The sequence below is a fragment of the Pan troglodytes genome, chromosome 21, assembly GCF_028858775.2.
Source record: "Pan troglodytes isolate AG18354 chromosome 21, NHGRI_mPanTro3-v2.0_pri, whole genome shotgun sequence".
Lineage (NCBI taxonomy): Eukaryota > Metazoa > Chordata > Mammalia > Primates > Hominidae > Pan > Pan troglodytes.
The window spans coordinates 68,837,374-68,906,368 of NC_072419.2; the positions used below are offsets into that span (position 1 = coordinate 68,837,374).

The window sequence follows — 68,995 nt, forward strand, 5'->3', positions numbered from 1 at the left end:
CCCCACAAACTCCTGGAAACCTCGGATCTTCTCCATAGCTTTGCCTTTTCTAGAATGTGGTATGTTTGGAATCACACAGCATGGAGCATTTTTGGATTGACTCCTTCCAACTGGCAATAGCGTTTGAGGTTTCTCTGTGACTTCTTGCGGCTTGACGGCTCATTTCTTTTCAGCACCGAATATTACTCGGGTTTATCCACTTACCACCCGAAGCACTTCTGCTGTATACATCCACTTGTGGGAATTTGTGTGGACGTAAGTTTTAAATTCCTTTGGGTAAATACCAAGGAGCACAATTGCTGGACCGTGTGGGAAGAGCACGTTTAGTTTTGTGAGAAACCGCCAGACTGTCTTCCAGCGGCTGTGCCATGTTGCCTTTCCAGCAGCCGCGGCTGAGGGTCCTGTTTCTTCACATCCTCACCAGCGTTCGGTGCTGTCCGTGTTCTGGGTTTTGGCCGCTCTAGTAGGTGTGTGGTGGCATCTCTTGGTTGTTGTTAATTTGCGTTTCCCTGGTGATGTAGGACGTGGAGCAGCTTCTTATATGCTGGTTTGTCATCTGTAGATCTTAGGAGAGGTGTCTCTTCAGGTCTTTTGCCACCCCCACTTTTTTTTTTTTTTTTTTTTTTTTACAGAGTCTCGCTCTGTTGCCCAGGCTGAAGGGCAGTGGCACCATCTCGGCTCACGGCAATCTCCGCCTCCCGGGTTCTTCAGGCTCCTGAGTAGCTGGGATTACAGGTGCGTGCCACCACGCCCAGCTAATTTTTTTGTATTTTTAATAGAGATGGGGTTTTACCATGTTGGTCAAGATGGTCTTGCTCTCTTGACCTCGTGATCCGTCTGCCTCGGCTTCCCAAAGTGCTGGGATTACAGGCGTGAGCCCCCATGCCCGGCCTTTTGCCCATTTTTAATAGGGTTGTTAGTTTTCTTTTTCTTTTTTGGAGACAAGAGTCTCCCTCTATCTCCCAGGCTGGAGTGCAGTGACGTGATCTCAGCTCACGGCAACCTCCGCCTCCCGGGTTCAAGGGATTCTCCCACCACAGCCTCCTGAGTAGCTGGGACTACAGGCATGTGCCACAACGCCCAGCCAATTGTTGTATTTTTGGTAGAAACAGGGTTTCACCATGTTGGCCAGGCTGGTCTCAAACTCCTGATCTCAAGTGATCCACTGGCCTTGGCCTTCCAAATTGCTGAGATTACAGGTGTAAGCCACCGCGCCTAGCTGGTTGTTTATTTTCTTATTGTTGAGTTTTAAGAGCTCTTTGCATATTCTGTGGCTGGCTTTTATTCTTTTCATAGTGTCTTTTGCAGAGTAGAATTTGTTAATTTTAATGAAGTTCAAGCTATCAATTCTTTCATAGATTTTTCTTTGCTGGTTTATCTGAAAAGTGACCCCCAGAACTCAAGTTCTCTAGTTGGAATTTTTAATTAAAAAAACAACAACGTTGAGCTTTACATAAAGTTTTAATTGGTTAACACAAAAAATATTAACATACTCTTAGATCTAAAATAATTCTAACAGGTAGACATTTTGCCACCCAGTGGGTAGAGGATGGTCCCCCAGGCTGACTGACTCTGATTTGGTTCAGGTCAGCCCTGCCATGAATCTCCATCTGCTCAGCATCTACCTTGAAAGTCCAAGTGAGCAAGGGAGACGGTGACTTCTGTGGTTTCCCTGGAGATTCCCAGGGCTATCTGCGTGGCTGGGGGAGCCCCTGACTCCAGCTCGGGTGTGTGGCCTCGGTCTTAATCGGGGCTCTGGACAACAACACACGGGGAGATAAGAGCCTGGTCCAGCCAGGCTGGCACCATGGACTATTGTGACCTCCTGTCTGGACAGCCGTCCAGTGACTGGGACAGGTGGTCTGGATTTTCTAGCAATGCCCCCGCACCGTCTGTGCCCCCTGCCTCCCGCAGCCCTGGGTCTCCCACAGCCCCGGATCTCACGCAGCCCCGCCTGGGGCCACCACCATGACTCGCTGAAATGTCACCAGGGTAAAAAAGGTCAGAGCTGCCTGGGCCACGTGAATGAGAGTCCTGTGAGCAGCTCAGCGGCCTCCCCACCAGGTGTGGAAGAGTGCCCTCTGCCCCTTCTCTGTCTCTCTGTGTCTCTGTCTCTCTCTCACTGCTGAGTCCCAGAAGGCCTCCCCGAGGTCCACCCAGACCCTCCTGGAACCCCATTTCACCCCCTCCCCATGCTCTCTAATGGCCGGCTGCCTTCACTTTTCTAGCCAGTCCTTGTGGGAGGGGTTGGGGGCAGACCTGGGCAGATGTGGACCCAGGCCCTCTAGATTCCATCTGCTCCCGGCCCTCCCCAGAGCCCTCCTGGGAGTGTGAGTGCAGGCGCCCAGCGGAGACGCTGACACCCTCCGGAGTCCCAGCTCTGCCATGCTGGGCACTGCCACTTCTCTGAAACCGGCTTCCTCATCTGAGAAGTGGGCTGGTAAGAGTCCGCACGATGGAGAGGGTTGCACCGGACAGAGCTCTCCGTGTCAGCCCGGCTGCAGGAAGCCCCCCATGACTGTGCCCGGAGCCCCTGGGTGCCTGGAACTTGGGGAATGAACTCAAACGGAGACCCCGCCTGCTCACTGCTGTTTGCCCAGCTGCTTCTCTGGCAGGCATGGCGGGGAATGGGGTCATTTCTGAATATTCTTTAGAATTCCAGCCTCTATTTTCACGAGCCGATCGGCTGTTTGGCCTCACACCATTGGCGAGCGAGGATCCAGCCGGTTCTGATCTCCACCCTTGTGGGTGAGTGACAAGGTGATGTCCCTGGGGGTGAGTCTGAGGAACTAGGGGCCTCAGAGGGGCGGGGACCAGGCAGGGCCACCTCCCCACCGCAGCTCCACCCTCCCTTTGACGCTCCCTACCCGCCACTCGTCTGGAACATATGAGCGGCATGCTTAACAGAATTGTACAGTCTCTCTTTAAAATTTTTTTACAGTAAATGGAGAAAAACATTTGCATTATTTCAAGAAACTAAGTGACTGAAGTTTGTTGTTGGCTCCTGTGGACTTTCATTGATTTTCAACAATGGGACCAAGATTCTCAATAAAAAAATATAAGCCCAACAAGGAGGCCTCTCATTTTCAGTAGATTATTTTGTTATCTTTTAGATGGGGTGCGCTATTGAAGAATATTTTGGAGATTTAAAAAAAGCAGTTTAAAAAATTAATATCTGCCCACTGTAAACAGTAGGAGAATTGGGGCGCTCCTACTCCCACCCCCCGCCTGCCTCAGCCCCCCTCAGGTGGACCTTACCTGCCCCATCTGGGTGGGAACAAGCCCCCCCGGGCTTCAGCATCTGCTCAGGCTCACCCTTGTCAGCTGCAGATTCTCTGTGTTGGGGGAGGGTCCCAGGAGCTCCCCCCTCCCCCAGGCTGCTGCAAGTCTCCGGAGGCTTCTGTTGGGGACAGGGAGGGGCATCCGCTTCGTGGCCTCACAGCAAAGAGAAGAGATGTTTTTTCTTTAAGAAGCAGAAGGGTGAGTGGCTGCAGACGGCTCTCCCCCAGCTTTGTTTAGATTTATCTTCTTTATAAGCTGCGCTGGGCTGGACTCCCTGCTAAACCGCCAAGGGGATGTGTGAGCCAATTACACACTGAACTGGGCAGGAAATGTTGAGGAAAAATGAAGTTTCCATCTGGCAACTTCCAACCCAAACTTCGCCTGGACGCGAGGGAAATCCCCGTGAGCCGCAAGATGCTCTTTGCTCAACGTCTTCACGGCACCTTCCCACGGGAGACGTGACGCAGGAATGGAGCGGGGACGAGTGGGCCTCGGCCGGTAGCTGGCTCCCTGCGGCCTCCTACCCCGGCTGGGGTGGCCCTTTGCCTTCTTTGTGGAGAAGGGATGCCAGGGCCTCGAGACTGTTAAATAAAGCACAATCTCCGGGAAGCAGAGAGGTCGAGCATCCCCCTAACCCCAGCTAGCACCCGGCAGTGACCAGCCAGCCCCGAGCCAGCCCTTTAGAGCCCCTAAACCCACAGCAAGGCTGCCTGTGGCGGAGGAGCTGGGCCCTGGACCCTGGTGCTTGCAGGCCGTGGCGGGGGGAGTGGGGGGGCTCTCTCGCACATTTCCTTACTTGTCCCAGGGGCCAGATCCTCCCGGCTCAGGGGATGTCATGCAAGGCAGTGAGGACCCAGCGGGTCCCTGCTCAGGTGGAGATAAAGAGGAAGGCGATGGAGAAGGGGGCATCCATGGGCCCTGCACCCTGTCACCTGGGTGCCATCCGAGAGCCACTGCTAGGTCCCTGTGGCAGCGTCCTGTGCCACCCCTGACGCAGATGAGGGACAGGGACGGCCCACCAGCAGTGAGAAGGAGACACACCCATTGTGGAAGCTCGGATGGCCGTTCTGATGGGAAGTCACCTGGGGTTCCCCCAGTGTTTCTACTACTGTTTGGGAGTGGACGGTGGTCGTTGTGGGTGGCTGATTAGCACACCCAGCATTTCTGCTATTGTCTGGGAGTGGACAGTGGCCCTTATGGGTGGCTGATTAGTGCTTGTGTCTCTTCAGCTCCAACGCGAGTGGTTGACTTCCCGGGCTTGTCAGTCTCTGGTGGCTGCTGTGGCAAACGGACCCAAACTTAGTGGCTCGAAGCCACCTGGCTTTATTGTCTTACAGTTTTGGAGAGGTCTGCATGCGTCTCCCTGGGTCAAAATCAAGGTGTGGGCCAGGCTGCTTCCCTCTGGAGACTTCAGGGGAGGCTCGCTCCCTCCTCCCCTGCCTCTGGAAGTGCCTGCGTCCCTTGGCTCGTGGCCCCGCCTCCATCTTGAAGGCCAGCTGTGCAGCATGGCGCATGCTCCCTGCTCCATTGCACACCTCCTACCTTCCCTGACCACTTGAGCCCCTTGCGATGATCTGCACTGGGCCCACCCAGGGTCACCTCCCATCCCATGTCCTTCATCCCATCTGCAATGTAAGGTGACATGGCCACCTGTTCGTTCTGCAGATTAGAATGAAGACATCTTTGGAGCCATTATTCTTCCTTCCACTCAGGGAAGAACTTTCAGTGGGTAGCAGTGCCTTGGCTACCATGATGGGACGGCCGGGTGGCTGTCATTTCTTGGGACCCCCGCCCTAACACACCCCTGGCGACATGCTGAGCCTCACTGCATCTTTGCAAACCTTGGCAAGTCTCCTGTTGAGCCTCTGGGGAAGCCTCTCAGTGGAAGGGCCATGTCCCTTTTGGATGTCATCTCACCACATCACTGCTTCTGCTACAGGTCTCTCCTCTGCTGGTTCCTGACAGGAAGGAGGTGCTGCCAGCGCTGACCCCACAGGGAGGGTCTGCGGAGAGGTAGCCGGGATGATGGGGTGGCTCTGGGGACCTGGGGAGCCAGGCCTGGCTGCGTGATGCTGCATTTCTGCTCGCTCAGCCTCCCCTGCCCAGCCACTGTGGAGCAGGTGTTGGTGGGGTGGGCAGTGGCTGCAGTCTGGCTCCCTTTAATGTCTACCCCAAGCGGGCCATTCGGCCTGTCCCTCCTCCGTGCTCCTTTCCCAAGCTTCAGGGTGGGGGGCATCGGACCCAAGTTCCTCTCCTTGGGGCAACCCTTGTCACTGTAGAGGTGGCTCCCTAGGGCCACTTTGAGTGGAGGGACGGCCCCCAACAACCCTGCTTTAGCTGCTGGTACTGATGAAGGCGGGCCAGGCCCCAAGGCTCCTTTCCACTTCTGCTAAGGTGAAGCCAAGCGGGGGAGGCTCTGAGCGCCGGGCCACCAGGGGTTTCTCTTCAGCCCCCTCCTCTGCTGCAGGGAAGTCCCTACAGCGACTCTTCCTGGAATCTGGCCCCAGTGGCTGGACGATGGGGAGAAGGAGGAGTGGGGGTGGGCTGCGCCAGCAGGCACAGGCTGCAGGCTTAGGAAGGTGGTACAGGAGGAGACCTCTTCTGCAACCATTTTAGATTTACAGAAAATTTGCGATAATACAGAGAGTTACTGTGTACGTCTGGTGAGCTTTAAAAAAATTAAGAGACTATTTTTTATAATAGCAGTTTTAGTTTTACAGAAAAATGTTGTAGAAGTACAGAGTTCCCTTATGCCCCCTGCCCAGCATGTGCACGGCCCCCCCGCCCCCGCCCCCCACGGTCCACATCCCACCACAGGTGCAGTGGCTGCAGCAGGTGACCCGGCATCAACATGTCAACACGTCCTTATCACCCAGAGTCCACCCTTTACCACACGGCTCGCTCTTGGCGCTGGATGTTCTGTGGGTTTGACTTGTTTATAACGGCACAGATTTCCCCCTCCCGCTGCGTCACATGGAGCAGCTCCACTGCCCTCACACCCTCTGGGCTCCTCCTGTTCACCCCTCCTCGCCCTAACCCTGGCAACCACTGGTCTTTCTGCTGTCTCCGTGGTTTCGTCTTTTCAAGAGTGTCATACACAGTAAGGCTTCATTTCATATCATTGATAGGTTTTTGGAAACTGGGACTTTAAGCAAAATGACGTATAACAAAATGAATTTGACCACAGGCTAATTGACATGAACAAGAGTTAAGTTCTTATGGCATATTTCTGGTCACAAAAACATCACCAAACTTCTAAATAAAGTCCAAAACCCTTCTAATGTTAAACATGGAAACAAATGTGAACTGTGCGTTTTTAATCAAGAATTTAAGAAAGATTATTAAAAACAAGTAAGATAATTATTTCCCCACTTATTCCAGTTCAGGGTGACTAGAGCTCATGACCCCATCTCGGGGCACCAGGCGGGAACCCACCTGGACATAGCGCACGCCGCTATGGGAGCTGCCGTCCTGGAGTGGGCACTCACACTCCGTCCTGGGGCAGGCACTCCGACGGGAACAGCTTCAACACGCCAGCTCCCCTACGTGCACATCTTTGGGGCACGGAAGGAAACTGGAGCATCCACAGAAAACCCATGCGGACCTGGGGCGATGCACAGGCTCCACGGACAGTGGCCCCGGGTGGGAGCAGATTTTCTTTTCTCAACATTATGATGAAACAACGTTAAAGAAAATAACATTGGCCGGGCGCGGTGGCTCACGCCTGTAATCCCAGCACTTTGGGAGGCCGAGGCAGGCAGATCACGAGGTCAGGAAATCAAGACCATCCTGGCTAACACGGTGAAACACCATCTCTACTAAAAATACAAAAAATTAGCCGAATGTGATGGCTGGTGCCTGTAGTCCCAGCTACTCGGGAGGCTGAGACAGGAGAATGGCGTGAACCCGGGAGGCGGAGCTTGCAGTGAGCCGAGATCGCGCCACTGAACTACAGCCTGGGCGACACAGCGAGACTCCGTTTCAAAAAAAAAAAAAAAAAGGAAATAACATTATTCAAGGACCTGCTATCATTCATTGAAACCATGCGTCATGCAGCCTCTTCAGACAAGCTTCTTTCACTTAACAATATGCCTTCAAGGTTCCTTCAGATCTTTTCAGACCTTGATACACGTTTCCCTTTATTCTTGATCAGATTCATCATATTCAAATATCATAGTTGGTTACGATTATTTTACTTTTAAAGACTGGGTTTCGCTATGTTGCCCAAGCTGGACGCGAACTCCTGGGCTCAAGTGATCCTCTCGTCTCAGCCTCCTGAGTGGTTGGGATGACAGGCGTGAGCCACGTCGTGGGGCTTCATTTCTCTCTATTGTCGAATAATATCCCATTGTCTGGATGGGCCGTAGTTTGTTTATGTGTTTAACCCTGTTCACCTGCTGAAGCACATCTTGGATGCTTGCAGGTTTTGGCGACTCTGAATGAAGCTGCCGCAAGCACCTGAGTGCAGGTTGTTTTGCGGCAGGGAAGGCCTTTGCTGTAACGATGCAGTGTGCTCAGTCCTAGTGTTACAGATTGAATTATGTCCACAAAAAATTCCTGTGTTAAGTTTCTAACCCGCAGTACCCCGGAATGTGGCTTTCTTTGGAAATAGGGTCATTGCAGATGTAATTGGTTAAGATGATGTCATACCGGAGTAGGCCTTGATCCAATGTGAGTGCGTCCTGATACAAAGGGGAAATCTGGACACACAGACACCCACCCAGGAAGGCCGTCTTCATCTTCGTGTGACGGTGATGGAAAGTTGGAGGCAGAGAGCCAGGGGGTGTTTCTATGAGCCAAGGAACGCCAGGGTGCTGGCAGCTGCCAGGAGCTGGGAGGGAGGCCTGGAACAGAGTCTTCCTCGCGGCCTCTGGAAGGAGCCAACCCCACTGACACCTGGATCTGGGACTTTGGCCTCCAGAACAACAGAAAATGCATTTCTGGTGTTCAGCTGCCCAGTCTGCTGTCCTTTGTCCTGGTGGCCCCTGGACACTCACACACCCAGTGGGCCTGTGTGTTTAGGGCTGGCCATGGCCAGGCAGCACGGGAGGACTTTGCACACAGAATCTCCTTGCAGCTTCTAACTGCCTGGGAGGGAGGTGCTGCTGTCCCTGTGTTTGGTGCTCGGGCTGCCTCCCAGGTGGTGGTCCCAGCCCAGGGCTCCGTGGCTCATCCGCTTACTGCCAGCACCCGTGATGTTCACCTCCGCCCCGGCTGAAGACCATGAAAATTTGTGCTCAAACAGCAGCAGCCTGGGGTTCACCCTGGCAGGTGACCCCCCTGCCCACACACGCACAGCCTCCCTAACTCTCCACGGCCCCACCGCTGCTCCCGAGGGCTTCCAGAAATTTGGAGCTGAGGTGGGGCTTTGCGAACCTCTCCCGCCCTGTAGCCTGTCCACCCTCCTCCAGCCACCCTGCCGCTGACGAGGCGCCGATAGTTATTTCTGCAAGAAAAGCAGCTTTCGCTCTCTCTTTATTCCTTCAATTATGCAGCCACGTCTCGACAACGCCAGTCGTCAGAGCGGCCGGGCTGAGGGGGACAGCGCACAGGACAGCTGCAGCCAGCCCTGTCGTGACCTTGGCCACCAGGGAACGCCCTGTGTGTTATCAAAATTAATTATTTCTGGGAGAAATGTTAGCCAGGCCCTCGTGAGTTTGAGACGTGGAGACAGAGCTCCTCCCCGCATTCTTAGCATGCTCGGGGGACCTGGGGGTCTGGGCTTGTCCAAGTCCGGGGATGGGGGTGCTGCGTCTCTGTTTTCAGTTCCGGCACCTCTGCAGGCTGCCCTAGGGTGTCTGAGGCTCTTGCCCCAGACCTTGGTGGGTTTGATAATTAGGGGTGGTGGTGGGGTGGGGTGGGAGGTCACTGCTCTCGTGGATTGGGGGTGCTAAGGCCCACAGGCCCAGAGCGTGGCGGGAGGTTGTAAGCTCTGCGGCCAGCAGCCAGCTCTGCCCAGCTCCAGGCCCAGCTCCTTGCTGCCCCTGCCCAGGCCCCAGGGCCTCCCTCTGGCTCTGCTCCTAGAAACTATCATCTCCTTCTAGAAACTATCATCTCCCCTCAAACCTCCAGGGGGGTTCTCGCCCCCTTAGAATTAAACCGAAGCTCTCGTGCCGGCTGCAGGCTGACAGCACCATGTGACACCTGGCCACTGGCCACCCCATCATTGTCATGGTTTGCGTGGGTCTCCATGGCCTGGCTGGGTCTGGGGGTGGTGCCCAGAGGCTGGGTTCCTCACACCCAGCAGCACGCCCCGCCAACATGACCTCCCATCTCTATGCCCTCTGCAGGGACGCACTGCTGGCCTGAAGGGGTTCGAGGGAAGGCCGCCTCGCGACTGCCTCTGTAGCAGAACCCCCGGGGGCTGCTGTGTCCTCTCAGCATATCTAGAGAAACACTCAGGAGGATTCTTAATGACTTCAGTGGGATGTGTTTGCGGTTTACCTTCAAAGTCGTGGCCGCCCTTTATTGAACAAACGCCTGAGTCAGAAGCTCCGCTGAGTGACCCAATGCATTCGCTCTACTGGGCCGGCTGATCATCTGCGATCATCACGCTGTTTCCAGAGGAGGAAACTGAGGCACAGGAGGCGTAAGCAACATGCTCAAGGAGTCACAGAGAGAAAGTGGCAGAGGGGGGATCAAACGCTGGGATTCAGAGGCGGCGCCGCTCCCACAGCTGCCTCGGGGACGGCATCCTGGGCCTGAGCCGGGCCCTGGGGCCGGGCATCCTGGCTGAGGGGCCTGGAAAGACCCTACAGTGTCTGCCACGGCCTCCTGCTGGGCCCACACAGAGCCCGGGTGATGCCCGGCACCGCTGGTCCTGACCTTCCCCCACAGCTACCCACCACGGCCCCGCCCTTCCCTGAGCCTGCCCCTCCCTGAGCCTGCCCATCCCTGAGCCTGCCCTTGTGGTTGTGGATCTATCAAAGCCCCCATGGCTCCCCGCCACCCCCCTTCCTGGGAGGTGACCGATACCAGAGATTAGCTGCCTAAACAATTAAAAATCCTGTTTACCGGCAACTGGGACTATTTCAGGTTTCACCTTTCAGCCAGTCAATGCCCAGTCCGTGCGGTCAATAGCAGGCTGTCTGTCTGGTGCCCAGGAAGCGAGGCTGGGAGGATCCACCATGGGGGCTTCTGGGAGGGGACAGTGGGGCTGTGTCCGAGAGGGTCGGGGGCAGTGCTGGGCCCTGGGAGCCCTGGCAGGGAACCCCTTCAGGGCAGGGTCTGGGGGCTGCCTGGGGGCTCTGTCCTCATGGGGAGTCACCAGGTGGCACTGCCTGCTGGCCCTGAGCCCTCCATGCCACTCTTTCCTCCTCTCCAAATGGCAAAAAAGCAAAACAAAACAAAAAAACAGAAACAGCTCACGGGTTTGTTGGAAGATGCTGTGTGGTACGAGATGCGCAGGCCCAGTGGACAGCAAACACCCCATAGCCATGGCCGCACCAATGGTGACACAGCTGTCACCACGTGCCTCAACATTGCCCCAGCTGTGGCCTCTGGGTGGGTTCAGTGGACCTCAGCGGTTCTGGTACCCCCAGATCTTTCCAAAGGGGCTAGGGCCGGGGGAGGGTCTGATTCAAGGAGACCAAGCACACCTGGGGTTGGAGCAGATCCAGCCCCCTCTTGTGAGAGGGCCTGTGGGACAGCCAGGGCCTCGCTCTCTGCAGTGCTCAGCTGGCCCTCCCATGCCTGGCCAGCCTCCGTCAGCTCCACTCCCGGGAGCTTGACCCTCTCTCGCCTCTTCCCCATGAACGCCCCTCCTCCCATGGCTAGAGACGCACACAGGAGCTGGGACAGTGGGACGGGGGAGATGGCTCCTCCAGCCCGAACTCAGCCCCCACCTCGAGTAAGCCACAACCTCCATACTTCCTTCCCCAGGAACCGAGTTGGCCGCAGACACGCGGCCTTGCCACTTAGCGTCAGTGCTCATGGGGGGCTGGGCCCCCTTGAAAGAGAGTGAGGTGGTCAAGGAGGAGCAAGCAGGGAGAGGCCCACGGAAGCCCAGCACCTCAGCGCCACCAGGACGGGCCCCCTGCCTTCAGCCTGCAGGGCTCATTCAGTCATTCACTTAGAAAGTCTACTGGGCCCCCACAGCGTAGAGACTTGGCAAGTGAATGAAACAGCCCCCCATACCATACTCGCAGAGCACGGAGCTCGGGCCTCGGCTGGCAGGGCCCCTATGCCCAGGACCCAGCTGGCAGGCTACAGCCGGGGTGACCCATCCGGAATCCGGGGAGATGGGCTGAGGGATGTGGAGGGGGCCGTAGGAGGGCCTGGGGGTGGGGCTGATGGAGTGGGATACAGGGCAGCCAGGCTGGGGGGCTGAGGGTGCAAGGTCACAGGGCCCGGGGCCCCCAGTCTGGGTGCCGCATGAGTCGTACCCATGTCTGGGGGACTAGGACCTGAATTGGCACAAGGCAGCACCCAGGGGCCCATCCAGCTGGAGACCTCCAGTAACAGCAGAGGATCTATCCAGCAACCACTGAGCCCTGGCCTGGTTCTGGGGACCCCTCCCCTCCCAGAAGAGCCCCCATCCCCAGGCCTGAAGGTGGGGGCTGATGTGTCTCCTGCAGTCTGGGATCACAAGCAAGACACAGGAGGTGGGGGCTCCCTTGGCCGCAGATAGGCTCCGGGGCTGGGCTCCAGGGCTGGTGCACTTGGACTCATGGGTGGAGCGAAGCCAAATTTTTTGACAGCCCCAAAAGATGGCCAGTGCCCAGGACTTCTGACGAGAGACACATGGATGGTTCCGCGGAGGCTGGACCCTTCTGTGTGCGTCCAGGATGGCAGCGGTGAGCTAGAACAGTCACCAGGGCAGCTGACAGAGGGCAGGGGACCCCTCCACGCCCAGCCTGTCCAGAACCCCCTGGTCCCTGGCACGGCCTGGGTCTTCCCTGGTTTCTCCAGGATGCCAGACAGACGCAGGGGACTTGCTTGTGAGAGAGGCCAGTTGCAAGGAGGCCTGTGGGAAACAAGCCCTCACTCCCCACCCCAAGGAGGGTCTTTCTCCCTTGGTTTCTGCCTCCCTGAGGTATCCTCTTAGGTCAGAGGAGGGAGTTCCCACGGGTAAAGCACTGAGGGCAGTCGAAAGCCCCAAAGGCCACCCTGCTCCTTCCTTGCTGGTCTGGGTGACGACCCTACAGCGGGGTGGGCCTCTCACCGAGGGGCAGGGGTGCTGAGAGCAGGCACCGGGGCCTGGATGAGCTGCTGCCCCTGCCCCTGCCCTGTTCAGCCTGGCCAAGCGATCCCGGGGCTCTCATGGGGTCCCACGTTTGAAGATGCAGGGGTGGTTGAGGGAAGGGTCCCATCTAGGAAAGGGAGAGGGCTGTGGCAGGGCCAGGGGAACAGTCCAGTCACGGGGGAAGAAGGAGGCGGGTGGGAGCTGCCAGGCTGTGAGTGACGAGGCATCCCTGCTAGGGATCTGATAAAGCTTCCAGGGGCAGGGGAGGAGGGTGCAGTGTCTGTGGGTGGGGGCAGGGGGGCCGGCAGGGGCAGCCACAAGAGACGGAGCCCGGATGGGAAGGGACAAGAAGGGTGACACCCACAGGGGCGGGAGCCCCAGGCTGGGTCATGGAGCTCACACTAGGCCTGAACGTGTGCTGCACATCTTGGCCAGAACAGGTAGCTCTCTGGCTGTGGGGGATCAGGTGGGGGGTCTGGTTGCTCCCAGGAGGTAGAGAGCATTCTTGAAATTGCCTCCTGGGGACTCTTAAGTCAAAACAGCCACTCTGGTGACCCCTGCCCCCATCCCGCAGACAACAGGGGCTAGAACATCGGGATTGGCGTGAAATTCTGCATCTATCTTCTCGCTTGACCGTTGCAGTGGCCCGTGGGACTGGATGGAACCCACTGACAGCTGGAGGCTGGAGGCAGCTCTTGGGACACTTCCCTGGCTTGGGCAGGCGCGGGAAGCCAGCACCCTGGGGTATCAGCCTGGCCTCTGGCCATAAGCAGCAGATGGCTCTGAGAGGTGGGTGCCCTTCCCACAGCCCCCGGGGCTGCTCGCTGGAGCAGAGGGGGTCCTCCCTGGGATGTCACTCTCCTAAGATGACGAGATGGAGGCTGAGGGACTGAGAGGCAGTGAGCATCTATCTACTGCCTGGCCCTTGCCCCTCAACCCCCAGTCTCCTAGGACTAAGATGGGGCTAGGCCTGTGCTGCTGCAGAAACGGACGCTTCAACCGGCCTGCCATGGCTCCCATTTCCCGACTGTCCCGGTGGAGACGGGCACCTGGCGGCCACACACTCAGTGTCACAGCAGCCTTCGCCTCTACGGGGACACCGGCTCATTGGCCTCCTGAGGCTGTGCGTGGACACTGGGCCCCTCGAGCCAGGCGGGGACACTTCTACCTGGCTAGTTAATGCCACTCGGTGTTAGAAGCTTGAGGCAACGTTGCCATCATTTTAAGTGCCTGCCGATTTCTGTCGTCCAGTTGGTCATCAGGACACACATATATTTTGAAGGGGCCCTTCTGATGTATCTATTGGTGGAGCTAGTTAAAGAGCCTGACCTGATGGTGGAGTGTGGGGGCAGTGAGGCCATCAGGTTTATCCAGCTGGTGAGGTAACGCTCCAGGTGGAGGCTCAGGACGGCCCGGCGCCCCACGTCGGGGACTGGGCTGGAGGGTGGCAGCGCCCTTCAACACCCTGCAGAGGGTGGGGTGAGATCACAGTGGTGGGGGCACTGCTGGGGACAGGGGGGAGGGTGGTGACAGGCAGGCCGGACACCCTGGACCCCCTCGAGGGCCTGCAGGGGTCTGAGAAGACGGGAGGGAAGCAGAGCATGGGGAAGAAATGCAGGAGGGAAGGAGGGAGGGAAGGAAGGCTCATTCTTTTCCCTTCTAGAAATCACGAATTGGTTATTAGAAATCACTTCAGGGCCTTGCTGCTGGTGGGGAGGAGGCGGCACCTGCAGGAGAGGCTGGCCCTGGGTGAGTCTCACGCCCCACACCCTGCTCTGCACCAGGGCGCAGACCCTCCCTGAGTAGCAGCCCCCAGGCCCCAGCCTGGCACTCATCCATCTCCAGCCCAGAGAGAGGCCCGGGGCAGCTGTGGGGCCAGGCTCCCCAAGAGGGTGGCTGAGGGGTGGGGACCGGGAGACAGATGGCGTCCGAGGCTGTCCTGCGTCTGCCTGTGGGCCTGAAGATGGATTTGAGCGCCTACTATGTGCTAGGGAGTGTGCAAGTCCTGGGGAGTCAGCCACACAGGACTAAGGGCTCTGGGGCAGGGACGGTTGCTGCAGCCTCTGACCTCCAAGAATTGCAGTTGAGGGGGTGGGGGTCAGGGGGCTCCTGACTCACTAGTCGCATGCCCTTCACATGTGACTTCTGCATGCCTTGTCACCTGGACTGTCACTGCTGGGCCAGCCCCACCGCCCCAGGCCGCAGAAGGGTGCGCGCAAACACCCTCCTTTTCCAGGTGGGGAGGCCCAGGCCCAGGGCGGAGGCCCCTGTCCCGTCACTCAGAGTGGCAGCAGGGCTGGACACAAATGGGGGCTTCAGCTCCAGGTCAGGGAGCCCCCATCCCCAGGCCTAGAAGGGAGGGTGACTCTGCAGCTCTGTGGCCCCCATGGCCCCTCCTGCGCCCTCCCAACTCTGCTTCTGGAGAAAGGCTATTCTCGGGTTTTCCCAACAGGTGCCGAGCACGGAGCATGAGTCTGCGCTGATGTCAGCCTCCCAAAGTGTCTTGGCTGGGCCTTGAGGCCACCTCCACCCCCAGCAGTGCTGAGAAGCCCAAGGCCCGAGACTGACAAGCGTTTCCGGGGCTGGTACATCCTGGGCTGGCTCCGAGGAGGGGTGGCTTCGGGCTGGGGCTGTCACCCTTATCCAGGGACTAGAGCGAGGGCTGGAAAGTGCCCTTCCCTCCCCTCCAGGGGAAAAGACAACCCTGACATGGGGGTCGATGCCCCTTCCTCCAGGAAGCCCTCCTGGCCCTGGGTGGCCCCCTCTGTACCTGTGCCCCATTACTATGTAGTTGTTGGTTCTGAGCTGGGCTTTTGGGGAGGGGAGGACAGGGCTGTGTCCAAGCTGGCACTTGGATGCCACTCTGCACGAGGCCTGTGCTAAGTCCTTTCCCAAGGGCTGGGTGCTGTGACCCTCCTGGGGAGGCGGGGAGCCCCTGGGAGGTTGGATGCCTTGTCCGGGCAGCCTGGCTCCAGCACTGTATCCTGCTCATGCTTTGTCCTAGCATTCAGCAGTGTGCCTGGCACTTTGTGTGGCCTCAGCAGGTAGCTCCTGAATAAAGGAATGCGTGCCCACCTCAGCCACAATTCCTACAGAGGGGGGTACCGAGGACTCATTTCAAAAGGGCTGGCGCCACTTCTGGAACCCCTGGTTCTTGGGGAGGGGCCCACACTCCAACAGGCAGACCCGGCCCAGGGCCATCTCCTGGGCCTCCACCTTGGGCTCAGAGGGGTTGGAGTTAGAGGTGCCGCCGGCAGGCAGTGTCCCCACCCCAGAGCCACCCTTGGCCCCTGCCCCCGCTCGGCCACACAGGCCCTGCCCACAGCCTCTTGTTTCTTGGCCATGAGGAATGAGCCTGGGGCCTGGAGGTGCCCCTGCATGGTCTCCAGGTCTCGATCACTGACAGGCACTCGGAGGTACCAGGAGGAGGCCTGCGTGGAGGCGGAGGGGCAGTGCTGCACAGAGGGAAATGTATGTGTTTTGGCTTCCAACTGCCTCTGCAATGACATAATCAGAAGGCTTTTACTGACTGGGCAATAAAACAGCTCATCACTGTGAACACGAGTGCCTCCGCAGAGAGGCCGCCGGCTTGGCAGCCCTGGGAAGGTCACTCAGGAGCCCAGAGGAGGCCGCCTGGCAGGCAGCAGTGTCCCCGGAGGCCAAGCCCAAACACGGGCAGGCCCTGGGGGCTGTCGTTGGTCCTGGGCTGAGTGTAGCACAGAACCCCCAGGGTTAACCCCCCCACACCACCCACTGTAGCTGCAGTGCTCCTGGGGCTGACCACTGCCGCAGAGCCCCTGCCAGGCCCCGGGAACATTGCCCCACCCCTGCCAGGCCCTGGGAATGCTGCCCCACCCCTGCCAGGCCCCGGGAATGCTGCCCCGTGGAAGCCATTGCCCGAACATGATTGCCCACTTTGCGTCCTGAGGTCAAGGTGGGATTGGCTCAGTGAAGAGCTGGCTCACGGTGGTGGGACAGGGAGGGGAGGCAGGAAGGGTGGCCCAGGAGAAGGTCTTGGAGTGGAGGGGCCAGGGGGCCCACAGGTCTTGAAGAAGGCTTCATGAGGCTTTAGCAGGGAAGGGAGGAAGGAGAGGGTCCTAGAGTGGGGGCTTCTCCTGGCAGCTCTTGGGTGGAGCCACCTGGGCTGTGGCTTCCAGTGTGGTATCTGCCCCCAGCAGGGGGCAGGACGGGCGTGGCCCATGGTCTCAATGGGAACGTGGGGCCACGTGAGGCATGGGGTTTCCTCCGGCAGAAGGCAGGGCCGGCGTGGCCCATGGTCTCGATGGGGATGCGGGGCCATGCGAGGCATGGTGTTTCCCAGCTTCAAGGAGCCCTGGAGACCACGGATCCAGGAATTCCCACCTTGGAGTGGGAGGTAAAGAGGCAGCGCCTGGGGCGGAAAGCTCCGCAGTACTCCACCGTGGCTCCTCTGACGTTGGCCACCAGGCGAACCCCAGCCCCAAAAGCCCAGCCCATGTGCCACGCTCCCTAGTCACCACCGGGGCTGTCCCCAGCCCGTGACGGCGCCCCTCCCTGGCCTGAGGAGCGGTGCAGGGCAGAGGGGTGTCCGTGAACACCAGCAGCCACCTCTACGGGGGTGAGGCTGGGCTGTGTGTTCCGACGCTCCACAGGCAGGGGCAGATTTGTACTAGTGTTCTGCGCTGGGTAACCAATCGCCACACAGTTGGCTGCTTGGAAACACCACCTTACGCCCTCGCGGTTTCCGTGCGTTGGAATCCCGGCCTGGCACGGCCGGGCTCTCTGCTCAGCATCTCCCTGGGCTGAAATTCAGGTGTTGACCCAGCTTCAGCCTCCCTGGAGGTCAGGCCCTCTTCTAGGTTTGCCAGGTTTTTGGCCGACCCCAGCTCCTCGCGGTTGGAGAGCTGAGGTCCCTGTTCTCTGTGGCCGGGGCCGGGCGCTCGCAGCTCCTAGAGGCTGCCCGGAGACCCTGCCACATGTGCCGGTGAGCGTTTCACAGCAGGCTGTGGCATCCTCCTTGGAGACCAGCAGGATTGGTCCCTGTGATGACCTGATGGGGTCAGGCCCAGCCAGCACCACCTTCCCTTTGAGTAACTTGAGGTCAAAGTTCCCTCCCTGGGAGTGATGCCGTCTTGCCTGCTGGCCCTGCCCTCACTTGGGGAGAGATGGTGGCGGGATGCACCCCACGGCCAGAATTGGCCGATTCTGCCTCCGCAGGCTTTGGCTTCCAAAGGAAGTCGGGAGACTCTGAGCCCCTTGCTCTACAGGGAGAGCCGGGAGGCCCCTGAGATGGACGCCCCCTCAGCAAATGCCTGAGATGCTGGGCTGAGGGGACAGAAGCTTTGCCACCTCAGGGCCCGAGGGCAGCCCCATGAGCCCTGCCCAGACCCAGCCCCCACCCCTGCCCTGCTCCAGGCAGCCATGCCCAGCCCCCACCCCTGCCCCGCTCCAGGCAGCCATGCCCAGCCCCCACCCCTGTCCTGCTCCGGGCAGCCATGCCCAGCCCCCACCCCTGCCCCGCTCCAGGCAGCCATGCCCAGCCCACGTGCCTGGCGGGAGCATTTCTGGTGGCAGCCTTGCCCCCAGTCGTTGAGGCCCCGGATCCACGGGATGAGTGCGGTGAGAGGCCGGCTGTCTCAGTTAAGCTGCCTGAGGACTCCAATTCAATCATTTATCAGGTCCCATCATAAATTCAAGGCAGCCCTCCAAGGTTTGAAGAGCTCAGATTTGACTCCTCAGGAGTTTTACGAGGAGCGGGAGCCATTTGTCAGGGCGGACGGCTCCATCTGTTCAGCGGGCGCCCTTCGGGGAGGGAGGTTCCCGGCGAAAGCAAAGCTGGGACGGAGGTTGGTGCTGTCAGGAGGCCACGTGTCCTCCAGGGACCAGAGTGTGGCCCCTGAGAGTTTGTTTCTTGGGATGATTAGCAATTCAGCCAGGGCAGGGGCACATGGGGGTGCCGGGGGGTAGGGGAAGGTGGGGAGCTGCAGCCAAGTAACTGTGAGCAAAGAAACCCTGGCCGGCTTGAGCTGCAGCCAAATGCAGCTGCCGGAGGCCTCCCTGCTCAGGGCAGCACCCCCATATCCCAGCCACCAGGCCTCTTCTGGAGGGAAACTCGGCCCACAGGGCCCTGACCCTGGAGGGGAGAAAGGGTCACCCAAGCCTCCCTACTATCTGCAGCCTGTGGTGGGTACCCGTCAGCTGCAGAATGTGGGGGTTAGATCATAAAGCAGGAACAGCAGCTTCCTTGCCTTCTGAACATCCCGTCCCGGAGCTGGCTGGAGCCTGGCTCAGCAGAGCCAGGAGGCGCCTGCAGCGCTGGGACACGAGGCTAGCTGTGCAGAGAGGCAGCCGCACCTCGCTGGGCCCCTGGGTGGGGGGTGCTGCACTGTGCCAAGGGCTTCTGGGGCTCCCAGGTGGGGTGGGGGCTGCATCTGCCATGGAGCCCAAAGCCTCCTTGGGCCCAGGAATGGGGTTCACAACAGGAAACTGCCTGAGGGGTCTCGTTCCTGCTGTGCCCGAGGAGCGAGGGCTGGAGGAGGAGGAGGGTGGGAGACGGTTCTTCCAGAATTGACCATTTGAGCCAGGACTGGGGGCCAGAACGGCAACCTCCCCCATGTGTGGCACATGTTTTAATCTGTCAAGTGGCTTTGTGGCCACCATCTCAGAATCTCCGAAAGCAGCAGCAATGGGAACCACCCCCCACCGAAGCTTGTGAAAATGCAGATTCCTGGGTACACCGCCTGGGTACGCCTGGGTACACCGAATCCTCCTATAGCTGCTCTGGGGTAGTGAGCTCCCCACCTGCACAAGCATTTAACCGAAGCATCCAGCTTCAGTGACAGGAGGGCTACTGGACCAGATGACATCCAGCTCAGTCCCAGATCCACTGACCGCCCAGGGGTCTCGATCACCTGATTCTCAGCAGGGCTGGTGGAGGCTGGCACCAGGATGACTCCGGACCAAGCTGCTGGGAGCCCAGGGCCCTCGGGGTAAGGGGTGCTTCACAGTGAGCAGCCCGAGGCACGTTCCCATGGGCCATTGTCACACCCTGCCTGGGGCTGCCAGCTCCAGGGGGCCATCGTGGCCTGCACCACCGAGGAGGAGGACACCACCCCCTACGGGCACCCTGAGCCTGCTGCCATATTTGTAAATGCTACACGCAGGGAACCAAAAAGTCCCTGGCCCAAATGAAACAAAACCCCAGAGAGCACCTGCTTGGGCCCATGAGAAAAAGCCATCTTGGCGTCCCATCCGCAATAGGACTCAGCTTGGCAGCCTGCACTGCGCAGCATTCAGCTCCTTTCCAAATGAGTTTGGCGTTTTTTATAAAAAGCACCTTTATAACAATCCCAGAATGAATATTTATAGGGCAGGGATGAGGGAACCGGCTAATTGTGGCTGAGATCCTGCCGGATCAACACTCCTCGGCTCCCAGAGGATGTGCACAGGAGATTAAAGCTGTTCCCTTCATCCCTGGGCTCAGGGCTGGGCTCCGGGTGCAGGGTGGAGACCCAGAAGGAACCCTCTAACCCTAGCAGATCATAGGCTAATGCCATGACCAAGGGCATCAGGGGCTGGGGATGTTCTTAGAAACAGGGCCCTGGGGAGGGGGTGGGAGGTCAAGGCTAAGGGAAAAATGAGAGTCTGAGAATTTGGCCAGTGCCATCGGGCCCCCTCTGCTGGGAGCTGAGAATTCAGCCTCTGCCATCGGGCCTCCTCTGCCGGGAGCTGAGAATTCAGCCTCTGCCATCGGGCCTCCTCTGCCGGGAGCTGAGAATTCGGCCTCTGCCATCGGGCCTCCTCTGCCGGGAGCTGAGAATTCAGCCTCTGCCATTGGGCCTCCTCTGCCGGGAGCTGAGAATTCGGCCGCTGCCATTGGGCCTCCTCTGCTGGGAGCTGTTACAAGCTTCGGGTGGGGTGGATGATGAGGAGGCAAGACCCAGTGTGGGCGTCCATCTGGGTGGCTTGGACAGGACAGCCCAGGACCCCTGCTGTCCACCCTGGAGAGCAGAAGCTCTGAGCTCTCCCCCAGCCACCTCCTTCTGTGGAGTCCCTGGGAGAGGGGCAGGGAATAGGTGCCCAGAGTGGGACCAGGCGTCGTTTGGCTCTGGAGCTATAGGCAGCTGCAAGAGATGCTGGTGAAATCCGCAGGGATGAGGTCCCCTCTGAGCCTTGGGGCTTTGCTGGCAGCATCGCGGTGGCCTAGGACACAGGGAACAGAAGTGGGTGGTTAGGATCAGGCCCTTCTTTCTCCCTGGAAATGGAAATCTGTCTCAACCCAGAAAAATACTCTGCAAGAGCTGGTGAACTCGCTGGGGTGAGGGACCTGCTAGCTCCCTTCCCTGCCTGTGGTCCTTGTCCCCTGCAGGACTGGCCCTGAGTGGCTGGGGGCTGGGCACCATTCCTGATTGTCCAGCAGTGCTGGACTGGGGAGGGTCCTCACCATGGGTATGTCCATGGAGGGGGGCTCCTCCCTCAGCCCCAGCACTGCTCCCCAACCCTGACCCTGCTCTTCCACTCACCCCCTGCAAAGATGAGCAAAGTTGCAGCTCCAAGGGGCTGGGGCGGGCAGCTCAGAGGAGCCCAGGCTGCCCACTTCTGCCGGCTCGAAATGACTTCTATTTGCTTCTAGGATGGGTCAGTGTGAGTCCTCTACAGAGGAGAAGCAGGCAGACCCACAGAAACACTTATCGCCCCCACCCGACGCACACACCCACACTGAGCTGGGGCATCGAGCAGAGGGACGGAGCGGGAGGAGCAAGTCTTTGGCATCCTGGGGCGGGGACATGGAGAGCTCAGAGGTCAGCCTGGGCCCCCAGGGCCCTGTTGTATGTCCCCTGCCCCTGGGGGTCCTCCTCACATCCCGGGGGGTTCTGGGTTGGCTGGACTCACTGATGGTGCAGTTGTACCGGAGGCCACCCTGCGCTGACCCAGAGCCTCTGAGTGACCCGTGCTGGAGGCTCCAAGCAGTGCCACGTGGGCCTCAAGGAGTGTTGGAGTCTGCGACAGCAAAGCTGTCACCATTCTGAGTGGGATGTCTGTGGCTGGAAGCAAATTGCTCTCCCCTAACATCATGGCAATGAAATAGAACTTTATGAGCTGTCAGAGAGGCTTTGCCCACTGCCCCTCAGGTAGTGCGTGCGTATTTGTTTGGCTCCGTGTGCACTTGTGTACCCTGAGGTTGGGCAGGAGGCAGCCTCCCAGGCACGGTGCAGGAGGACGGTGAGGTCCCGTTCCTTTTTGTAGTGTTGCGGGACATGCTGGGTGCCCACGGGCACTTCACACACAGCTCTGGTCTGTGGGGCACACAGATGTGCACAGCCTCCTGGGAGCTTCCCAGGACACCTCATGCTTGTGTGAGCTGTGTGCTGGGGTGTGGGGCAGGCAGAGGGGACGATGGCAGACCACTGCAGGCTACGTCTCCTGCTGGGAGCTTGGACGAGTCCACGGGGACCTCTTAAAGGCTCTGAGGAGGCCCATCCTCCACGCCAGTGACAGGGAGTCTCCCGGGGGAGCCCTGCTTGTCCCCCCTCGACGCTCGTCTGGGCTGGGAGGGTCTCCTGGAAAGATGTGTGAGGGAGGGGCGAGGTCATGAGTCTCCCATGGCTGCTGTAACAAAAGTCACAGTTTATTCTCTTGCAGTCCCAAAAGTGAAATAAATCTAAAGTCCATGTGTTGAAAGGGCTGGCTGCTGGAGGCCCTGGGGAGAATCCGGGTCCTGCCCTCTCCGGGGTCTGGAGGTTCCCGCGCCTTCACCCGTGGCCCCTCCTTTAAAGCCATCTGTGCTATGTCTTCCAGGCTCCCCCTGACTCTGACCCTCCCACCCCCTCTCCTAAGGACCCTGTGAGGACACTGGGCCCACAGAGAGCATCCAGTGTGATCCTGCTCCGTCCCTCCTGCAGAGTCCCTGCTGCCACATAAGGTGGCACGGCCACGGGTTCTTGGACTGGGACGTGTACATCCTTAGGGGGAGTGGGCATTACTGTGTCCCCACACACGGAATATGACAGCAGCAGACTGGCTTGGGCAGCGCTAATGCTGAGGTGTCTTACGGCCCTCCCTGGCAAACCTGTGACTGGCCCGGGGACGGTGTCCTTGGCCAGGAGGGCAGCCACCCCCCACCCTGCCTCTCTCCCAACTGTGGCTGGGGCATCAGGAGAGGCAAGGTCAGACCTCAGCAGTAGCTGCCCCTCCTCAGTGGGCAGCCTGAAGGGCCCCAAGCTCACGGTCTGGGTGGCCCTGTGTCCCAGGGCAGAGGTCACTGAGAGAGGTTTGGGGCTGGACTCTGAGCTGGGCTTTTTTTTTTTTTTAACAGAGGTGAAATTCACACGACATACAATGACCACTTTAACAAGTGTGGTTCGGTGGCATGTAGCACATTTGCCACACTGTGCAGCTGCCACCTCTGTCTACTCCCCAGACACTTTCATCCCCCACCGAGGAGCTCTGGAGCCCATTAAGCAGTCACTCCGGTTCCTCTCCCCGCCCCCGCACCGCGGAATCTGCTTTCTGTCTCCATGGAGCTGCCCGCTCTGTGCATCTCCTATCAGCGGAATCCTGCAACCCGCGGTCTCTGTGTCTGCTTCTCCCGCCGAGCAGGGTTTTCAGGCACTTCGTGTTACCGCTCGTGTCCCCGCGTCATCCCTTTTTAGGGCTGAATGCTATTCCCTCACATGGATATGCCGCACTTCATTTATTTATTCATTTATTTAGAGACAGAGTCTCACTCTGTTACCCAGGCTGGAGAGCAATGGCATGATCTCAGTTCACTGCGACCTCTGCCTCCCGGGTTCAAGCGATTCTTGTTCCTCAGCCTCCCAAGTAGCTGGGACTACAGGCGCTCATCACCACACCCGGCTAATTTTTATATTTTTAGTAGAGACTGGGTTTCACCATGTTGGCCAGGCTGGTCTTGAACTCCCGACCTCAGGTGATCCACCCACCTCGGCCTCCCAAAGTGCTGGGATGACAGGCCATGCTTTCTTTATCTGTCATCAGCTGACAGGCCTGTGGCTCCTCCACCTTTTGGCTGCTGTGAATAGTGCTGCTGGGAACACTTCTGTGCGCTTATTTGTTTGAATATTTCTTTTTATTTTGGGGAGCTTGTGCTGTATTGGTCAGGTCTTGCATTGCTGTAAAGATAAACCTGGGGCTCGGTGATTTATGAGGAGAGGTTTAGCTGGCTCGCGGTTCTGCAGGCTGTATAGGAAGTATGGTGCTGGCATCTGCTGGGCTTCTGGTCAGCCCTCAGAAAGCTTACAGTCATGGCAGAAGGCGAAGAAGGAGCAGGCTTGTTACATGGCCAGAGCCGGAACAAAAGACAGAGAGTTGTGGGGGAGGTATGACACACTTCTCAACAACCAGATCTCGTGAGAACTGTGGTGAGTGGGTTCATGGCACCCAGCCATGAGGGATCCACCCCCAGAACCCAAACACACCAGGCCCCACCTCCGGCACTGGGGCTCACAGCTTAACATGAGCTTTGGAGGGGACGTGCAAGCTCTGTCAGAGGCCCAGGAGTGCAATTGCTGGGGTTTATGACTTCATTTTTCAAGGGACTGCCAGGCTGTTTCCACAGTGGCGTCACCTGCATGAGGTGGTCAGGGGTGGGTGAAGGGGGCCCCACGTGTGGCTGGGCAGCAGTGACAGGGCTTGGTCAGGAGCCAACACCCTGCTCGCTGCGGTGAACAAGAAGTGCACAGCCCGAGAGAGCCCTAAGTGTTCACGGCCACCCTGTACCTACACAGCTGTGGGGTCAGCTCCAGGGAAGTGGCCTGCTCAGCCTCAGTCCTCTGCTGGGAGCCCATTGTTCGTGGATTTCCAGAAAGAGGGGTGCCAGGTGCACACTCGACTCACTGAGTGGGCCGCTGGTCCGGGCACAGTGGAGGCCTCTGCTGGGACATAAGATACTATGGGAAATACTGGCTTCAAGAAACCCAAGAAACCCTCCCCACGGAGCACCTTGGCTGCTGCGGCTTTCTCCGGCCACGGTGGGCGACCAGGGACAGCTCGGGTGTGGGGTAGCTGCGGCTGGAATCCTGCGGACGAAGTGGGAGCAGCCCTCATCAAGCCACCGCTGACTGGGACCACGGCTCCCCAACGGCTCCCACTGCCTCTGGGGTTGGGCATCCTGGCAGGTGTCCCCGCCCCTGTGGCCTGACCCTCCAAGGGTACTGGCCCTGCCGTGCACCTCCCCCACTGAATAAGCCCTCAACCTCGCCCCACTCACAAAGCTGAACACATATGAACGCGGCTTCAGCCAGAGTCCCCTGTCCTGCCCACAGCCCAGCTGTCCAGCTGTTCAGGGGTCCGTGGATTGATGGATCAGTTGATTGATTGAGTCATTCATTCATTCACTTGGGCCTCTGAGCTCCAGTGTCCAAAAGCTGAAGAGAGGTGAGGAGGCAGCCCTGCCCGGGGTCCTCCCTGAGCTCCCACTTCCTCATCACCCCTAAGGGGGTGCTGCGGCCCCCCTTCCCAGTTGAGGAAGCTGAGGTCAGAGAGGTGAGAGACCTGCCCTCATCCACACCCAGGCCCAGGCTCGGAAGGGCCTCCCCCTCCACCGGGGCACAGTGATGCTGGGCACTGACACTGGCGAGGCGCCTCCCTCAGCCCGTCCTGCTGGTGCAGGAATGCCAAGGAATTGTGGGTGGCAGGGCCCTCCCCTGGACGAGGGTCCATCTCAGGGTGTCTGCCCCGTCGGCTGAAGACCCCCTCTCCCTGGCAGCCGGGGCCTGGTCACAGCTGCTCCTGGGACCCTCACCTTGACTGTGTGAATTTCTGCCCACGATAGAGACCCCGAACCCACGGCTGTGGCGGGTGCAGGAGGAGGAGGATGGCCCTGCCGGGGCGTGTGTGCCACATTCTGAGCACAGACATCCCTAGGGGATTGGGATGCCGCCTGGCCCTGGGGGCTAAGGGGCCACTTGGGACACTCAGCGGTGGCCCAGGGTGAGGCTGGAATCCAGAATCAGATGGTCCTTCCCGGCAATGCAGCCCCCTCCGCAGACCGGATGGTGTGGCCCTGTGGGAAGCGCTGTGGCGTGGGGCTCCATGACTGCCCTTGGCTTCCGAGAAACCGCTGGTCTCCTGCGTCCGCCCTCCGCTCAGCTTGTGTGGTGAACTCCCCTCGTGCGTGAGGTGCCCTGTGGCCAGAGTCTGCATGTGCCTCTACTTACCCAAATCCCAGGGGCCTCTCGCTGGGAGCTGCCCCCACCCAGTCAGCCCCGGGACCCTCTGGGCTGTGCCGCAGCCTCTGCGTGGGGCAGCCTCTCCCCTGTTTGCTCTGGCACCATCCAGGCCACAGTCTCCGTGCTCCCCACTCTCCAGCCCGGCTCCCCTCTGGCTGCACTCAGAGTCCTGGGGCTGGGGCAGGTTCAGATCTGGGGACAGACAAGGATGTAGGGGCAGGAAGATAGGCTCTGGGTCTTTGCGTGCTGGGCAACTGGCTTTTCCTCCTGAGCCTCAGTTTCCCCACCTACAAAACGGTCTCAGAAGGCTCCCTGGTGACGGGCCGTCCCCCTCCTAGGGATGCACTCTGTTCCTCAGGGCCCAGGCCATCTGACATCCCCCCTTGCTCTTGTGACCACATCTGCTCCAACAGTGAATCTTTCGGGCAAACTTTCAAGGCACAGCCAGAGCTGGGCAGCCCTCCCCAGGGCACCGCAGCTGGGCAGGGCCTCTGATGCTCCAGCCTCTGCCCTCCACCCTCACCCTCAGCAGATAAGCCATAGGGGCCCTGCTATAGCTGTGCCAGCCTGCCCAGGCCTGTGCCCCTCAGCAGGACACCTGCAGCCCTGGCACTGGCCTACAAGGCCTGACGTGGTCTGACTCTGCCCGAAGCCCAGCCCCAGGCCACCCATCCACTGCCACTGCCCCAGTGGCAGCCATGCTGGCCTCCTGCTGCCCGCTGGACACACCAGGCCCCCCTTCCCGCCTCCGGGCTCCTGCCTTCCTGTACACACTCCCCGGGGTGCTCTTCCGGGACCCTTCCCCGCCTGCCCCTCCGACATCACTGGGGGGCCTGTTCATTCACCCCCACCCAGGCCTTCCCTGACCTCTGACCTCTGACCTGCAAGGCGGGACTCCAGGCCCTGCCCTCTGCTCCCCGGCTGCTCCTTCCGGCCCCCATGCCTGGCGCTGGGCCTGTCTCCACATTCCCTGGGCTGTGCATTTTCTCTCTCCCCCGCTGTCCCATACGGCGCCAGCTACATGAGCCTCCTGAAGCTGAAACAAATCAAAGCTGCACTGACTGAAAGATCCAGGTCTGCAGGGGCACCAGCCCCGTTTCTGAGAGCTTGGCAGCCACCGTGGCCAGTGGGAGCCGTGTGAGACAGGGCAGAGCACTCACCGTCATGGCATGTTCCACCGGACGGGGCCTCGTGGTCAGCCCCGCAAGGGCGGGGTGAGCCTGCTTGTCCCCTGCTTGGGTCCTTGCTCAGGCGTCCCTGTGGGGCGAGGGCTGTGGTGGCCTTGCTGTCGGGGCTTACTGCTTGCTCCTTCATTCATTCACGCCTTAAACCACCTGCAGACACCAAGGGGAAAGTCTCGGGGGCCTAGGCCCTTCTCCCCTCTCTTCCCCTTCTGCCCCCTCTACCCCGTCTCCCCCTTCTCTCCCCTCTCGCCTCCCTCCCGTCTCTCCTACCCACTGCGGTCTCCCTTTCAAATCATGGTGGAGTGGGCCGCGGGCAGCACGGCCCTGGGCCGTCAGGGGCGAGGGCTATGGGCTCTGACTTTACTGCCCTGGCGAGGACAGCCGTGGACATGGTGGGGGCCAGAACACACCCAGCTCCGATCAGTGCTTGGTGTGGGACCTTGGGAGAGTGAGGCACCCACCCTGAGCCCAGGTTCCTTCTCGGTAAAGTGGGGACAGCAAAATGCTCTCCTCTTAGGGATGCCTTGAGTGCAGCATAGGGCCCCTGCAGAAGCTTCTGGAACACCAGGCAGCCTAAGTGCTGTGTGCCGGCTGTTACCGTGAGGCTGGTGCTATGGGTAAACGGGGGAACTGCTCTGTCTTCTGGCTCTGTCCTACGGCCTGGGGGCCGTCAGATCTGGCCACCCACACCAGCCCTTCTCCTGGAAGGAGATGGCCCTGTGCCCGTGCCCTGGTCCGTGGGTGTGGGGCTGCCGTGAGGAGGGTGATTTATGGCCACGTCCGCTGCACACCCTCTCTCTCACCACCACAGAGCACCCGCATCCTTTACAGAGCCGCCTGCCCAGGCCTGCAGACTGCTCCCCACCTCCCCCACTGTGGCTGTCTATGCCCCTGACCCCAGCTGCAGGCCTGGCCTGCCCCCCTCAACCCTGCCTGGAGACAGCAGGCAGGAGGAAGTGGGCTGCAGGGGAGGGGCCTTGCAGGGGGAGTTCGGACACCGCACCTCACACCACGCTCTCCCGCTGCCAGTGGGAAGCCCAGTGGCTATTTAGTTTCCAGAAAAGTGCTCAGACCAGGTAGAAGCTTAAAACCTCCTGGCCTCCTTTATGGTGAGATCCGGGGTCTTTAGCGGGGTGTACAGGGCTGGGAGAAGGGCCTGGCATCACTCAAGAAGCCTCTGCACTGGGCAGGTGCAGGGGGCATCCCTCTGTCCCTCGCTGTCGCTGGCCGGAGGACACCAGAGTGGGTGTGGGCGTGTGTGGCGAGTGTGGCTGGGGCTCCGGCTTCTTCTCCCCATGACTCTGCAGAGCCGGCCTTGGGATGTGGGGAAGGGGCCGTGAGCCCAGGAGGTGAACCTGGAGGAGAGCCCTGCCTCAGCTCCTGTGGGCCAGCCTGGGGGGTGTGCAGGCTCCTCAGGGGCTCCCCTGGGATTAGATGCAGCTGAGCCTGTTCTGAGCGGCATAGACTCCCCGGCCCCGTGTCCCTAACTGGCCAGAACCACAAGGGGATGCCTTCCTAAGTCCGGCAGGCACTGGGGACATTTATGAGGTGGCTTCTGAACAGGAGGACCTATGCTCTGGACAGGACTCACAAATACCAAAGCTCATTGTCCCCATCACACGGGCCTGTGCCTGCCACCAACGAGCGGGGTCCCCGGACCACTGTGGTCCACTGTCATTCCATGACCTGGTCCCCAGTCCTGTGGGGCCCCAGAGAGATGGGACGACCAGCCAGCGTCACACAGCCTGTGAGGACAGTCTGCCAGTTCAGGCCTCTGGTCTCTGCGTCCAGGCCCTGCAAGGACAGATCCCCGTCAGGCCCCGTCCCAGGCCCTCGTCTGTTACATAATTCGGGCGTGAAATCCCGGAAGGGGGAGCTCCTGAGCCCTTCCAGCACCCAGGATTGGGGTCTCCCCATCACACACCCTTGGTGGCAGGGCCTGGCTGGGGGCGGCAAGCAGGTTGGCCTTGCCTCTGTCCAAGGCGACTGGCATTTGTCATGACTTGGGGTTGGCTTGAGAGTCTCCGGAAACCCAGGTGGCTCTGTCACCACCTGATCCTGGCCCCAATTCTAGGCAAAAGGGCAGAGCCGATGGGACTGTGGAGGGGGCCACCCACTCCTGGTGGCCTGGGTGGGCTCAGCCCACTGGAGGCTCAGAGCAGCGAAGGAGGCCGTACCCTCCTGCCTGCCCCCCCACCCCCGGCCCGGCAGCCTGGGAGATGCCCGGGTCTCCCCAGGGCACCCTAGGAGCCGGCTGGCATGGCATGGAGGCTGCTGCCCGGCTACTGAGGAGGCGCCTCTGTACTGGCTGGGCTAAAAATAGCGGGGGGATCTCGGGCAGGGACAGCCGGTGGGAGGCCTGTCAGGGAGGGGCCGGGAGGGGCAGGACAGCAGCCTGAGCCCGGGACCCGCCGTCAATGGCGTGGGTGCTCCCACCCTGTTCCCGGTGGCCAGGCCAGCCGCGGCCCAGCTGACAGGCTATTTTTTCCCCTGCTTGACTAAATATGGTCAGGGAGCGCAGCCCGAGGGGGCCACTTGGCCAGGGCCGCGTGTTTGGGATGCTTGGCCGGGTATATAAGAACTGCAAAGGTGAGGCCGGCTCCTGACCCGAGGGGGGCCCCCACGCCCGCTCTGGCCTCTCAGGTCAGGCCCTCCCCTCCCCTCCCCCGCCCCTGTGTCTCCGCGAGCCGGCTGTGTGCCTGCGAGGGCTGCACACCCGCGGGACCTTCCCTTTTGTTCCACCCTGACCTCTACCTTCTGTACCTTGTGCTGACCCCGCTGGGGTGCAGGGGCTCCCTTCGGAGGAGGCCGGGGCTCAAGGTGTGCAGCTCGGCCGCCTCTCCCTAACTCTGCACCAGCGCCTTCTCTCTCTCTCTCTCTCTCTCTCTCTCTCTCTCTCTCTCTCAAGATCTTCCTCCTGCTAAGTCTGCGCTGCTGCAGGAGGGCTGGGGGAAGGGCAGGGGTGTGGAGAGGGGGTGCCTGGTGTCTTCTTTCTCTCTCTGCCCCCACCAAGTGCGGACGCATCGAGCTTCGGCCCCCACCCCTGCATTCGCGATTGGCTCCCGGAGGAGGTGGCTGGTGCTGCCGCCGCTGCAGCATCTCCTAGGGAGCCGCGACCCTGCGCCCGCCGCTGCTGCCGCTGTCACCAGCCCGGCCCCAGGGGTGCCCTGGGCTCCGCGGTGAGTCCTGCTCAGCCCATCACCACCGCTGGGCCGCCGGGACGGCCCCTGCAAACTTGCCGGGCACCGCGGTGGGGGTGTGCCTGCCGGCGAGGTGGGTGCTGCGGGTGCCGGCGCCGTGTGGGTGCCGGCGCCGTGCGGCTCCGGCGGGGGTGCCGTGGAGTTTTCTCTTGGCTCGCGGCATCATCCACATTTGGAAAACTGCAGAGCCAGCAGCCGGCAGGGCCGGGAGGGCGCGTCCAGCTGGGAGGCAGGAACTTTGACTTGCGGGCATTTTGCAAGAAAGCGGCCGCCCCCCACGCGGGCAGTGGATGGCATGGGGGCTTCGGGGCTGGGTGGGGGGCGCGATTCACCTGCCGCTCTGCCACAAAGCCCCGGCAGCCGGGCATGGGGCTAAACTTACCTTGAACTTGCAGTATCCCCCACTGAGGTGCTGGTGGGGGGCAGGGATTCCCGAGCTGAGCGGCGGCGAGGCTGCCCCCGGTCGGGACTCGGCACTTCTGCAGCTCTCCCAGCCACGTCAGGGTCAGGAGGCGTTTACAGGGGCAGGGCGGCGAGGTGGGGGGGGGGCGGGGGGCACATGTGGGCGGAGACTAGGGGGGCTTCGGGGAGAGCAGCCCTGGTGGTCTGCGTCTGTGCAGGTCCCTGCTGGGGAGCTTGACTTCCCGCGTGGCATCCCGCGGCGCTGATGCCGGGGGCCGGGCGGTATTCACCGCCGAAGAGCCCCGGAGGAGGCCCCGGGCACAGGAGCCAGCTCGGCTCACGGTGGGGTCTGCTGGGAGGCGGCTGGGTGCTCTTTTTCTATGCAGACGGGAAACTTTTTGAAAAGTGACTACAATTCATTTGTGAGTGGGCAGAAGTCCTGTGGACTCTGGCTGGGTCTGGGGTGACTCTCCTGCCCTTTGGGACTCCCAGCTTTCCCCTTGACCCCCAGACCCCGTCCAGATGAATGCCTCACAGGTCGTGGGGGCTTGAGCCAGGCTGCGGGAGTGTCCCAGGCTCTGAGAGCTCGTGTGCCAGGGAGCTGGGGACGTTGAGGAGGGCTTTTCCCTGGACTCCGGGGACGGTTATTGCGGAGGTCTTGGGAGGGCACAGATGAGCGGCGGAACCCAGGTGGCCCCGAAGTTGAAGCTCAGGCTGCGGTGTCGGGTGCCCTTTTTGTATCCTTGGCTACGTGAAAATGATAAATCACAGCAGCTACGTGGAAATGGGACATCAGCTTCTGCTTCTGTCTGCCATTTGCTCCTTCCTTTGTAGAGGGGATGCCTCCAGAGCCTTAAGCACAACCCCCACCCCCTGCCCCCACCCACCCCCACGTGAAACTCCAACCCAGCCATGCCCGGCTGCAGACCCACTGCCACACAGCCACAGCATGCTCAGTGGCCTCTGCACACTGCAGGCTCTGCGGAGACATTGCCCTGCCCTGGGTGGTAAGAGAGAACCAACTCGCTCCGGGCTGTCCCCTCACACGGACGGGCTGCCTGGAGGAGCAACAGAGTCATGTTGGACCTCTCTTCCTGATGAGGACAACGGGAGGTCCTTTCATGTCCCGGGGCTGCTGTCCCACCCCACACCAGGGTCAGTGGCAGGACAGGGGCCAGGGCCCAGCTGGACCCTGCCGCTTAGCAAGCCCCCTGTGTCTGTGCCCGGCCTGCACCCCCAACTGGCGCCTCCCTGGCCCCCGTCCCCCCCAGGCACCTGCAAAGCCTTCTTTCCACCTCTCACCACCGCACGTGCCAGGCTCGCCCTGGGCCACTGCGAGGCCTCAAAACCCTGCAGGCCGCCGCCTCCTCCTCCTCCTCCTCCTCCTCCTCCTCTCCCCACTCCCAGCAGGTTCGGGGCGGCTTCCCTTCCTGCTGGTGAGGGCCTAACCTTGAGGTCCCATTGGTCTCCTTCTGGCTCTTTCTCCACATTTTTCAGAGTCTGGCTTCACGGCTGGTCATAGAAGTTGGCAGGGAAGGAGGCAGCCTCTGCTTCCCACTCAGAGACATTTTTAAACGCAATGAAAAACATATCGATACAATTAAGTATTCCAAAGTGCTTAGTTTGCCACTCGCTAAGTTTACTTAAACCCTCTTTAACAGGCTCATTAGGAGCTGGTGAGCACCGGGAAATTCATTAACAGGAAGGCGGCCCCCTGCATTTGACTGTAAATTGGTATTGATCAGGGGCTGGTGGAGGCTGGGCGGCCGGCCACAAAGAGCCAGGTGTGGGACCAGCCTCCCGGGGGTGCCACGGCAGTGGCGCTGGGCAGGTGACGGTGGCTGCTGACCCCCGGTGCCCGTGTAAGCTGCTGGCTCTGCGCAGCTGCCGCTTCAGGTGGGCCGCACTGCGCGGCGGTTCAGGGTGGTGACGCTGCGAGGCGGGGACGGGGGAGAGGGTGAAGAAGAGCGAGAGAAGGAGGGAGAGAACCGGGGGAGCGACGCTTCCTCGCCCACTGGGTGTCTGCTGTGGCCAGGCTGAGGCACCTAGGGAGTTGCCCCCCTAGTGGACGGCCTCTCAGGAGATCCTGGCCACCCTCTGGGAACCTGGAATCCTCCAAGCATCGTCTTTCTCGCCTGCATCTTCGGAGAGAGGTGCTGAGCCCTCCCTCATGGACACGGGGTCCCGGGAGGCAGCCTTCACCAGGGACCTGCCCAGGAAACCAGCAGATGCCCAGGTAAGCCCCCAGGACACCTCTCGGGTCTCTGGTCTGCAGTTCCTCGTCTGGCCTCGGGAGCAAGGAGTTGTCCAGCTCCCGGAGAAGAAGGAGGCTGGTCCTGCGAGTGGGGTGCTGGGCAGGGCGCCCCCCCCAAGGTTCCTCTCTCCACCCAGCCCTCTCTGGGCCTGGCTGGGATGAGGTGACCCAGGGGGACAGGAAAGTGTTGGCTTTGAAAGTCTGGGACATGGATGATGCCTCCCTGCTCTGGGGTGAGGGTGGGGGGCAGCCTGTCTCTTCCATGGACGCAAAACCGAGCTACTGCTGGGGCCAGGGACAGGCGCTCGAGACTTTCTGGGGCTCACTGTCCACTTCTGCCTTTCTGGATCATGTGAGTGTGTGAGACAGACAGAGAGAGATGGATTCAGGGATGGAGGGACGCCGAGGTCAGAAGGGGGCAGGGAGTCCTGGGCCCCTGGGGGTGGCTGGACACCAGGCAGCAGTGGCAGGAAGGCTGTCCTGCTCACACAGAGAGGGCTCCGGCAGTAGACACCAGGGAAGAAGTTACACTGCCTCTGAGCTGCCTTCTCTACATCGCAGTGGGGTCAGCTTCTACCGGGGCGGCGTCCCGGGGTCTTGGAACTGCATACAGACTGCCTGCTTGGGAAACATACTTCTTTATATGCCCATATGGACCTGCTAAGCTATGGAATGTAAAGAAGTATGTATCTCAGGCCGGGACCTCTCTCGCCGCACTGAGGGGCACTCCACACCACGGGGGCCGCTGCGGCCGACAGCCAGCCAGGCGGCTGTGGTGGGGGTGAGGCTGGGGCGGCAGGCTGCCTGGGCGTTGGTGGACGGTCGTGTCCCCGCCAGCATTGTTCTGTCACTTTGCCTGTGTCAGCAGGTGGAAGTGCTCACCAGACATTAAATATTCAGCTTGCTGACTGCGGCAGAGGGGAGGCAGCCTCCGGCAGGCGCGGGGTCCGGCGCGGGGCTGGTGAGGGCTGGGGGGTCAGGGCCGTGGCTGGAGAGCACGGAGTGGTGGCGGCGGCTCTGGGGGCTCCACTGATGGCCATCCTGGAAGAGGCCATCAGCCGGCAGAAAGGGCCGTGTGTGGCCAGGGCAGAAACTGCTCAGAGGCACAAGACAAGAGCGAGTTTGGAAAAGGGCAGGTGGCTGGATGCAGAAAGGAGGGAGAGGCTGGGCAGCACATGGTAGAGTCTGTGGAGGGAAGGCACCTCCTGCACCTGCATCCAGCCCTCCCGGCTGTAGGGCAAGGCAGAGGAACTCGGAGGCATGTAGCCTCCAAGGAAGGTGCAGCCCACACGAGATGCTGGGGACGCAGGCAGGGTCAGGGCCACCACTGCCCTTAGGCCCCACTCCTCTGCCGAGGGCACCTGGGACAGGGTCAGAGGAGCTGAGTCTGTGCAGCCCTGAACCCACAGCCCACCCCAGGGGCCTGGGAGCCATTCGATTTTGCCAAATGTCTGGCTCGTGCCGCCCCAACCTGTACCCCCACCAAAGCCCCGGTTCAGCTTTCTCTCTGTTCCGCCGAATCCAACCTGAGGCATGTTTTGCTGTGAATGCAGGTGAGGCTTTGGCAGAAAGCAGCGTGTGGCCTAGGGCCCCTTGCCCCACCTGTCGGGGGCCTGAGAGCCATCTGCTCTGCCGCCATCCCAGTCCTGACCCGAGAAAGGACTGGGAGGATGTCCTGGGGCCCAGGGGATGAGGGGGCAGGTCTGGATCTGTCCGTGAAACCCTTTTCCCCAGTGCTGGTCCTTCAAGGAGAGGATGGGCGGCGGGTTCTGGGGTCTTAGGCAGCGGCTGGGCTGCTGTGTGAGGGGCGTTTGCCCGGCTTCGTTTCTGAGTCTCAGATTGGAGGCGTTTGCCACCTGGGATGAGGCCAGGTCCCTGCCTGGGCACCCCCACCCTGCCACAGGCCTCAGGATTAATTTCTGGGGTGTGTGTCCTCTCTGCCTTGGCACTGCTCCAGCCACAGCGGTGCCCCTGTGCCCTACCTCCCGCACCCTGGCCTTCGGCAGGAATGAGGCGGGAAGGGACAGGCAGGCAGCCCCCTCCTGCAGCGGCTGGAGGCCTTGGGTCTGGGGGCAGCCAGGTCACCTGAGCAGCTGGGGCCAGCATAGGGAGCGCTGGATAAAGGGATTGGGGGCCGTTCTGAGCTTTCAGGTGGCTCCCACCCCTCAGGGAGCCTCGAGGTGACTGGAGGGGAGGGCCTGGCAGTCAGGGCTCCTGGCCTTCAGGTCTTCCTTCTGGAAACTTCGTTCTCACAGCCTCAGCCCCATCTGGCGTAGCAGCAAGGGGGCGGGTGTTGACCTCGGGCACAGCCTCCTCTCGGCCTCTGGACCCGGAGGGTCAGTGCCCAGCATCCGCTGACGTCATCTCTTCCCTGCCTGCTCCCAGCTCCGGCCACAGGGAGGGAAGTAGCCGGGTGTGTGGCCACCGAGGCTGCCGGTGGCCACAGACACACCGTTCTTTTCTCCTAGATGCGGCTGTCGTACATTAAAGCTTTATTGCAGGATGTGGTGTTTAAATAAAAGCATTAGTGTTTTGGAATTAGGTTTGACTGAGCAGTAAAACTGGAGAGTTCACAGGGAGAGAGCTGCGGCCTGCTCGGCGGTAAATCACCTCCAGTCTCTGATCTGCTGAATTAAAAATGAGCATTGCACGGACACCGCCCATGGCAGCCTGAGCCCCTCTCCCCTGCACGTGTGGCCTGATGGTGCTCCCCGGGGATCCTGCTGCTTTCCTGGAGACACTGGGACCCGGGGCTGGAGTCTCCCATGCGTGAATCTCTAAAGCTTGGCTCCCGGGCAGCAGCCAGGACGGGAACCCCAAACTGGCGTGGGGCATGGACACGCTGGGACTTTCCCCTGTGGGGGTCTTTGTGCCTGTCCGTTTGAAGGAGGGGAGAGCAGGCAGGGCAGGGGCACAGACCCTCACTGGCTATGTCTTGCCCACAGGGACTCTCCTGAGACGGCTTAGGCATGCTACCATGGGGGCTGGGACTCTCAGAGGGAAATGAGCCTGGACTGGGCTGAGGGGGCTGGACACGGGACACCCACCCCCTCGCCTGCCAGCTCGGGAACCCAGGTGGGTTTGTGTGGCCATGAGGAGGTGGCCAGTGCCGGTGTCTCTCACTCCCTAGAGCAGGTAGCACCAGGTGTAGGCTTCTGGGTTTCCCAGAACACTCTGGAAACTGCCCCACGGTGATCAGAGGCTGGGCCAGGCTCCCGCTCGTGGAAACAGCCGCTGCAGAAATTGTGGAGCTCATAAATTCAGCGGACCAAATTAGTTACCTTTTTCTATCCTATGGCTCACAAAAGCTAGCTATGCTCCAGGCACTGTTTCCACCTGTGAGTGAGACCAGCTCTGGGTCCTGGAGCTTGCACGAAGGAGAAGGACGGTCTTTGGGAAGGGACGGCCCCGCTGCTGTGCCTGCACGCGTGTGTCACGATGAGTGGTCTTGCATTTCTGCAGCCAGGGGGCCGAGGACATGGTGGCACCCCCTTCTAAAGAGGGGGTCGCTGGTGATTCTGGCTTAGTAGTGCATTCAAGTGCAATACAGCGTTTTATTGCACAAGCATTCAAAGCAGGCGCAGCGGCTGGTGAGAGCATTCGCGAGAGGTGCGTCGGCAGTCTGTGAAACTGTCGGGCTCACATGAGGAACGTTGCGTCGAAGAATAAACTGCTATCAAGCATGATTAGATTGACCCACAGGACGGATATTTTAGATGCCGCAGCCGGAGTCAATCAAAATGAACATCGCTTGAATTGCAAATTTTACCCAAAAAATGCTCTAAAGTAAAAATGAGAGAACCTGAGTGGCCCGAGCCATCTTCAGGGCCAGGGTTTGGCTGGGCAGTGCTGGCCTGGAGGGTTTCTGGGCAGGGATGGCCGGAGGTGGGCGGGGCGGTGCAATGGCGTGAGTCGCTGCCACCCTCGCATGAAGGGTAACCCAGCAACCTGAGGGGTTTTGTGCTGACTCAGCCCCGCCGTGCACGTCCGACTGCAGAGGCCTCCCGTGCTCTCTGCAGCCCTGCTCCTGCCTTTGATGCCCCCGGGCAGGATGCTGACCTCGGGGTGGCTGGGCTTGGGCCCCAGCAAGGGAGGCTCTTGGACAGGAGCACAGGGCTTTGTGAGGGGCCCTGGCCTTGCCCACTGTCCTTGGCCAACCAGCAGCCTCTGTCCCTGTGAACTGGAGGCATCGCACCCAGGAAGAGCTGGGCATGGCTTTTGGGAAGGGAAGGCACCCGCAGACAGTATCAGCAGCTCCCAGAGCCTCGTGCTGTCTGCTCCTTCCTGAGGTCCCAGGCCCAGCTGGCCAGAGCTTGGGGCTGGGAGGGCCCTCCCCGGAGGCCCCTGGGTGCCCAGGGAGGACTCTGCCTTTGGGGAGGACTCTGCCTTTAGTGCTCAGAGTCCCCAGCCGGCTCTGACCCCTGGAAGCCCGTCCTGCTGAGTGGGGAGGGGCGGTGACTGCAGCAGAGGAGTGGGGCAGGCTGCTGCCGAGCTGCCGCCTGGGATGCTGCAGAACACCGCAGGAAGCATGCAGGGCTGCGCGTCTCAAGGGCAGGGATCAGAGGGCCACCTCTGGCAGCGCCACCGCCGGCTCCCTTAGATAGAGGGACACAGGGCCGAGGTTCCCGCACAGCGGTCACCGCAAAGGCACTGTGAGCTCGACTGATTCACCCAGGTTTCAGAGGCACCACTAAGCCTCAGGCCAGGTCTGCTCCCTGCACCAGGCGGGCTGCCCCATTGGGGTGCAAGTGTGTGATGCTGAAGGACAGAGATGCTGGGGGGGACACTGGGCCTCTCAGGCCTCCTGTGTCTACCCCAGGGAGAGAACATGGGAGAAAGAGCCCTGTTTCAGGAGTGCTGGGTGCAGAGGTCACTGGCTGCTCCCTGGCCAGGAGGTGGTCACCCAGAAGCCCTGGCGGTGGGAGGCTGGGGTCCACTCCTCACAGGGTCGAGCGACTCCTTGGCTGGGACTGGAGGCAGGTGTGTGTGTGTGTGTGTGTGTGTGTTTGCCTGGGCGTGCACAGAGGGCGTGTGTGTGTTTGCATGGGCGTGCATGGAGGGCGTGTGTATGTGTGTGTTTGCATGGGCGTGCACGGAGGGCGTGTGTGTGTGTGTGTGTGTTTGCATGGGCATGCATGGAGGGCGTGTGTGCGTGTGTGTGTGTTTGCATGGGCGTGCACAGAGGGTTGTGTGTGTGTGTTTGTATGGGCATGCACGGAGGGTTGTGTGTGTGTGTGTTTGTATGGGCGTGCACGGAGGGTTGTGTGTGTGTGTGTTTGCATGGGCGTGCACGGAGGGTTGTGTGTGTGTGTGTTTGTATGGGCGTGCACGGAGGGTTGTGTGTGTGTGTGTTTGCATGGGCGTGCACGGAGGGCGTGTGTGTGTGTGTGCATGGGCGTGCACGGAGGGCGTGTGTGTGTGCGCGTGTGTGTGTGTTTGTATGGGCATGCACGGAGGGCGTGTGTGTGTGTGTGTGTTTGCATGGGCGTGCACGGAGGGCGTGTGTGTGTGTGTTTGCATGGGCGTGCACGGAGGGCGTGTGTGTGTGTGCGTGTGTGTGTGTTTGCATGGGCATGCACGGAGGGCGTGTGTGTGTGTGTGTGTTTGCATGGGCGTGCATGGAGGGCGCGTGTGTGTGTGTGCGTGTGTGTGTTTGCATGGGCATGCACGGAGGGCGCGTGTGTGTGTGCGTGTGTGTGTGTTTGCATGGGCGTGCATGGAGGGCGTGTGTGTGTGTGCGTGTGTGTGTGTTTGCATGGGCGTGCACGGAGGGCGTGTGTGTGTGTTTGCATGGGCATGCACGGAGGGCGTGTGTGTGTGTGTGTTTGCATGGGCGTGCACGGAGGGCGCGTGTGTGTGTGTGTGTGTGTGTGTGTGTTTGCATGGGTGTGCACGGCGGGCGATTTCTGGGATGACTGGGACAATGACCCAGAATATTTTTAACAGCGGCAGGAGAGGGGGTAGAAGGCAGCTGTCCCTGGAACCTGTCCCGGGGGGGCCCCGTGGGGATGTTTTGAGGTTGAAGGACGCCCAGGACAGTTGCACCGTGTGGCCCTTGTTGTCCTGGCAAGCCGATGCCCTCTGTCATGCCCAGATATGGCTCCAGGGCTGCATGTGTCTCCCCAGCTGCCCGCCCGCCCACCACGCCAGTATAAATAGTCCGCGTTCTCAGCTGTCCCATGGAGAGGCTGAACTCGGATGACTCTGCCGGAGCTCTAGGAGTGCCCCTGACCCCGCCCACCGCCTAAGTGCCTGAGGCCAGCAGCTGTAGCGGGACAGAGGCCGGGTGAGGCTCTGGGCTCTTGGGCTCTGCCTCTGTCTCTCCCTCCTCACCTGCCCCCTTGGAGGGTGTCAAGTCCAGGAGGGACCCAGCTACCTTCTGTCGTCCCTTCCCCAGGGCATGGCGGGGCCTTTGCCCGCTGAGAGTGAAGAGGGACAAGAATCCCCACCCTGGGAGTGGGTGCAGGGAGCTGCTTGGTTCCCTGGCCTCGGGCTCAGGCCTGCAGCAGGCGAGACTGTCGCTGGGGTCCCTGCTGCCCCTCCCTCGGGTACCTCCTCACCTGTCCCGGCCCTCCTCCCACATCAGCTGTAGCAACACACTCCAGAGGCCTTGCAGGCCCGAGCACCAGCTTGCCAGGCCCCTTCCCAGGGGAACCTGCTTTCCCTCCACCCTTAACTCAAGAAGTGACTCTCTAATGGTGGAATTTCAAACACCTCCAAGGCCTGTGGAGCTGATGCCCTTGAGTGTGGGCAGGAAAGGCCCATCCTGTGTTCCTCAGACATGGGGTGCTGCAGCCCACCTGAGGACTGATGAGGACACGTCCCGCAATGTCTCTGCACACTGGGTGGCCTCACTGAGCCAGAGGGAGGGCAGGGAACACCGGCAGAATCGAGAGCCCGACACACACTTGTGCGTGGAGCTGGGGCCTTCCTTGGTGTCCCAAGGCCTGCGGTGGCCACATGGACGCCCCTGTCATTTCATCTGTGGCCATCCCTGAGGTCCTGGCTTAGGGATCTGTTTCTGCAGGTGGGCAGGAGCGGTGGGCAGGTGCCCTCCCACCCACAGGAGGGGGCTCCAATCAGACTCTGTGCACCAAATGGCTTTTCCTTATCCTGGGACATGTGGCCGTTCATTTGTCCCCGAGCTGCCAAGCCCTCTCTCTTGACCTCGGGTCTCTCTGATCCTGTTCTCAGCCAACAGCCTTCTTCAAATTAAACCAGCTTTTACCGCGGCCCTATTTTTGAGATCATAAGACACAAAAGTCTATCTTGCCATTTTTGCAAAGAACAGCTAAATAATCACGTGTCCCCTCCCGCCCTGCCTCCCCCCAGCCTGCCCCCTGCTCTGTGGGTCTATTTGAGGCGAAATTTATCTCTAGGAAGGGACCCATCAATTTGCCTTGCTCTTTTGTTGACAAGTTTATTAAAAACCCGGGCAACTCTGTATTAAACTTTTATCAGTGTTGAGAAATAATACATTTCTTTTTTTGAATAGATAGAAAAGTTATGGATTTGGGCTGAGCGGGTCTTGTTCAGCATTTGGCTGAGTCAGCGTTGCTGATGATAAGAAACAAGCCGTTTTGGGGTGCAGGGTTTCCTCTTGCCTTTTAATTAGGGGTCTCTCTGCAGACTGCCCTGTGAGAGCCAGAACCCCAAAGGCTCCTGCAGAAACCCCAACGGGGGCTGCCCACACACACCAGGCTCACTGTAATTCTTTGCTATCTATTTTAATAATTAACCAAAATCTGGAATTAAAATTTAATTCAGTGGTGAATCTGAGTGCTAATAGGTAATGGTGCTGCATGGAGAAATATTAGGTTATTGACATTTAAATTTTAAAAGCGTCATAGTAAGAAACAAAAAAAGCATCCAGATGGGAGTTAGCAATGTCCTCCCCTGGTGGGAGGGGAGGGGCCCCTGTCCTGCCCCGCTGTGAGTGCGACTGGGGTTGAGGGGGGAGGAGGGGAGGGGCCCCTGTCCTGCCCCCCGGTGAGTGCCTGAGATTGTGGGGGAGAAGGAGAGGGGCCACCCTTGCCTTCGTCCTGGGTCCCTGAGTCTCTGTGGGGGCTTTGGCAGGGGCAGGGCTGTGCTCTGCAGTCTCTGAGGGCAGTGTCTTTGCTGCGGGTGTGACCTGGTGTTGGTTGTCCTTGAGGGGAAGTCGTTTGGTGCCGCATCTTCACCAAGGACGCTGGTTGTAGTGTCCCCTGTGCTGGGGCAAGAGACACCTTCCCCTGGGGGTCCTGTGTGGTTTCTGCCCAAAATGGCCACCGTTCCCCGAGGTCCTGGGTGAGGGCTTGTGGGTGCAGCAGGAGGGACTGTTGGCTTCCACCGCCCTTGAGGGGCAAGTGCCCAGGGACCCCGGGCCAAGCTCAGACCGGGCCATGGCATGACCAAGATTCAGGCCACACGGGGCTGGTGCTTACACATGGTCATTCACACTCCCACATGGAGGACCTGAGGCGCAGAGGGGCTGCAGAAGTCCCCAAGAACCCCTGGCTAGGTGTGTGGCACTCTGTGCCCGGGGTCCCCCTCTGCCCCACCAGATGTCGACCTGGGGACGGCTGCGGCTGCAGGGGAGGGCCCGGCGGTGCGTTTCACACTTGCTTCTACTTCCACCTTCCAGGGCTGTGGGGCTGCCTCCCCTCTAGGGTCCAGCGCAGGGGCTGGAGCCCTACCAAAGGTAGGAGGGGCTTCCGGGATAAGATGGCAGGCGTGGCTCTGGCCCTCCTGCTCCCCTGTGTCCTCACCCCTCGGGGGTCCGTGGGTGAGGCTGCTGCAGCCGCGAGTCTCAGTGACACTTCCTACCAGGTCTTTATCTACACCACTATTTGCTCCAATTATAACTAATTGGACACGTACTGTATCTTCATGGCATCTAATTTTGTATTGATTTTAACAGGGCTGCTGGTGCTTTCGGCAGAGATTGCCTGCAACTAGTATCCGTCGCTGCTTAAAAATGCTGAGTGTACTTCCCTGTGTGGGACAACTCCATCAGCAGATGTTTTAAAACCTGTTTAATTGTTTGGTTCATAAAGTGCACTAGCGGTAGGAGCTGCAGCCTTGTTCTCTGTAGCACTGGAGTCAAGAGAGGGGCAGGAGACCCGGAGTGGGTTTTCCGGAGAATCCACATCCCAGGCTCCAACCCCGGTTCTGCTGTCCTGGTGAACGGTAAAGTCACCAGAAACACCTGGGCCACCTCTCTGCCAGGCCTGGGCACCCAGCCGGGGACACAGAGGGGACCAGCCAGGAGCTGCCCCTCCCTTGGCGAGCTTGCCTTTACTCGGGGGGCGCAGGGACTCCTCACTCGATGAGGAAACCACAGTGGCAGCTGGCCCCAGAGAAGGCCAGGCAGGGCTGGCCTTCCCCTACCCGGAGGCCGCTGGAGCCCTCGGGGCCCGGGGATCTGAGGCCCCAGGAGCTAGGGGTGGTCGCTGTGGTGAGGGGATGCATGGGTCTTGGCAGGAAGGCAGCCCATGCCTGGGAGGCAGGAGGCAGCACAGCTCAGTTTGGGGAAGGCAAGCTCCAAGGCCGGAGAGCGTGGAGTGCGGGGGTCTAGGAAGGGTGAGCTCTGTGAAGCACCTGACCTTTGAGCCATGGGGCCCTTGGGGAAGTTTTGGGGCTTGTGGGGTGTTGGTTTCTTGGCCTTTTTAGAGAGAAAAGAAAAAAATACTTACAAGGAAGTTGAGGAGCCTCAGGGACCTCCCTTGTCAGCCCTCGCCCCATGCTGGTGAGACCCCAGGGTTCAGAGGGGAAGGGGCTAGAGGATCTGCCAGTGAGTGGGAGCTGCTGCCTGAGGGAGCAGAGCAGAACAGGGGGGTGCCCGGGTCCACAGGGGCCCCCGACGTCCTGCCCGAAGGATGGACCTAGTTCCGGCACGTCCCAAGAACACGAATTGTGGGCCTGTTCCTTCACATTTGCAAGAAAAGGTGTTGATCACACCCTTGGCAAAGAATGACTGGGAACCTCCCTAAGCCAGGCCACATTGGGGTGAGGGTACCTGGAGGCTGGCTGCCACCTCATGGGGCAGCATGAAGAGAGAAGGGCCTGGGCCCCGGGGCAGGGGACACTGCTGTGAGCCCCAGTGTCCTCCTGAGGGGCAGCACAGGACTGGCCTTGAGGTGCAGTGGGGTGTATGGGAGAAGACGGTGGCTGTCGGTGCTCAGGGCCGCACCTGGCACTTGGCCGCTCAGTGTCTACTCACAGCTCACGCCCACCACCGTGGCGGCTGCAACGCCAAGCTTGACGCCTCATCCAAGGCCGCAGTGGCCTCCCCGTGGGGGTTTTGCAGCCTGCCCCAGTGCTCTGCTGCCTTTCGGGTGAAATGACCAGTTTGTTTGCTATGTTGATTGGCAAATGCCAGACCTCCCAGCTCCTGATGGGATAGAATCGCGGCTGGGACTCGAATCCCCGGCTTGATCTTGTCAAATCTTCTGCTCCATTAGGAATATTGACAGGCGATAAATGGACAAGTGTGTGCTAGCTTCGAGGTCTTCGAGCCGTCCTCACTCCAGGGCCAGGGAGGGGTGGACTCTGGGAGCCTTGAGGTCTGCCCTGCACCCTCTGTGCTACTGGAGTAAGGAGGAGAGAGGTTTGCAGAGTGTGGGCTGATGGCCCGGAAGCCTCTCTGTTTTGGGGCGCGAGGCTGAGAAGGCTGGGGCCCAGCCCCGACTTGTAGGGGACTTTGGGGAGGTGGTCCTTCTACACGGCACAGATCTTTCTGGAGGGCACCGTGGCAGGGACAGTCAGGGAAGGCAGCTATGGACAGGTCAGAGCAGGCCTGGCAGAGGCTGGGGTGGGGGGTCGTCCAGCTCAGTCACTCGCAGAGGGGACTTAGAGGGTGGGCATGGTGCTGTGTGACCGTCCCTTTTGCCTGAGGGGCCTGAGCTTCTGTCCCTGCAATGTCAGGAGGGGGACAGAAAGGCCAGAGGACAGGCAAGCAGGGCAGCCCCAGGTGTGCAACGGGCAGGCAGGTGGCACAGGCCCTAGTGCGCAGCACCCACTCTGCCAACCTGGTGGGCGAGGAGCAGGTGCGTTCACCTGTGCTGCCCAGGACGGCCTGTGCTCCCAGATAGAAGCTCACACACATGGGTGCCACATCCCCAGCACTGCCGGAGACACTCTCCCTCACCTGTCACGGCTCCTGATGAACAGGGGCTGCAGGGAGACTCATTTTATAAAAGGGAACTTGCTCTCAAGGCACTGAAGGTGACATTGGTGTGGGGGACGCGGGAGCCAGGCGAGAGTGATGTCACGTTCGGACCTCCGTCCTGACACTCCATTCTCACAGTTCCCTTGGGCATGGAAATGCCCCTCAGCAAGATGCGGGCAGGGCTGCAGGTCTGGGGCATGGGGCCCAGGGTCAGGCCACGAAGGCCCCCTCAGGCTGTCCTCCCACCACCATGCAATGTGGACGTCCCTGGAATCTTCCCGTCCTGCCTACCCAGAGATACCATGTGGTGTCAGAGTCCATCCCGTCCCACCCAGGCCATGGCAAGCCAGGCAGGACGGGGTCCTGGGTGGGCTGCCCCATGGTTAGTCAGGGCCCAAGGCTCACTGGGAGGTCTGTCCTGCCTCTGCTCCAGCTATTAGCATGGTCTGGGAGGAGTTTGCAGGGGAATAAGGGCCTCAAACCTGCAAGATCACTGTGCCCACAGATGTGAGCCCCCTGGGGCGGGGCCCGATGGTCTGAGCTGTATCCCGCAAGATCACTGTGCCCACAGATGTGAGGCCCTGGGGCGGGGCCCGATGGTCTGAGCTGTATCCCGCAAGATCACTGTGCCCACAGATGTGAGCCCCTGGGGCGGGGCCCGATGGTCTGAGCTGTATCCCACAGCTGAGGCTAGTGCTGGGGGCAGTGGGCACTTGGTGAAGCGAGGGCTGTGGAGGAATCGGGCGGTGACAGGCAGAGAGCAGTGAGTGTCAGTTCCAGAGCATGGAGGCCGCCTGGCACCCCCGACCCTCCCCAGACCCCTGCGGGTCCCCGATGGGGGAGCCCGGGCAGAGCGAGAGGGTGGTGAGTTGCGTGTGAGCGGGTGTGTGTGTCTGTGTATGTCTGAGTGTGTGTGTGTGTTGGGGCGTGTGGCCCTTCACACCAGTCCCTGCAGAGCTTGAGGGAAACTCCGTGGGGTGGGGGCCCTCCGGGAGTTGGGGTAAGGGCCTGATGCCGGCCGCGAAGCCCCATCTCCATCGGGACTGCTTGGTGGAGCCGCCTTCTTCACCGACGTCGCTGTTCCTCGGATCTGGGAACCAAATGCTTTGCTAGAGCTGGTAAAATGGAACCAAATCGACTGTCCAATGGATTTGGTCCCCTTCAACCAGCTGTAGCTGTGCATTGATGGCGCCGTGCGGCCCGGCCGCAGGTCCCGCAGCCGTGGAGAGGACCCAGCAGGCGGCGCGGGGAGAGCCCGGCTCGGCACGTGGTCAGCTCCAAGTAAGTGAAGCCCTGAGTGCCGCCCCCGCCCCCGGAACACTTCAGTGCAGAGCCGGAGACCCTTCCCCCTGAAAGTGGGTGGCTGAGGAACGGGGTCATCCCCACAGCTGGGTGCCCCTGCTTGTTCCTCCTTGCCAGGGCACCATGAAACCAATGTTCATTGCTCACACGAGAGCTTTGCTTGAAAATGTGGGCTTAGGAGCTGGGCCCTGTGGGTTGGGCCTGCCGGGGGCCTGGGCTGGCCCCGCCCTGTCCTCTTCCCAAGGACCCTTCTTCGATTTCTCCTTTAAAATGGCCTGGACTCTAAGGCACCTCCAGGGACCCACAGGGGTGAGCACGGATGCTGCGCTGGTGACCTGTGGGGGTCTGTGTCCTCAGTGGGGAGGCCTGGGCCGGTGGCGTCTCTCCAGATGGCCTGAGGGGTGCTGGGCCTGGCAGGGAGACTACCAAACAGGAGCCCCTCAGCATGGCCCATGGCTGGGGAGGTGCCTGTGAAGGTTGCTGGGGCCCCCAGGGGCTCCCCATCTCCCCACCCTCTTGCGGGAGGCAGTGACGCCCATGTGCAGGGAAGCTGGGCCATCAACGGGCACAGCTGCAGTGAGCAGAGATCTGCAAGGGGGTCTGCAGGCCAGGTGGCACCCAGGACCCATTGGGGGGGTCTCCGACCACGTGCCCTTCCCTGGGCAGGGGCTGGCATGAAGGGGCTCAGGCTTCTGGGCGCCAGCAGATCGGAGGCCTGGGCAGGCACGGGGGCTCCTGCTGGGCATCTCTAGGCCTGGGGTTCCAGGGCCTGTCAGGAGTGACCCCTGACTTCTGCCCAGAGTGGCAGACGTGGGGCCTCCCTTCAGGGGCCACCAGCTGCCGGCCCCAGGGCAGGTGAGGCTGAGGGTCAGGACCCTGGGAGGGGTGAGCAGAGGGAAGGGGCGTGGTGGGCAGAGGGGCAGACACCCCCTGGACTGATGGACGGATAGAAGACCAGGTCTGAAGACAGTGGCCCTGGCTCAGGAAGCCACGGCTCCCTCCTCACACCCTGCCCAGCTTTAGTGCCTCTAATTCCTGGGGTCAGCTTAACCCTGACCTTGGCACCGTGTTACCACCCTCTTCACACAGAGTTGCTACGTCCCCAGACAGTGGGAGTGGCCGAGAGGCTGGGGTAGTGGACAGCAGCCCAGTCTTCAGCACAGGGCTGGGGCTGGAGTTTGAAGACCAGAGTGTGCGGGATCCATGGGCTCTGCTCCTGAAGGGCTGCATGGCCTCAGCCTTTATTCAAGCCTCTCTGAGTGGAGGGCAGAGTGGTCGGCCCCTGCTGGGGGTCCTGGCCAGGCACCGCCTCCTGGGAGCCTCCGGGGGCTTCCACTGCTGAGCCCTTTACAGGGGGCAGCCGGGTGGCCTGGGTGTGGCCGTGCCTTTCAGGGTGGCCTGACCCCAACCCCACCAACCCCAAGCTGTGTGGTGCCGGGGTCTCCTGCCAGGGACATCTGTCCATTGGGTGAGGCCTGGTCCTGTCCTGGAGGGGAGACTTTGGACATCCACGCAGCCTAGGACCTGGTCGGCCTGCCCTCAACCTTCCCTCCTACCTGGAGGGCGGGGAGGTGGCTGGGGTGCAACAGCTTGAGGTCCTCTGTCAAATACATCACCCGGGTGAGGACTCAGGGAACCACTCCCGGGCCTGTGGGAGGGATTTGTGCAAACATCATGCCAAGAACAGTGTCTGCTGTTGACCCAGCACCCGCCAGGGAAGGCTGGAGCCACTGGAGTCCCTTCCAGTGCAGCCTGGGGTTCCTGTTGGTCACCACGCCAGCCGTGAACAGGGACGCCTGCTCCGTGTTGCCCGCCTGGCCCTTCCTCGCCACCCACGGTCCCCGCCAGCCCGACCCTCTGGCACTGACACCTGCTGAGGGCAGTGATGCAGCTGCAGAAAGCCCACAGCTGTGTGGGAGCTGCCCTGCCAGGCAGGGCCTCGGGGTACCGAGGAGGGTGGCAGGAACGGAGGGGAATGAAGGCTCCGTCCCAGCCAGCCGAGAGCCAGGGCCTCCTGCTCCCGGCCTCCCGTCTCTCCTGTAAATTAAAGGATGAGATGAGGCTAAGACCATCTCCGGTGCTCCACCATGGTCAGGACGTCAGCTCCAGATGACTGTAGGACACTGTGGCTGTTTCCTGGCCTACCCACCCGGGGCATCTTCATGGGGTCCCCAGTAAAAACCACTGCACCCGCCTTGCCATCCCCAGGACGGGGCCTCGTCCACTGAAATCACAGTGCAGCCCGGCACAAGGCCACGCACAGTGTGGACAGACAGGGCATGTGGGTGGAGATGAGGGAACACTTGGAAGCAGCCCCCATGCCTGGCGGGCCACGCACGAGGGGCCGCACGGGCGCTGACCCTAAGCAGCCCCAGGCAATGCACGACCGCGGCCGGGTGTCCCAGTGAAACTTTATTGGCGGACGCGGGAATTTGAATACGTATCATTTTCATGGGTCACAAAATGGGTCTTTTGATTTTTTCCTCCTAGTCGTTAAAAAGGTGAACGCTGTCCTGAGCTCTCGGGGGCTGTCTGAAAGCAGGTGGCAGGGGGGATTTGGCCCTGGTTGCAGCTGCCACCTCCAGGCTAGATTAAGAGGATACATGAGCAACAGGTGCTGGGCACACAGGGCCGGGGACACAGGGTCACCAAGGGCGGCACTGCTCCTCCCAGCTCCTTGCTGCATGTTTGGTCAGTGTGCAGGTGGAGGCCCCAGGGCAGCCCTAGTGTTCACAGCGGTGGGACTGGTATGAACAGCCCCAGCCTGCCCAGCAGGAGAGAAAAACCAGGAGGAGGCAGCTGGGGCAGGGCAGAGCCTGGAGCCTCCAGGTTTGGGGTGGGGTTGTCTCATGCCACATCCCCTGCCCCCCCGCAGCCTCTTGGCTTTGGGCTGAACTTGCCCCCAGCAGATGCCCATCTCTGGAGCAGGTGCCCACTGGGAACAGGGCCCAGCCAAGCCAAGGCTACTCCCCAGGGTCAAGGAAGTGGGGTCAGGGATGGGACACAGCCCACTGGAGGACCGCAGTTTCGGATCCCAGGATCCCAGAAACCCCGGGTTGGGGTGCACGGGAGCCAGCTCTGCCAGGCTGGGCATGCTGTGGAGTGCCTGGGCATCAGAGAGGGTGAGGAGCTCACCACAGTCACACAGCCAGCCCTGGGCGAGCCCAGAGCAGAATGGGAACACAGGGCTGTCTGCCCCAGGGCTGCGTCTTCCCCTCAGGAATGAGCGGCCCTTGGCTGGACTTGGCTGGACTTGGCTGGGCTGAGTTTGGGACCCTGAGTTTGGGGGCTCCTGCCTTCAGTGCCCGCGCCTGGTCTCCATGCTTTGCTGTGTGTTTAGCTGTGTGGGGGGTCCCTGGAGCATCTTGCCTTAGGGGCTCAAGGGGAGAGGGGGCAGCAGAAGGGGGGCCCATGCTGGGGAACGGGCTTTATGTTTCCTGGCGCTCTGCCATCTGTCCTTTCATCTCCCTGGGAGGGGTGAGAATGTGGACCTGAGTGAGCAGTGGACATTGCCAGCTCAGGGACCGAGAGGATGGGTCTAAGTGTCCGGTGCTGTGGGAAAGCCTCTCCCCACCAGGTGCAAAGGTGACAGGAGTTGGCCCATCCCAACCTCGGCTGAGGATCTGCAGATCCTGGGTCCTGTATCACTGTAAGACAAGTCCAAGAGCTCATTAGAAATGCAGATTCCAGGCCCCGTACCCACCCCTACCCCAGTCAGAGCCTCCAGAGCAAGGGCCTGGGAACCTGAATTTTTACCGAGTGTGTTTGGTGAGTCTTATGAACAAGCCACATCAACCTGGTCCTCTTGGTGCCTGCTGGCCCCGCACCTGCCCTGCGTACACCTTGCTCAGGTCCCCTCCCTCTCCTTCCTACCTCTCAGCGGGCCATCTCCTCTGGAAAGCCCCCCAGCCTCTCAGCAGTACGTCTCTCTCCTCTATACTCTAGCAGCCGCCATCACACTCGGGACCCTGTTGGCTGCAGTGGGTCACTGTGGAATCTCCCCTCTCCCCGCAGCCTTGGGTGGAGGGTGGGAGGTGTGTGCAGTTTCCCAGATGTCAAGGGATGAAGTAACGTAGTCTGTGTGTGTGCGTCTCCTTGTTCTGGGAGAAAGTGGTGTTGACCACAAACAAGCAGAAAGAAGGTTAAATTCTGTGACCCCAAGCAGCCCCTGGTGAGATGCCAGGCACTTCCTTCCAGACTTTTTTTCCATACGTAGCTCAGTTCATCCCCATCCCACCTCCCACCACACACACTAAGGCAGCGGCCACAGGGCTGATAAACAGCCCTTTCCGCAGAGCAGTGCCTGGGCCCCCTCCTGTATCATCAGTGGCTCTGTCCACCTTCCTGCCCGAGGTCCTGGGGTCAATGCAGTGCCAACACGCCATCCATGACCAATGCGAGCAACCTCACTGCTGTCCACAAATGCTCCTGTGCCGAGCCCTGGGCACAACGTTCTCCAAACTCTGCTGGCTCTGACATGCCTGTGGTTCCATGGCATCACCAAAACCATCCTGACTTCCTTCCTCCTGAGCATGGGATGGAGGCAAAGGCCTGAGCAGCCTCCCGTGGGTCACCCACCACGCCTGCTGTGCCCACCGCACCTGCTGCACCCACCGCACCTCCTGCACCCACCACACCTGCCGCCCCTGCCGTGGCTCCCGTCCCTCTGCAAGGGCCCTACTTCCCTCTCCTCAGCAGCTCGCTCAGGCGCTGTCCATCTCCCACCCCAGCACCCTGTCCCTCCTCAGGTCCTGCTGACCGGGCGGCCTCTGGTCTGCAGCAGGGCACACGGGCCACCAAGCGCTAGGCTGTGGGGTCGCTTGTCGAGGTTGTCTCTCCCAGCCCCTTGCTCCCGTGTCCGTGGCCTGGGACTTCCTCCAGGTGTATTTGTGGAGGAAGCCAGAGAACGGGGGCAGGGTGTGGACAAGCCTCCGAGGGCCTGAACAGGAGGCGGAGTCCCAGGCAGAATGGCCAATGCGGCCTCCCAAGTTTCAGGAACAACCCGTGATCTGGAAGCTTTGGAAACTCTTGAAGACAAGGAGCAATGACCTGGGTTGGACCAAGGATTCCAGATCCCTGCTCTGCTGCCTCCAGTGGGAACACCCACACGCCCTCCCCAGGACCCCTGGGCCGACCACCTGGGTTTGTGTGTTTCAGTCCTGGATCTTGAGCCCTTAGAAGAGAGCCTGCTCCCACCCCGGCCACTCCGTCTCCTGCTTCATCACTTTGTGTCCACTTGTCCCAGCGTGCTGGGGGTGGGGCTGGTGCTCTAGGACAGAATTCTGGTCCTGGCTCCTGCCCTGGGTGTTTCTTTCCTGTAGGTCAGCCCTGAAATGTCCATTACTCACAAAGAGAAGGAAAATGCTCATTTGAAAGAAATTCTTCTCTTTGTCAATGCTGAGGCATTCTCTCAGCCCCAGCCCCACAGTGCTCCAGTGTGTGAAGGGCAACAGCTGACGGGGAAGTTCAGCACATCTGTGCTGACCAGGGCTGGAGGTGATGCCAGTCTGTGCAGCTGGGAACGCCTCCTCTGCTATGGCCGGAGCCACTGCTGAAGGGACTCCACCTGGCACCTGTGCCACCAATGGCCCCTGAACGGGTATCCAGGCCCACCCTTAATAAAGATGAGCTGCTCATTCCCAGTTTCAGACCTTGTTTATCCTCCCCAGCTCCCCAGTGTGTTCTGGGGGAGATCCCTCCACTGTCAGACAAAAACTTCAGAATGACAGCGGTCATCCCACCGAGTGCCAGCAGCGTTGGCATGTGCTTCTCCTCGTCAGTGCACCTCTTGCTCAGTCCAATGCCAAGCACTTACAGCTGGGGAAACACACACAAGCACATACACACCCCATACACTGGCACAGGCTCACATGTGCACACACCCACACGTGTGAACACACACACGTGCAAACACACACAGAGGCACATGCACATTCTCACACAGGCACACACAATGCACACATGCACGATGCACGTGCACACCCACACACATGCTTACACATGGACTTACCTGCACATTCCCACACACGGACATGCAGGCACACCCCTCCACACACACATATACGCACATGTATGCACAGCTTCTCACAGATACAGAAAGCAATGCAGGTACTCATGTATGTATACATGAGCACACATGCATGCACACAGGCACACACATGTGCACAAACATATATATGCACACACCCACACATGCACAACACACACACATAGGCACACGTGCACACACTCACCTGCAAACACGCTCCCATCCCCCCACCACACAATCACACAGACGCCTAATGCCTCGCAGCAGGTGAGACCACCCATCAGTAGGATTAGGGGCCAACAGAGGGTTCCGGCAGCAGACGGAGGCAGTTTGGAGAAGGGGCTGGGTGTGAGCTAAGGCAGACAGGGGAGGCTGAGTGAGGGAGGAGGTTGGGTCCCTGAGGTGGGGGAGGGGGATGGGTGGGAGGTGGCTGAGGGAGCTTCCTGGAGAAGCTCAGAATGAGGCAGTCACATGGGGGGTTGTTTGGGCTTTCCCAGGTGAACCCTGTGCTTCCCCCTTCCCTTCCCTCTCCCTCTATGTTCCCCTCCCCAAAGCTATGGCCCCTCACCACCCCTCTGCCCTGGCACCTCAGTGAGACCCTGTGGAAGTTCCTGTAGACAGGAAGTGGGATGGGACCTGTGGGGAGGTGGGGCCTGTGGGGAGGTGGGGCCTGTGAGAAGGCGGGGCCTGTGGGAAGGCAGGGTCTGTGGGGAGGCGGGGCCTGTGAGAAGGTGGGGCCTGTGGGAAAGTGGGGTCTGTGGAAAGGTGGAGCCTGTGGGAAGGCGGGGCCTGTGGGAAGGTGGGGTCTGTGGGAAGGCGGGGTCTGTGGGGAGGCGGGGCCTGTGAGAAGGTGGGGTCTGTGAGAAGGTGGGGTCTGTGGGAAGGCGGGGTCTGTGGGGAGGCGGGGCCTGTGAGAAGGTGGGGCCTGTGGGAAGGCGGGGCCTGTGGGAAGGTGGGGTCTGTGGGGAGGCGGGGCCTGTGAGAAGGCGGGGCCTGTGGGAAAGTGGGGTCTGTGGGAAGGCGGGGCCTGTGGGAAGGCGGGGTCTGTGGGGAGGCAGGGCCTGTGGGAAGGTGGGGCCTGTGGGGAGGCGGGGAGCCACAACACCCTGCCAGCTTTGCCTAACTTTTTATAACAGCTTGATTTTAAAAATGTTTCAAGTCTGTTTCAGTCTGTAGGTCCCTCCCATTGCTCTCTTTTTTTTTTTTTATAATGTGTCTGCTGAAGGACCAGGTCGTTTGGCCTGGGGTGTGTCATGCATCAGGATTGCTGGTGGCGCCCTCTTGGTGCAGTTCTGCCTGTTCCTCTGTCCTCTGAGCTTCCTGTGTGCTGGTGGCTGGACCCGGAGACTCCTCCCACTCAGGCTGCATCCCTGCAGCAGGAACCCAGGTTCTGTTGTGTCCCCCCATCAGGAGGACACAGGTCAGGGCTGTGCACTTCTGGAATGGTGGCCAGGCTTGCTGTGTGCCTCAAGCCACTAATCCATCAAGGTTGCAAGACAGTGATGTCCTGAGTCTGGAAGTTCTTTTTCACTTATTTGTTGGGATACCTTTATGGAAACTCTTCTCCTCCACGCAGTCTCATCCCCAGTGCCACTGTCCAGAGGAAGCAGGATAAAGGCACAAATCTTCTCCTGCAGCTGCCGCTTTTCAGGAAAATGCACCGGGTCCCCGAAGCCCTCCTGAGGGTTGGCTTGCTCGATACCACTGTGCGCGCAGGCCCCTTTCCAGCGGGAACTGTGGACAGCATCGAAGGGAAGACAAGGTTCCTGCTGCACCAGAAGCCCCTTATGGAGCAGTGAAGGATTTCACAGAACTAAAGATCAGGTGCCTGAGACAGGAGTTTTTAACAAAAAGATGCTTTGAAAGCCAAGGGGGAGGCTGAGTTATGAGAAAGCTTTGCACGACCGCAAGGAATACAGAGCCCAGAGCTGGGATCCGAGTCACTGCGGCACTAGGACAGAGGCACCTCGTCGTACGCACCTGGGAGCCCAGACTGGCCCGGCCATTGGCAGCAAGGGGTCCCCGGTGTGGGCTTGCAGCTTGTTCACCTTTACTGTGTCTTCAGGGGCACATCTGTCCATCTCAGCGAGGCTTCAGTGAACGTGCGGAGGACGTGGAAGCAGACACCGCACTGTGTCGGGGGCCTGAACACGAAGTCGGTAGAGGAGCAGGTCTCCAGGCACGGCTCCGGCAACACCAACGGGAAGCGGGCCACCTTGGAGAGCGCTCTTCCACTGCTGGAGTTCCTGGTCAATACGGCATCGTCTGCGTGGAGGGTCTGATTCGTGAGATCTACGCTGCTGGAAAACACTTCAAAGAAGCAGACTACCTCCTGTGGGCTGAAGTTCTCTTCTCCACCAGGTGAAATGAAGAAAAAGCCCACTCGTTTTGTAGAAGGTGGGGGTGCTGGCAGCCAGGAAGACCAGACCAGCAGGCTTTCTAGCAGAATGAACTCAGGTCTACATCATTATTTTTGTAATCTGGTAAGTTAATAAATGGTGACTGCCTTTGAATTTAAAAGAAATATGTATCATTATGGATTCATGAACCGAAACGTGTTTGGTAGGTCTCAGTCCACTGCAATTATTATCGTCTTTGCAGCTCAGATCGTCCTGTCTCTGGCCAGCGGTGTCTCACTGGGTGGACCCCACGTCCTGCATGCTCTCTCAGGGTCAGCTTGGTTGTCATATAATTTACATACAAAAAAAATGCACAGATTTTAAGTGTGAAGTTTGTAGAGTTTTAACAAATGTTGACTTTTACACTCATGCAACCACCATCACAACCAAGATCTGGAAGATTCCATCAGTTCAAAAACTTCCCTCATATACCTTGGCAGTCATCCCCCTCCTCTGGCCCAGCAATCATGGACTAGCCAGCATGGATCAGATCTGTTTCAGCTGGAACTTTCTAAATGGAATCATGCAGTGTGTGGGCTGTGTGCCTGGCCTCTTTCAACATCATTTTAAGACTCTTCTGTGCTGTTGTGTGTTTCCATAGGTTTTGTTCCTTTTCTTTGTTGAGAAGGGCTCCATTCTATGACGACACCATTGGCCTGCTGATGGGCATTCGAGAGTCTCAGCCTCCACAGGGTGCAGAGGGCAGAGGCAGGGCTGCAGGAGCCACATGGGGCTGGTTGCTGTCACTCCTGCCATGCTGGGTTGGCTGGGGATAGAAACTCAACTCAGAAGATGAATCAACTTGCTTATGTGGCCAAGAGGTCTGAAAATAGGGCTGGATCCAGAACCCAAACCATGTCATCAGAAATCTTTCTCCATAGCTCAGCTCCACTTTCCTTGGGGCTAGCTTCACTCCTAGCAGGCTGTCTGCAGGCGGAGCAAAATGGACACTGAGATTTCAGGCTTATATATCTAATCGGTGGGACAGAGAGGGAGGAGAGAGGGAGAGAGAGAGAGAGAGATGGAGGGGGTGAGAAAGATGCAGAGAGAGACAGAGAGAAAGAGACAGAGAGTAAGAGACGCACAGACAGAAAGAGACAGAGTGAGAGAAAGAGACAGAGAGGAGGGAAAGAGACAAAGAGAAAGAGAGAGACAGAGGGAAAAAGACACCAAAAGAGCAAGCACGAGAGAGATTCCTTTCAAGAAACCCAGCAAAGGTCCCAAGATGGGCACTCGCTGGCCAGGCTTGGGTCACTTGACCACTTGGGCTGGGAGGAAGCCATTCCCTAGAACTACCCAGGCTCCCGGATTGAAACCAGGGACCCGATAATGAAAGGAGGAGGGACGCTGGGCAGGCAGAGTGAGGCCACCCTGCACCGTTGCCTCCACAGTGTGCTGATGCCAGGCCCCGCGTGAGCGTCTGGCACCCACCGTGCACTGCCCTCCCACCTGGTGGGCCGACTCCCGCAGCCCCGCCGTCTCGATACAGTGGTGGGTGGGTGGTGAGCTGCTTTCCTGTGCTCTGACCTTACTTTATTTCTAAGAGTGAAAACAGAAAGACGTGAGTGCCAACGCCAGCGACAGAAAGCAGGCTCTGTGAACAGCGCAGAGGCAAGGCTGGCACTGCCCAAGCTGCCCGGGGGACAGGCACGTCAGGCAGGTATGGCGCTGTGGACTGCAGACTGGGACGTTTGGGGCCACTTTCCTATAGAGGGTGTATCTTTATAGCAGCTGTAATACACGTTTCCTCATTGGAGGAGAAGACACGCTGGGTGACCATCTGTGTGTCAATGTACACAGTCAATTTTATACATTTTCCAGGATTGCATTGTGGACACAGTGAAAGAGACCCCTGGGAGAAATGCTGCGTTCAGTGGAGACTGAACCCAGGTGGGGAGCTGGGGGGTGCCTCCTGTGACTCGGGGCAGGTGCCTGACTACCTGGGGTGCTTTCCAAGGAAGGTGGGCAGGGGCATGAGGAGGGCCCCTCCAGGGCCTCCGTACCTAAGTGAAGCTTCATCAATAAGCTTCTCGGGAGATGGCCAGGGGCAATGAGGGAGACAAAGGGAGCTCCAACTCAAAACCTGAGAGAAAAGCAAATGGCGAATGTGATTTCATAAAAATGTTTCACTGACAAATCACAAGGCTTTTCTTGCTATGGGAACCCCATTCCTCAGCTCTCCCCACCGGAAAAGAACCTGGTGGGGCGGGGTGGGGAGACCCAGTCCCACACGGGAATTTCTGGGTGGAGCGTTTCCATATTTTTCACACCAGCAGGTGGACGCAGCAGTGAGTAAATCATCTGCATCTTTTGGACGTGAGGCTGCACGTGGCACTCTGTGGATAATGCATGCACATCTACTCATCGCTTCTTTTTTGCAAAGTGTGCCTGTCACCCATAAATCCATCACATCCACGGCCAAAGGCTCCTTCAGAACGAGCCGAATTGCAGTTTCAGGTGTGGGGTCTTCTCTCACAGTCTCTCTTGCACACACACTGGCTTGTGCACGCAGGGACCTCCTGACCGGGCCCGGGGCGGTTGTGGATGTGTAGGGTCTTTCAGGAGAGCAAAGCTGACTTGAGGACAGACAGCAAAGCTGACTTGAGGACAGACAGCAAAGCTGACTTGAGGACAGACAGCAAAGCTGACTTGAGGACAGACTAGCAGCAAAGCTGACTTGAGGACAGACTAGCAGCAAAGCTGACTTGAGGACAGACAGCAAAGCTGACTTGAGGACAGACAGCAAAGCCCCGCAGCCCCTCGGAGAGTTCTTTTCATTCCCGGAACCAAGAGTGGGAGGAAATGGCCCCTAGGAAGTGTCTTATTTTCTCATTTGTTAGACGCCGCTGTCAGCCTGGGAGAGCAGGCACTCTCTGTTGTGAATCAGCCCAGTTGGATGAGCTCATGCTGTGAGGGCTGCAGCCCGCCGCCCCTGCACCCACTCCATTAGCTGTAGGGAGGTGAGCTCCGCGAGGGGCGGGCCGGGGCGCCACATCAGATCACTCCCCTTCACGGAACCCAGTCTAAGTGTGGGATGGCCCTGTCATGGCTCACACCAAATAAAACTGAGTCCAGGACAGCGCTGTGAGCCCCCACCACACCCTTAGCTGGAGGCCACAGGTGGCGGGGCTCAGGTCCGAAGCCCTTCAGCAAAGTCCTGGTGTGGGGCCTTGGAGAAGCCACCAATGTCTCAAGCCTGCTCTCACTTCCTCATGGGAGGGTCAGGTGGGGCCATGCAGTTGAAAGACATCAACATTCGCCACCCGCACAAGCAGCCTGGGCAGAGGCTGGCTGCAGGCCCCTAGTCCCCACCTCTGCTCCTTCCCCCAGCCTGGCCTGGGTAGTTGTGGGGTGGGGAGTCTGAGGCAGGGGGTGCTGGAGGAGGCCGTGCCCTTGAGATGCTGGGAGAGTGCTGATCTCCCGCTCCTGGATGTGTGGCCGAGGCCTCCTGAGTGTGCCTGGGTCCCGCCTGCCTGGGGCCACCGTCAGCCTCCCTGATGCTTTGAACACCATAGCTGCCTCTCCTTCCCGGCCGTTCCCTAGAGGAAAGTCCTTCTCACCCTGTGCAAGGAGCTCTTGGTTTGGGAAGAGACTGGACAGGACCCCCAGTGACAGCTCAGTCTGGGAAGGCAGCCGATCTGTCTCAGGCCTGGGTACTGGTTTATGTGGGATCCTGGGCACAACATTTACCTTCTGCACCCATGGGAAACCTGCCCAGGAAGCATGGCCCACACCAGGCAGAGTGCACACACCATTTTTATTAAGCAGAGTGGTGAGAGCGCAGTGGCTGTGAGGTCCTTCCAGGACCCCGCTTGTGGACAGCTCCCAGCAGCTGCAGCTCACTCCCAGCCCCAGCTGACTCCCAGACCCTCAGTGAGCCCTGGGCTGGATCAAAGTACAGGGACGATCCTGTGGGTGCACCCCAGCATGGCAAGCTTCCAGGAGACCCTAGACCCCGGCTGGGGGTCAGGAAGGCTCTCGCCTCCGTGCTTCTGAGTCCATAGGAATTGAGTCTCTGGCCACACGAGGACAGAATCAGCTACATCTGAAGAACCTGGAGCTAGAAGATGAGGGCAATTAAGTCATGCGCCTCGGCAAGTTCATTAAAATGTTGACTTGCTAATGGTCCCGGGTGCAATTTGGAATGAGGGTGTTAACATAGAGACTTGGTCTATTCGGGAACTCCCTGGTCTGAAAATGGAGCTGCCAAGCTTCTAATATGCCCTCCACAGACTAGAGCTCCGACACATGAATTATTAATGCCGCATCATATTAATTGTATTGATATGTTAATAATTAACAACAACATGCTAATGATTGCCCTGTGGCTACGTCACTGCTGCTCACACACGTCCTCCCGGGAGGTGGCATTGTCCTGCCTTCGGGGAGCAAGGGACAGCAACTCGCCCAAGGGCAGCTGGAGGGCAGCAGGGCTGGGGCTGGTACCCGGTCCCTGGGGACTGGGGTGACGTGCAACTCACCAAAGAAGGTGCCTCCACCCTGCAGGCCCTGAGCACCCGGTGGCACCTGATGCAGGCCCCGCTCCCACCTGCTGTGTGTGGAGGAGGGAGTCCCAGGGCTGGGCCCAGCCAGGCATCTACCTGAGCAGAGAAGCGGCTATAGGCCTTGTGCAGAGGTGTCCCCATGGTGACAGAGCACAGGACAGCTCTGGGCCGCTAGCAGTGGCAGCCCAGGAAAGGGGCCGTGGCTCAGGCTGGTCCTCTTCTCCTGGTGACAGGCCCCGAGCTGTTCTGTGCTCTGGGCTCTGCCTTGGTTTTGTCATCTGCAGAATGGATGCGGCAGCCCCGTCACCTTGCAGGGGAGCTGGGACGGGCAGGCACACAGCACTTGGCAAAAGCAGGCACCCAGAGTAGCTGTTATTATTATTGCCCCCTAAGGGTTTTGCTTAATTTCTTTCCTTGGAAAGTGCTGGAATAAATTCTAGACACTGCTGCGTTCCCGAGCATCGCTCCCGGCCCCAACTCCACAGCCTGAGGGCTGCATTGAGCCAGGCGGATTCAGCACCCCTAGGAAGCCTGGCACTGCACCCACTGGCTGCAGTCATCCACGGGGGGTGTCAGCAGGGTCTCCAGCTGCAGACCGCACAGTGGAGCTTGGGAGAATTAATTTTTTCTGAGAAACCCGGAAGAATCTCCACCCAACCTGCCCTGAAAAGTCTCTCTAGCACCTCCTCTGGTGTCTGGTGCCCATTAGCACCAAGGGCCTCCCGGGGGGACAGGAGAGCGGGGTAGGTCCACGAGGCGGGTTCAGGCAGCTCAGGCAAGACCGCCACTCCACAGCCTGACCTGCAGCCCCGCCTCCTGCTGGGGCGGGCCATGGGCTTGCTGCACAAGTGAAGGTCTGCAGGGGGTGTCTTTCGGAGCGCACTGTGACAGCCCAGCAGAAGAGGTCCCAGGGGAGTGGCAGGCGTCACGGCCGTGTGGCCCAGAGCCCCCCACATGTGTGAGACTCCACCTCCACGGGGACCCTTCCATGCAGGTCACTGTTATTAGCCCATTGTACAGAGTAGGATATTGAGGCTACGGCAACTTTCGTGACTTCTGAGGTCACGTAGCCATGAAATGGCTAAGCTGGGCTTCAAACTCAGGCAGAAGATTCCAGAACCAGCACACAGCCACCAGGCAGCCAGCCTCCACCTGACAGCCAGAGAGGCTGGACATGGGCCTCTAAGTGCCCTCACCAGCCCAGACCTCTGACCCCCCAGCTCTGCTCCCTTCCCTTCCTTTCTCTTCTGTCGCTGTCTCTGCTTCCCTCTGTCTCTGTTTCCCTGTCTCTGTCTCTCCCTGTCTCTGTCTCCTTCTGTCTCCTTGTCTCTGTCTCCCTGTGCCTCTGTCCCTGTCTCTCTGTCTATCTCTGTCTATCTCTCTCTCCCTCTGTCCCTGCCTCCCTCTGTCTCTGTCTCTCTGTCTCCATCTGTCTCTGTCTCCCTCTCCCTCTGTTGCTGTCTCCCTCTGTCTCTGTCTCCCTCTCCCTCTGTCTCTCTCTGTCTCTGTCTCTTTCTGTCCCTGTCTCCCTCTGTCTCTGTCTCTCTGTCCCTGTCTCCCTCTATCTCCCTCTCCCTCTGTCTCTCTCTCTGTCTCCCTCTGTCTCTGTCTCCCTCTCCTTCTGTCTCTGTCTCTGTCTCCCTTTCCCTCTGTCTCTGTCTCTCTCTGTCTCTGTCTCCCTCTCCCTCTGTCCCTGTCTCCATCTCCCTCTCCCTCTGTCTCTCTCTCTCTGTCTCTGTCCTGTCTCCCTCTGTCTCTGTCTCTCTGTCTCCGTCTGTCTCTGTCTCTCTGTCTCTGTCTGTCTCTGTCTCCATCCCTCTGTCTCTGTCGCTCTGTCTCCGTCTGTCTCTGTCTCTCTGTCTCTGTCTGTCTCTGTCTCCATCCCTCTGTCTCTGTCTGTCTCTGTCTCCCTCTCCCTCTGTCTCTGTCTCTGTCTCCCTCTCCCTCTGTATCTGTCTCTCTCTGTCTCTGTCTCCCTCTCCCTCTGTCCCTGTCTCCATCTCCCTCTCCCTCTGTCTCTGTCTCTGTCTCTGTCCTGTCTCCTTCTGTCTCTGTCTCTCTGTCTCCGTCTGTCTCTGTCTCTCTGTCTCCGTCTGTCTCTGTCTCTCTGTCTCTGTCTCTGTCTCCGTCCCTCTGTCTCTGTCTCTGTCTCCCTCTCCCTCTGTCTCTGTCTGTCTCTGTCTCCCTCTCCCTCTGTATCTGTCTCTCTCTGTCTCTGTCTCTGTCTCCCTCTCCCTCTGTCCCTGTCTCCCTCTGTCTCTGTCTCTGTCTCTGTCTCAGCGACTCCCGGGTGTTTATTGGGAGGCCCCTGAGCACATGGCCTCAGTCCCTCTCCGGGACATCTGCAGGGCCCTGTCCCCCCTGCACACACGCTGGGACACCCTCGGAGCCCCCTGCTTACTGCACACCCTCATGTCCTTGACCTTCAGGGGCTCTCCTGGGTGGTGTGACTTGGCCCCGAGCTGAGTTGGAGAACAAAAGTCTTTGGAGCTGCTTTTATTCCATTTTGGCAGCTTCCAAGAACTGGGCCTCTCGCCCCTGAGCGCATCTCCCGGGAATCTCGGCAAGACCCTGCAGTGGTGTGGGCCCTGCCAGCCTTTGTCCCATGACTGAGGTTTGCTGGGGAAAGGAGGGACGATGGAGGACTTGGGCTCATTTAGAGAGGAGAGGCTTGTCCCTGGAGGACACTTTTAACCTCAGCCCTTGGCAGAGATTTCCATGAAATTAAGCCTCAGGCTAATGCTGTCAACATGGGGAGGGGGCTGCTTCTGCACAGATCCAGTTCCATGCCAGTCCTGCCACAGTGGGAGGGGCCTTGGGGCAGCATCAGCTCATCCCAGTACCAGCAGAGCCCCTGCCCAGCAACCCTGTGCCTCACTCATGCTGTGTGGGCACCATGGGGCGGTGGGCAGCATGGCTCTGCGCCCCTGAGGCAGCACCTGCCCTTGAGGTTCCACACCTTGTGGGGGTGGGAATATAACAGGCAAATTTGCTGTGGAGCAGGGAGGTGGGAGGGCTCAGGACAAAGAGAGCCATCTGGGGATCCCAGTGACGGGTGGGATCTGGGAGCGGGGAGGCCCTCCAGGAATGGGCAAGGCATGGTAGCAGGGGTGAGAGCAGGGGTGGTACCACCAGGGTTGAGGGTGGCACCCCTGCAGCCTGGCGCCTGGCTGGCCCCCGGCACCCCTGCTGTGCAGGTGACCTCTAGAACATGGGCGGGAAAGGCGCCCTCGCAGGCTGTCCACAGGGGAGGGAGGATGGCGCTCAGCTCCCTGCAGGAGGGAGAGATGGGCCAGTCAACCTTGGGAGCTCTGCACGGGGCTGACAGGGAAGCCTAGTCCCTCCTCAACCCCTGACCCTGAGGCCTGTGGATGCCCAGGCCCAGCTGCCTCCCCCTCGCGGGCATGCCCTCCCTGCCTGGACGCATCCCTGGGAGGGAGCTCCTGGGCTGAGGAGGCTCCCTCGGCTGGTGTCCGCAATGACAGTGGGGACCCGGTGAGTAAATCTTGGCACAGCCACACCAGGGACAGCAGTAGCTGCAGCGCTTGCGGAGGGTCTGCGTGCAACCCCCTGGGGTTGCATGCCCCCCACCCCACGCTGGGACTGCATGCACCCCCTTAGCCTGAGCACACCCCCCCAGGCTTGCATGCTCCCCACCTCATGCTGGACCTGCATGCACCCTCCAGGCTTGCATGCCCCCCACCCCACGCTGGGACTGCATGCACCCCCCCAGCCTGCGTGCACCCCCCCAGGCTTGCATGCCCCCCACCCCATGCTGGGACTGCATGCACCCCCCCAGCCTGCGCGCACCCCATGGGCTTGCATGCTCCCCCACCCCACGCCAGGTCCCCCCACCTCACACCGGGCCTGCGTGCATCACCCCCCACCACCACCACCCAGCCTGTGTGCGTCCCCTGAGCCTGCGTGCGCCACCGCCCCCCCGCACCTGGCCTGCATGCACCCCCCGGGCTTGCACGCCCCCCACCCCATGCCGGGCCTGCGTGCATCCCCTGGGCCTGTGTGCACCCAGAGGCTGTGTGGTACGTGCTGTGGGCGATTCTCTTTAAAGCAGCAACAATTACATGCAAGTTTGAGTGAAAACTGCTCTGAAGGCTTCGGAGAAACTGCTGAATGAGGCTATTTGGGGGTGGGGGCAGGAGGAGTCAGTAGGTTTAGTTTTATTCCACACTTTTCTTGATGGTGGGAATGTGAAACTAGCTGTGAGGGCTGCTCTTATTTAGAAATTTTGGAAAGCAAGTCTCAGGCGAGGAGGTACAGATCCCAGGTCCGGAGAAATCGGGCCACTCCTCCACACCCCCCCAGGTCACCCCAGGTTTGCCAGAACTGCCCCAGGCGGGCCGGCAGGTGGGCAGGCGTGGCCAGGAACCCAGCCCGCGAGGGTGGTGAATGCCCCTTCTCCGGGAGGACGTCACAAGGGCACTGCGGATCCCTCACTGAACTCTTATTTGCTGCACATGTCAAAGCTGTTTAAAAAGAAAGCGCTCAGGACGTTCCCCCGAGTCTGCAGTCAGGGTTGGCCTCCAGCCTAGGTGTGATCTGAAGTTCTGTGATTCAGACCCACAAACCCAGGCTGCCCAGAACGCATTCACCCAGGAACGTGGGCGTGGAGTGAGAGGCAAGCCCCCTGTCCCCGCACTCGGGGGCACACGCCAGCGGACCCTCGGAGGGACGGAGAGGAAGGAGCCCCGACGGGAGAGACTGTGGGGTGAAAGGCAGTGGAAGGCGGTGAAGACGGTGAAGACGGTGGAAAGGTGGAGAAATCCAGCACTCTGAAGGGCAGCTGGGGAGCCTGGAGAAGGACATATGTGAATTTTGGAACTGCTCATTGTTCCAAGCCATGACCTTGAAGAAGGCAGGGGCCTCTCTGGCCTCTGTGTCCCCGTCGCTGAGGACAGGGTGGAACATGAGAGGCTGGGGGGTGGCCTCTGCCTCTGAGCCAGTTCTCAGCTCTTCTCTTCCCTCTGAATTCATGTTGTGTTTCTCAGCCATGAGGGACCCACGGAAACTGGGGCTTGGGAAGCCAGAGATGGCTTTGAGTTTGAGAGAAGGAACTTGCCTGGGTCACATACTGGAAATGGTGCCAGGCCCAGCCCCACCCCCCTGTGCATGTCTGGCTGAGCTTCCTAAGGAGCAGCGGCCACATCCACATTGCACCAAACCCTGCCACATCCAATCCTGACCGAACAGCCAGTCTGCTTGTCAGTGTGGGGGACCAGCCAGGTCAGTCAGGGCTCCCCAGAGAAACAGAACCAGTAGGATCCATGTCCACCTCTCTCTGTCTTTATGAATCAATCTATTGATTCTATGTATCCATCCATCCATCTATGTATCTATCCATCTATCTATCCATCCATCCATCTATCCATCTATTCATCTATCTATCCATCCATCCATCTATGTATCTGTCCATCTATCTATCCATCTATTCATCTATCCATCCATCCATGTATCTGTCCATCTATCTATCCACCTATTCATCTATCTATCCATCCATCCATCTATCCAGCTAGCTAGCTAGCTATCCATCTTCTTTCTTTCTTTCTTCTTTCTTTCTTTCCTCTCTCTCTTTCCTTCTCTTTCTTTCTTTTTTTCCTTCCTTCCTCTCTTTCTTCTCTCTCTCTCTCTTTCTTTCTATCTATCTATCAAGAATAAGAGAGATTGGTTTTAATGAATTGGCTCACATGATTGTGGGGACTGGCAATTGCAGGGCAGGCCAGCTGGCTGGAAGTCCAGGGAAGCTGATGCCGCCATCTGAGTCTGAATTCCGCAGGGCGGCAGGCTGGGAACTCAGCACGGCTTCCACGTTGCCATCTTGTGGAGGAGAATCCCGTTTTCTTCCAGAAACCTCAGTCTTTGCTCTCAAGGCCTCAGCTGCTGGGACGAGGCCCACCCCCATGGTGGAGCATCACTTACCTACCTCAAAACCTGCTGAGCTAAGTGTTCATCCTGCCAGAAAACACCTGCACAGCAGCACCGAGGCAGGTGTGTGGCCAACAGCTGGGCATCGTGGTGCAGCCGAGTGGACACATAAAGTGACCATCACCCTCGTGGCAATGGGCACGGAGGGGCGGGGGGGATGGTCTTTCAAGTTCCACAGCAAAGAGATTCCAAGGGCCTTATTATTCCCAAGAATTAGGACAGATTTTCTGTCCAATTTGGCAAGGAAGCCCAAGACCCAGCATCGTGAGCTTCAGACAGGGCAGGAACCCAAGGCTTCGGGAGACCCAGCACCTGCCCCGGCGCGCACAGTTCAGCAGAGGTCAGCTCAACCCCAGACTGTCCACACGAGTGTTGGGGCACGATGGGGCACATCTCATGTTGTGCTTCTTGGCCATGAGGGACCCAAGGAAACTGGGGCTTGGAAAGCCGGAGACAGCTTTGAGTTTGAGGGGAGAAGCAACTTGCTGCTTACCTGGTTTGGTGGGTGGTCAGGGAGGACTTCCTGGAAGAAAGAACATGTAAAATGAGGCCCAAACGATGGAAAGGAGCTTCGAGCAGGGGAATTCCTTCCAGGCTGTCCCCAGAACTGCTGGCTGCCTGGGACTTGGGTGCCCTCTGGGGTACAGTGTGTTCTCCCGAACGCCAGTGGCTCTTGTGTCCAGGGCAAGCGTGGAGCTGATCCTGGGGGGTGACCCTGGCTTTGCCCTGGGCTAACCCAACAGGGATGTGAACCGGAGCCCCACACTCAAAACCCAACTCACAAGGCAGACATTTAAATTTCACTCATTCAGAGACCCAGGTCAGTCCATTCTTACCAAGCCCCCACTGCGTGCTGGGCCCAGCGTGAGACAGCTCCCGGGGCGCGTGGACAGAGAGGCCTTGCCCTCGGGGGGCTCCCCTTCTCGTGAGAGGAAGTCACTGTCTCCAGATGACAGGGTGACAAATGCCTCCAACAAAGATGTGTGCTCAGGGAGGTCAGAGGGGAGTGGTCCCTGGGGATCAGGAATGGCCCTGGGAGAGGCGGCTCCTCAGCTGGACCTGGACAGATGGAGGCGCTTAAACCCCAAGATGGCAGGGGACAGAGGAGTGCCAGCTAGGGCCACGGGACCAGACCCACCTTCCCGGAGCACAGGGCTGCGTGAGGTGAGGCATGTCTGGGCCACGGAACAGGGATGACATCCTTCATGCACCCACACACACCCACACATATCCCTCATGTGACACACACACCCACACACATCCCTCATGTGACACACACACCCACACACCTCTTATGTGACACACACACATCCCTCACATGACACAGACACACATCCCTCACATGACACACACACATCCCTCACGTGACACACACACCCCTCACGTGACACACACACACGTTATATGACACACACACATCCCTCACGTGACACACACCCACACACGTCCCTCACATGACACACACACACATCCCGCGCGCGCGCACACACACACACACACACACACTCTGCGGGTGGCTGCTCACCCGCCCTGACATGGGGACTGTCTGTCCGGTGAGAACCGGCTGCAGGAGGGTTTGGTGCAGTGTGGATGTGGCCACTGCTCCTCAGGAAGCTCAGCCGGACACGCGCGGGGGGACAGGGCTAGGCCTGGCTTCATTTCCAGCATGTGACCTGGGCAAGCTGCTGCTCCTCTCGGGGCCTCATTTTTCTCCTCTATGGAATAGGGACGGCAGAGCCAGTGTGGTGCACTGAGCCCTGGAGCGCCGCTCCGCAAAGGCACGTTCCACTGATACCCGCCTGGTCAAGCTGAGACCCAGGCAGAGAGGTGGCCGAGCCTGGGGCACGCTCCAGTGACACCCGCCTGGTCAAGCTCCAGTGACACCCGCCTGGTCAAGCTCAGACACAGGCAGAGAGGTGGCCGAGCCTGGGGCACGCTCCAGTGACACCCGCCTGGTCAAGCTCAGACCCAGGCAGAGAGGTGGCCGAGCCTCGCAGGGCCCCGGGTCTGACCCACCCCCGGGTCTGGCAGCTCTGCAGAAGGGCCTCTTTCAGGAAAGCAATTCACACACAATTCACAGTTGCAGCCTGTGTGTCCTGTGTTGCTGTGGGCTCTGGAACTACGAGTGAGGACGCCTTGAATCCCCTCTGCTTCCAGGATGTCGTGTCTGTGTTCCTGGGACGGAGTGTAGAAACTGACTTTGGTAACTTCACGCTGCTTAGATGCACGGTGGGATCAGCTGCTGAGAGCGAATCTGATCGCCTCGTAGGTGAGCTCAGAGCTGCTAGGAAGCTCTTCACACCAGGGGCCTCAGGGGCACAGGTTTCGGGCCACGAGCTCACAGGCATTAGCAAAAATAAGGGTTCCTGGCTGGGTGCAGTGGCTCACGCCTGTGATCCCAGCACTTTGAGAGGCCAACACAGGAGGATTGCTTGAGCCCAGGAGTTAGAGACCAGCCTGGGCAACATAGCGAGACACAGTATCTAATTTTTTTTGAGATGGGGTCTCACTCTGTTGCCCAAGCTGTAGTGCAGTGGTGTGATCTCGGTTCACTGCAACCTCCGCCTCCTGGGCTCAAGTGATCCTCCCACCTCAGCCTCCCAAGTAGCTGGTACTACAGGCACACCACCATGCCTGGCTAATTTTTCTATTTTTTGTAGAGAGTGGGTTTTGCCATGTCGCCTAGGCTGGTCTCAAACTCCTGGGCTCAGGAGATCTGCCTGTCTCAGCCTCCCAAAGTGTTGGGATTACAGGCATGAGCCACCGTGTCTAGCCCCAGTATCTAATTATAAAAAAAGAAAAAGAAAAAATAAATAAACAAGGGTTTCTGGTAAATTCTTCCTGGAGACACCTGGTGCCAGTCACACAGCCTCCCGAGCTGGTCACTCAGGCTGTGCACACCTCAGCCCTCAGGACAGCCAGGGAGGCAGCACGTACCCCAGCCCTCAGGACAGCCAGGGAGGCAGCACGTACCCCAGCCCTCAGGACAGCCAGGGAGGCAGCACGTACCCCAGCCCTCAGGACAGCCAGGGAGGCAGCGTGCACGGCTCTGCCCAGACGGCTCTTGGAGCATCTGGTGGGGCCAAGTGTTCTGGGGACACGTGCTCTGGAAAGATCTGCTTCAGCCAGACTTTCACACAGGACAGCTGGGGTTGACCCTGGCCGGTGCAGCCAGCAACACCTGTGAGGCCAGAGGGCAGAGGCAGGGATTCTCCCAACAGAAAATCAGGTGTGACATCATCTCCAAAGCTGATCCTGAGTCTGGGCCCCAAGCCTGCTGTAAGTGGGGAACGCTGGTGTCTTCCTTCAAGGTCCCCAAAGAAGCAGACCCTGGGAGAGGGTTTGGGGCACAGGGTTTATGCGGGAGGTGATTCCAGCAAGCAGGGTGCGTGGTGGGGAGGTGAGGCCAGGAGGGAGGGAAGGGGTAGCGTGAGTGAGGGGCAGGTGGCCACTTTGAACAACTGCAGCTTCATTTTCCTTGCATGACCCATGCAAGAGGGTCATTTTCCTGAGGACCTCTTGCAAAACAGATCCCTGGAGGCCCGGCTCTTCCCTCCTTTCTTGCTTGTAGTTCTCAAGAATAACTGGAATATGCTGGATGCACAAGCCCCTGAGATAAAGAGGAGCATGTGGAGCACCTGGGGCTCTGCTCCAGCCCCTCCTAGAGCGGAATGTCCTAGAACGCTGCAGCCCAGCAAGCCACGTTTCCCGAGTGTAAGATCAGAGTGGGCCGCTTTGGGGTTCATCAGCTGCGGGGCAGCATGGGCACAGGCAGACAAGGCCCGGGGGAGGGAAGGTGACAGAGAGCAAGTTAGGGAGCCGGTGACCACTTGGGGACCAGAGCTCATATCCAGAGGGACCCCCTGGGTGTTGAGAACCCTGGGAATTAGTGTGCCAACTCCTGCCCCTCTTGGTGGGGGTCTCTCCAGGGCGAGTGAAGTCCTAACACTTAGCCAGCCCCACACACCACACACTCACACCCAGAGATGTCCTCGGGTGGGGGGCGCAGGCACTGAGGAGGCCTGTGGGGTGCCGGGGTGGGGACCCCGTCTCTGCTGCAGGTATCTGCAGCTCTGCCACCAGGCTCTTTCAGCACCAAGGAGAGCAGCTGAGGGGCTCCTGTGTTCCTGGGGGCCCGTGTGCTCTCTGGACCTGCAGCTGGTCCCATTCTGGGGTCCGTGCCTGTTCCCGGAAGCACGGATCCCAGGCAGGCAGTGGGCTGGCCTGGCCTGGGTCTGTAAGTCACTTTGAAGGCAGTGTTTTATGCCACTTGCCTGCCAAGGCAGAGAGTGCTGCGGCCACGGAGGTGACAGCTTCCCGGGCGGCGACTGACGTGGGGAGGCTTTGCTGATTCATTCTGGGCATGAATAACCAATTTCCTCAAAGCTGCCAGGGTTTGTGAATCAGGGTTCCCAATAAGAATGAACAAATCAAATCCATCTTCTGGGGCCTTTCATGGGACACTCTCAGCTCCCCAGTGCGTCGTGGGGTTTATAGCGTGGCAGTCACTGGAGTGAGCTTGCTTAGAGATCAGCGCCCGGCCCTCTGGAGCTGGGAAGTACAACCTGCTGCAGTGCCCACACCTGTGAGGCCACCACACGGCCACCAGGCTGTCTCCAGACCCCGGCTCAGGCAGCTCCAACACTCGCCAAACCCTTCAAACCCCAGCCCTCTGCTGGGGTATCTTGGTGGGTGCTGGATGAGCCCTGTGTTCAGATGGGGCTGAGTCCCCGTGACTTTGAGTCCCTCTGACCACTAATGGGGAGAGAAATGTGTGGACGGCCGATGCCAGCCATAAAATCCCCGTGAGAATTACTCAGCCTGTGGGAAAATGGCCAGTAGCCGGGGGCCATCTGAGGGCAGGAGAAGGCTCCAAATCAGGAATATCTGCCACATAATTGAGTGCCTGGGGCGGCTGGTGAGGCGTGGACAGGGCTAGGACCTGAGCCCCACCACAGCACCTGCCCACCCCTGGCCTTTGCAGCAGCTATGGCTGG

General features: G+C 59.7%; 1 protein-coding gene, 2 long non-coding RNA genes and 2 other non-coding genes across 5 annotated transcripts; 4 read left to right on the forward strand and 1 right to left on the reverse strand.

Annotated features, from left to right (window-relative positions):
• Positions 1-19,641: 19,641 nt before the first annotated feature.
• On the reverse strand, positions 19,642-30,517 carry LOC104003644 (uncharacterized). The gene is made up of 9 exons (XR_008541352.2): positions 30,402-30,517; positions 29,583-30,241; positions 28,744-28,889; positions 27,281-28,613; positions 26,796-26,969; positions 26,517-26,671; positions 24,189-25,827; positions 20,968-23,735; positions 19,642-20,647 (listed from the first exon to the last, which is right to left on the reverse strand). It is a non-coding gene; the product is annotated as an uncharacterized LOC104003644 (long non-coding RNA).
• A 73-nt stretch (positions 30,518-30,590) lies between these two features.
• Positions 30,591-56,963, forward strand: LOC129138225 (uncharacterized). Its single transcript, XR_010154158.1, has 3 exons — positions 30,591-32,657; positions 52,380-55,443; positions 55,827-56,963. It is a non-coding gene; the product is annotated as an uncharacterized LOC129138225 (long non-coding RNA).
• MIR1-1 (microRNA mir-1-1) lies at positions 33,300-33,369 on the forward strand. The gene has a single exon (NR_035562.1). It is a non-coding gene; the product is annotated as a microRNA mir-1-1 (primary transcript).
• Positions 44,918-45,018, forward strand: MIR133A-2 (microRNA mir-133a-2). The gene is given in 1 exon segment (NR_035666.3): positions 44,918-45,018. It is a non-coding gene; the product is annotated as a microRNA mir-133a-2 (primary transcript).
• LOC129138226 (uncharacterized protein MIR1-1HG) lies at positions 44,962-50,760 on the forward strand (the record flags this gene model as incomplete). The annotated part of the gene is made up of 2 exons (XM_054674888.2): positions 44,962-45,105; positions 50,448-50,760. Coding segments are annotated over 2 exons (378 nt in total), but the record flags the coding sequence as incomplete, so codon positions are not given.
• Positions 56,964-68,995: the final 12,032 nt, after the last annotated feature.